Source organism: Henckelia pumila, chromosome 2 (genome assembly GCF_033568475.1).
Source record: "Henckelia pumila isolate YLH828 chromosome 2, ASM3356847v2, whole genome shotgun sequence".
In the NCBI taxonomy this organism is placed as follows: Eukaryota; Viridiplantae; Streptophyta; class Magnoliopsida; order Lamiales; family Gesneriaceae; genus Henckelia; species Henckelia pumila.
Window position 1 is genome coordinate 108,109,689 of NC_133121.1, and position 64,642 is coordinate 108,174,330.

The 64,642-nt window shown below is 37.1% G+C and overlaps 4 protein-coding genes and 1 pseudogene across 4 annotated transcripts in view; 1 reads left to right on the forward strand and 4 right to left on the reverse strand.

Annotated features, from left to right (window-relative positions):
• Positions 1-3,056, reverse strand: part of LOC140880205 (cell division control protein 48 homolog D-like) — a 4,354-nt gene extending 1,298 nt beyond the window's left edge. The window contains exons 1-6 of the mRNA XM_073284449.1: positions 2,893-3,056; positions 2,572-2,737; positions 1,751-1,979; positions 561-1,327; positions 248-469; positions 86-157 (exon numbers count right to left, since the gene is read on the reverse strand). Coding sequence (XP_073140550.1) covers positions 86-157; positions 248-469; positions 561-1,327; positions 1,751-1,979; positions 2,572-2,737; positions 2,893-2,921 — 1,485 coding nt within the window. The 5' untranslated portion in view covers positions 2,922-3,056. The remainder of the gene's footprint in view (positions 1-85; positions 158-247; positions 470-560; positions 1,328-1,750; positions 1,980-2,571; positions 2,738-2,892) is intronic.
• A 24,487-nt stretch (positions 3,057-27,543) lies between these two features.
• Positions 27,544-29,524, reverse strand: LOC140883621 (UDP-glycosyltransferase 86A1-like). The gene is made up of 2 exons (XM_073290166.1): positions 28,949-29,524; positions 27,544-28,525 (listed from the first exon to the last, which is right to left on the reverse strand). The coding sequence occupies exons 1-2, from the start codon at positions 29,496-29,498 to the stop codon at positions 27,633-27,635; spliced, it is 1,443 nt and encodes a 480-aa protein (XP_073146267.1). The 5' UTR covers positions 29,499-29,524; the 3' UTR covers positions 27,544-27,632.
• A 12,893-nt stretch (positions 29,525-42,417) lies between these two features.
• On the reverse strand, positions 42,418-44,154 carry LOC140884717 (UDP-glycosyltransferase 86A1-like; annotated as a pseudogene).
• Positions 44,155-46,555: 2,401 nt separating this feature from the next.
• Positions 46,556-48,411, forward strand: LOC140884271 (uncharacterized). The gene is made up of 3 exons (XM_073290980.1): positions 46,556-46,787; positions 47,961-48,039; positions 48,107-48,411. Exons 1-3 carry the CDS (start codon positions 46,636-46,638, stop codon positions 48,170-48,172), a joined length of 297 nt encoding a protein of 98 aa, XP_073147081.1. The 5' UTR covers positions 46,556-46,635; the 3' UTR covers positions 48,173-48,411.
• Positions 48,412-57,405: 8,994 nt separating this feature from the next.
• On the reverse strand, positions 57,406-59,375 carry LOC140882944 (heavy metal-associated isoprenylated plant protein 3-like). The gene is made up of 5 exons (XM_073289206.1): positions 59,272-59,375; positions 59,004-59,151; positions 58,558-58,805; positions 58,193-58,283; positions 57,406-58,046 (listed from the first exon to the last, which is right to left on the reverse strand). Exons 1-5 carry the CDS (start codon positions 59,278-59,280, stop codon positions 57,517-57,519), a joined length of 1,026 nt encoding a protein of 341 aa, XP_073145307.1. The 5' UTR covers positions 59,281-59,375; the 3' UTR covers positions 57,406-57,516.
• Between the last annotated feature and the right edge of the window lie 5,267 nt (positions 59,376-64,642).

Consider the following 64,642-nt stretch of genomic DNA (forward strand, 5'->3'; position numbering starts at 1 on the left):
AAGTTTAAGAAACCATTCAAACTTTGAACATACAATAAGTTGTAAGCAAATAAGAAGTTATAGTCCATGATGTGAAGATGGTTACCTCTTGGAGCTCACGCTTGACATTTTCAAGGCCTCCGATATCTTCCCAGGAGACATTGGGAACTTCAACAACCTATAACATCCATGAAGCATATTATTATATTTAGCATTCAAACAAAATAGACATAAGACAACAAAAAAAAAGTATGATATCAGTACTCACAGTTTCACGTAGTGCAGAAGGATTGCTCGTTCCAAGAGCAGTCTGGAAATGTTCGTTGGTGACAGCCATGGAGTTCAGAATCTCTGCGTCAATGGAATCATCTTCCAAATCAATCACATCCATCTTCTCCCTGATGCATTGGAGAGCGGCTTCGGTGCACAGAGCAGCTAAATCGGCACCAACATAGCCATGCGTGTCCTTGCCAATTCTTTCCAAATCAACCTGTGAAAGCAGATAAATCAACATCACTAAATCATGGTGTAAACTAAGAATTGTACGACTAAACCAAAAGTTAAGAGAAATTTGAACTTACATCATCGGCAAGCTTCATATTCTTAGTGTGGATTCTAAGTACTTCCAGACGACCAACTTCATCGGGAACGCCAATGTCTATTTCTCTATCAAATCTCCCAAACCGTCTCAAGGCAGGGTCAATGCTATTGGGACGGTTCGTAGCACCCATGACAATAACATGGGCACGGGACTTGAGTCCATCCATCAATGTCAAGAGTTGAGAAACAATTCTTCTCTCCACCTCCCCATGTGTTTTCTCCCTTTTGGGAGCAATTGAGTCGATTTCATCAATGAATATGATTGAAGGTGCGTTTTTCTCAGCTTCTTCAAACGCCTTTCTGAGATTGCTCTCGCTTTCTCCTGCCAATTTAGACATAATCTCTGGTCCGTTAATACAGAAGAAGAAAGCACCAGTTTCATTAGCCACTGCTCGGGCTATTAAAGTCTTTCCAGATCCTGGGGGTCCGTAAAGAAGTATTCCTTTTGGAGGCTTGACACCAATGGACTTGAAAAGCTGTGGGTGCCTTAGTGGCAGTTCTACCAATTCCCGAATCTGAGCCATCTGTTTACGGACACCACCTACGTCATCATAGCCAACATCATTCAATCGATCCTCATCCTCCCTTCTAATAGGTTCCCCCTCACAGAAGATCTCAGTGTCAGGAGCTACGACACAATACTCGGGAGGATCTGTCTCAACAACTTTGAACTCTACACTTCGCATTCCTCCCCTTACAAGAAATAGGTCACCCTTCCTCACAGGGCGGTATGCCTCGAGGAAATAAGCTACACAACAAGAGGAAAACATGAATTTCCATTGAAAAAAAAATTAGGATGAGGGGGCATTCAGTCCGTTCACATTCAACTGTGCACAATCTTCACATTGCCTAATTTTCCACAAAAGCATTTATTCAAAATCTTTAAAGCGGAAGGTTATTTAAAATTTAAAATTACACTAAATTAGATAAACTAAACAAAAAGTCACGTAACTGTCAATCACAGGCTTCAGCAGGTAAATATTTTACGTTGTTAATAAATTGCATTCATATATCCAAGACAGATTTTAGTTCTTGGTTGAAGTATGAATGCAACATGTTTGATTACTTTAAAGATAGATTTATTTTGAAGAATGAACATTGCGTAAACATGTAAAATCAATGAGGCAGCTTGAAAATATACATATGTACTACATGTTTGTGAAGAACTTACGTTTTAGGTAAGCATCAAAAAGATTTCCAGTGACACCTTCAATTGTGTCATCCACAGGAAGAATGTGAACACGCTTCCCATACTTCACATCAGCACATTGATGCACAGAAACCACATCTCCAAGTCTCACCTTGAGGTTGCTTCTGACAACCTTGTTCATCCGGATCTTTGGTTCATCACACATGTCATCAGCAAGGGCAATGCAGATTGTATCCTTCCTTTTCTTCCCCTATAATTAGATATGCACAGAATTACATATGTAAACCCAAAAAAAAACTGAAATCAGTGAGCAACATGTACATATGTTTCTGTCATGTACTAGACACTTAAGAGTGCTTACTATTCCAAATAATAATAGTTATTGATGGAAAATCAATTGCCTAAATCACAATACAAAAAATCTAACAACCCCACTCGCAAATGCACCCAAGTTTTCACTATCAATAATATTTATGAACTCAACCAAAACTGTACGACAGATAAATTATAGCTACCAAGTAAATCTCACGGTGCATGAATGCATCCATTAAAAACATGGAGAAAGTTATAAGATGAAACTTTTATTAGTTCATGATACATTTCTCAAACTCTTAAATCTAAGACATCAACTCTAGAAAACATAGATCAGAAAAAAGAAAAGTAAGAAAAAACATTGATACAGAAAGAAAAGATATGTGAACAATACAAGATGGCAATAATCCTTTGAAAGACCAGAACCACATCCAAAACCCCAAATCTAACAAGAAGCAGAGTTCGCCCACCAGCCCCAACCACCAGAAAAGGTTGAATTTTTAATGTGTAAAAAACGAGCGGGATAAAACCTTGATCAAGATTGTGTCACCGCGGAAAAGCTGGAGTTTTTCCATCGTTTCAGGGTGAAGAGACACCACCGAATTGTCATCGTTGACAGCTTCATCCACTACCAATCGATTGGCCGCCTTTTTCTTCTCCAGTATTGCAGTACTAAAATCTCTCTTTGTACCCTTACTGCACATCACACAACAAAACCCCCCAAAAAAATTAAAATCCGAGAAAGAAAACATCAAAGAACCAACAACAAAGAAGAAGAAACGTGATATATACGGTAGAGCAATCTATAAACAATCAAGAAAACAAATCTAACAATGGCATGAAATACTTACGAATCGGAGGATTCCGCCTGATTACTCATGGCTTTTGTATGATTGTGAATCAGATTAAAAGAACAGATTTTTCGAGTGGCTTTTTGTTGAATGTTGATGAAACGGAGAAAATATGCTATGAATTATGAAGTCTGCAAGGAATTGGGAGAAGAGATATATATATAGGGAAGATGGCGCAGTTTCTTGTTTGGAAAGAAAAGTAAATAATTTTATACTTTTTTATATAAAAAATAATAATAATAATTTTATACTATTGGACGGATGCCATTTACCAAGATGGAAGATCAACGGTGCAACTTTTAGATTTTTTTGGGATAAAAAAAAGGATTTCAGATTTTACAAAATACATTTTCCATAATTAAAGTATCCCTTCCTTAATAATAAACCCAATGGTTTATACATGGAGCCATAAATACTTTCCATATTTTATTTTTTATCCAAAGTACTTTCCATCTTCTAAACATAAAAAAATTGGTTTAATGAGTATTTATTTGATAAATGATAACTATAAAAAAATTAAAAAAAATTAGGAGATATATTTTTGTAATTAATTGAATTAATATTTGTGCATACGGCATACCTATTACCTATCCCGAACAACTTGCAAAGTTTTTTTTTATAAAAAAAAAATTAAAAGAATCCGAGAACTCCCATAAAACAAAGAACAATAAAAATACAAATACAAAAGAAATATAATATCAAAATCCAAATTCATCTACTAAAAAATATTATATTATATTATTACATAGCAAGTTGCATAGTATCAGTAGTTAATTAATATTAATAATGTTTACAAATCAGTTTTCGTTGAGTCGAAATATAATACGAGTATGCCTCGCATGACGGTTTTTTATTTGATCCGAGCCATAATTTTTTTATGATTATGATTTATGTGAGATAGAAGATTCATCTAACAAATTTTATTTGTGAAATGATCTCAAATGAAATTTTATTGATATATAATATAGAATTTGGGATTATATATCCAGCTGACAAGAGAGGTTGCTGATTCTCATTTTTTTGCTTTTGGGTTCGAGCGAGTTTTTTTACTTGATTTACTTATATGGTACGTGATATACCTCAATAAAGTGATCTTTTTGGATGAGTTAATTAGCCGCGCTAACAAAATTCCTCCAATAAATGATGACCTGTTGCTGGCCTGAAACCACGAACAAGAGTGTTAAAGGGGGGGCCGGAAGGTGTTCCGGCGTATCCCCTCCGACGCTCAAGTCAGATGCAAGGATATCAAAATATGAAGAGTGGTGTGTGTACACGAGTGAAAAATTAGGATGCAAATAATGAAAGTGAACCTGGTATTTATAGGAGAGAGCTCCGTATTTAACGCCTTCCTTCCTTATCAAGAACCCGAGAATCCCGGGATCACGATCCCGAATATCTAGGCTGAGATCTCGCCCGAATCTTGTCTGACAAAGGAAGTAATAATAATTGATATGAGCTGAACTACCATCCATAAGACTCTATATTGCCACTCTCCCAAGGTTGTTAAACCCCTTTACTAAGCTAACCCCCTACTGACATCGGGGCCGAGCTGAACTCCCGAGCTCCCGAGCTGAGCTAGGCTCCCGACCCAAACTGGGCATTATGATGAGAGAGCTTGGTCGAGCTCCCGACCCGAGCTGGGCATTATGACGAGAGAGCTTGGCCGAGCTCCCGAGTTCCCGAGCTCTCGAACCGAGCTGGGCATTACGGCGATAGAGCTTGGCCGAGCTCCCGAGCTGACCCCAGACGGTTCTGGCTAGTTAGGAATCGATCTTTTATCTTAGGGTCATCTATGAGGTGAGGTGATTTTCTCCCCCGGGTATCACAAGTCCCTCCCATAAAAGTCGAATTGAGTTCAAAGACTCGAAATTCGTTTTTATTCTGAGATGACCCTAAATGAATGCCGAGATGAGGTGCCCCACCAAGCCCAACTGTAATTCTAACAAATACTATGTAACGGTAACTTTTCTAATTCCACTCGATCTGATCCGTCCACCTGTCCTAAAATCAACGGCCTGAATTGATCCGAGCTTTCTATAAATAGGCCTCGCTGTAAAATTTCATTTTACCCTTCTCTGATTCCTATTCTCTGATTTTCTCTCCTCCATTCCCTTTTTTGAGCTGTCTTGCTGCTTAAAATTTCTTCCTGATTTTCGAGCTCCCCAAGTAAGTTTAAACCCCCTTAATGGCTTCTTCATCCTGCCCTCATCATGAGAGCTCAGATGAGGTATTTGCTGAGGTGGATCGATACGATTCACTCGCAATTACCCTAGCAGGAGAGTCCTCGGGCAAGGATCCTACTCCCGCCTCAACTTCCGCTCTGGATGATGATTTGGGGAGTAACCCCGAGGCCCCCTCAGTGCCCTGGTTTGATCTGTACTCATCTGAGCTAGATGCCTCGGATAAGGAAAAAATTAGGTCTCTATCTCATGCTCCCGAGGGTTATGAATTTATCATTCCTGACCTCGATGACCGAGCTGACAATCCCCCTATGGGATATTATACTTTTTATGTAGATCAGCTAGAAGCTGGCCTTAGGTTTCCTCTCCCCCCCTCTCTTTCAACAGCTCAGTCGCTACTACGAGCTCCACTTAGGACAATTTACCCCCAACTCCTTTCGGACCTTGTGCAACTTTGTGGTCCTTTTTAGAACCTTAGGTTTTGAAGTAACTTGTTTTACTATATGCAATTTTTTACTCCCTAAACGTTCTGAGGAGGGCCTCTTTTACTTCTCTTGCCGCCCTAACTGCAAATTTTTTAAGGACTCTCCCAGTTCCAACAAAAATTGGAAAAACCCCTTCTTCTTTTTTCACCCTACTGATACCTGGGACATATGCTCAGTCTGGAGGGAAACCCTCCCTCTCCTGCCTGTTCCTTCCCCGGGCTTCCGTCAGGGGGAGCTGTTTACTGGAGCCCTAAGGGCCATAGGGAGAAGGTGCTTTGATATCTCTGCCCTTCTGGCAGAGGACTTGCTCTGCCGTCATGGGCTCAGCTCGGCAGATGTTTCTATTCGAGGAAAATTAGGTATGGCTGTAGTAGCCCGTACCCTAATTGAGTAATTAAAGGATTAATGCTAATTAATTGAATTGGGTATTGGACGGATCGGAAGCTCCGAAGGCACGATCGGAAGCTCCGAACAGGATCGGAAGCTCCGATGAGCGATCGGAGGCACCGATGTTATTACGTCAGGCATGACGTGTGGTTGGATCGGAAGCTCCGATCAGGACCGGAAGCTCCGATCACCCCTATCCGGAGTCATCAAGTGATATTTTGACACGTGACAGATCAGGATCTTTGGAAGCTCCGATGGCAGGATCGGACGTTCCGATCGGGGTTCGGACGTTCCGATCAAGGATCGGAAGTTCCGATCGTTGTCTATAAATAGAAGGCCGAGACTTCACTTTCATTTGCCAATTCCGAGTTCTCCTTTCCTTTCTAGTCCTTTTGGAGCTGTTCTAGTCTTCTTAGGCTTGGTCCGGAGGTCGGAGAGGCGTTCGGTAGTCGTAGCGGAGTTGTGCCCAAGTTCTGGAGGCATCGACATCAAAGGGCTAACGACGGACGAAGGTATAGCTTTTGCTCCCTATAAATATTTAGGAGTATGCAATAGCTTAGTTAAGGCTTTTAGAGCACTTTAATGATAGTAGTATCATTTGGCAGTGTAGAGAAGACTATAGGCGTGGACCTAGAGTTGGTAGAGCTTTCACTGTTTTGAGGTACGAAAGTACTGTTCGAGATATCCTGACTGAGTATGCATGTATTATGTGACTGCATGATTTATATGTCACGATATTATGCTGCATTCATTTGCATCTTGCTGTATCTCTTTCGAGATGTCTGTTAGTAGGGTTGTACCCTATCCTGTTAGTGGATGGACTTCCATCGATTTGGGTCCGGCGTATCCACAGTTATCTCGGTATGGGAGTCACCTCCTGAAGCGACGGCACAGCGTGCTACATACCAGGGCCCGGTCTGTCTCTGTTATCTGATCCTTGACCTCGAGTCTATAGGGAGTTCACTTTGCATGCATGTATACTCATACTCTCGCACTGAGCGTTTTATGCTCACGTCTCGTACTCTGTATTTTCTGGACACCCTATTCCATGGGGCAGGTTTGCGATTGGACGAGGAGGGTGGATCCAGGAGGGGCTAGTCAGCGGTTGGCCGGCTGGAGCTTCGTTTAGGTTTTATTACTGTTGTTTGGGTTATACAGCTATTCGATTTGGTTGTATATTATTGGATAATTACAGATTCCTTTACTTGGGATTGTATAATGTTATTTGGATTCCGCAGTTTTATTCTGATATCTGTTTAATTAAGTTAATTGCATGCATAAGTTCTGTTTAGTAGGTGATCCGGGTAAGGGTCACTACATTTATGGTATCAGAGCATGCAAAAGAATTCTTGGGATTTAGTCTCATCTTGAGGTATTTTTGTAGATGTCAAATTGTGACGACCAGAGTTCTCATGGCAGTGTTGGTGGGCGTTGGGGTGATGCCGACCGGGAGCCTCGTCGAGAACGGCGTCATCGTCATCATGACGACGAGCGTTTCACTGTGCGTCGATTCTTAGCTATGGGTCCTAAGCCCTTAGTTGGAGGTGAGTCTCCGGAGGATGCGGAGAACTGGTTAGACCGCATGGAGACGACTTTTCAGACTTTCCAATGCACCGATGAGCAGAAGGTGGAGACCCTTGGCTATCTTCTGGATGGGCGTGCACGCAGGTGGTGGAGGTTTACTTCTACACCTTTTGTTGCGGCGAGAGGAGTGGCCACCTGGGCCGAGTTTCGCACAGCTTTCCAAAAGCGGTATTTTCCTCCTGCACTCCGTCAGTCGAAAGCAGGCGAGCTACTGAGTCTGCGACAGGGAGCCATGTCTATCGATGAGTATCAGCAGAGGTTCTTTGATCTGCTATCCTATTGCCCCGAGATTGCTGATAGCTCAGAGATGAAGTATAATCTGTTTCTTCAGGGCCTTAACCCTGAGATCCATGACCATGTGGCGGTTGGCGACGACATGTCCTACGAGGGTTTGGTGAGCCGTTGTCATCAGGCAGAGGACAGCATTCGGCGGAACAGGTCTTTCCCTCAGTCGAGGCCTGCTAGTTCATTGGGTCCCCGTGCCCAAACTTTCAAGAAGTCTGGATCTTCTTCTTCCTCTGGTTCTGGGGGTGTTGTCCGTTTCGGTAAGAAGGACAAGTGTGATCACTGTGGGAAGAACCATCCATCCGACAAGTGCCGCAGGGCTTCTGGAGCTTGTTTCCGTTGTGGAGAGACTGGTCATATCCGGAGGGATTGTCCACAGTCTGGAGGAGGCGGTTCTGGTTCTGGTTCAGGATCGGGTTCTCAGGCCACCGTACAGCAGAGGTCGCAGGGACAGTCTGCTGGGAGTTCACATTTGAGGCCACGAGCTTCTGGCCAGGTGTTTGCCCTGAGACATGATCAGGCTGTGGAGGAGAATGAGAAAGTCATCGCAGGTACATTTCTGCTTTATGGTATACCTGCTCTTGTACTTATTGACACTGGTGCATCTCATTCCTTCATTTCTGCACATTTTGTTAAGAGGCATAAGTTACCATGCATTGCACTAGACGTAGTGATGTCTGTTTCTACTCCGACGGGCCAATCTGCTTTGGCTAAGCGTCTAGTGATGGGTTGCCCTTTAGAGTTCGAAGGGAACATTCTGTTAGCGAATCTCATGGTCCTGGCGATGGACGACTTTGATTGCATTCTGGGAATAGATATGCTGACTACCTATCGAGCTTCAGTGGACTGCTATCAGAGATTAGTACGCTTTCATCCGGAAGGGAGTGAGAGCTGGTTTTTCTATGGTGAGGGAGCGCGACCCCCGATGCCTTTGGTATCAGCTTTGAGAGCCTGTCGAGCTCTGGAGTCTGGCGGGGAAGGTTACCTTATCTATGTAGTTGATTTGTCCGCTGAGAGTATTGGGATAGAGAGTATTCCTGTTGTGGATGAATTTCCAGATGTGTTTCCTGATGAGATTCCGGGCTTTCCTCCTGCTAGGGAAGTCGAGTTTGGCATAGAGTTGATGCCGGGTACTTCGCCTATTTCTAGAGCACCTTATCGTCTGGCTCCTTCAGAGATGCGTGAGTTAAAGAATCAGCTACAGGATCTTTTGGACAAGGGGTACATTCGTCCTAGTGTATCTCCTTGGGGAGCTCCTGTTTTTTTCGTGAAGAAGAAGGATGGGTCGATGCGGCTGTGCATTGACTATCGGCAGCTGAATCGAGTCACTGTGAAGAACAAGTATCCGTTGCCTCGTATTGATGACTTGTTTGACCAGCTGCAGGGCACGTCAGTTTACTCCAAGATTGACTTGAGATCTGGGTATCATCAGTTGAGAGTCCGTGATCAGGACGTAGCCAAGACTGCATTCCGTACTCGTTATGGGCATTACGAGTTCCTAGTGATGCCATTTGGTTTGACTAATGCGCCGGCTATATTCATGGATCTGATGAACCGTGTCTTCAGGGAGTATTTGGACAAGTTTGTCGTGGTCTTCATTGACGACATCCTGGCGTAATACGGAAGAGCATGTTTCTCACTTGCGGTTGGTACTGCAGACTCTTCGAGATGAGCAATTGTACGCCAAGCTGAACAAGTGTGAGTTCTGGATGGATAGAGTGGTTTTTCTTGGCCATATCATATCCAGGGAGGGGATTTCTGTTGATCCAAGCAAGATTGAAGCGGTACTTAATTGGTCGCGTCCGACGACAGTTGCTGAGATCCGTAGTTTTCTGGGTCTAGCAGGGTATTATCGTCGCTTCATTCTGAACTTCTCTCAGTTAGCTCGACCGTTGACGCAGCTTACCCGTAAGGGTGTGGATTTTGAGTGGTCCTCCGAGTGTGAGGAGAATTTCCGTGAGCTTCGACGGCGGTTGACTTCCGCGCCGGTGTTAGCATTACCGTCAGGATCTGGAGGGTATGTAGTTTACACGGATGCTTCTCTTCAGGGGTTAGGTTGTGTCCTGACTCAGAATGGGCATGTGATCGCATACGCTTCTAGACAGCTGAAGCTTCACGAGGACAACTATCCAGTCCATGATTTAGAATTGGCAGCCATTGTGTTCTCTTTGAAGATCTGGCGTCATTATCTTTATGGCGAGAAATTTGAGATCTTCACCGACCATAAGAGTCTCAAGTATTTGTTCACTCAGGCAGAATTGAACATGAGACAGAGACGTTGGATGGACTTGCTTAAGGACTATGATTGCGAGATTAAGTACCATCCGTGTAGTAGCCCGAACCCTAATTGAGTAATTAAAGGATTAATGCTAATTAAATAAATTGGGGATTGGACGGATCGGAAGCTCCGAAGGGACGATCGGAAGCTCCGATCGGGATCGGAAGCTCCGATGAGGATCGGAGGCACCGATGATATTACGTCATCCATGACGTGTGGCTGGATCGGAAGCTCCGATCAGAATCGGACGTTCCGATCACCCCTATCCGGAGTCATCAAGTGATATTTTGACACGTGGCAGATCAGGATCTTCGGAAGCTCCGATGGCAGGATCGGACGTTCCGATCGAGGTTCGGACGTTCCGATCAAGGATCGGAAGTTCCGATCGTTGTCTATAAATAGAAGGCCGAGACTTCATTTCTCCTTGCCAATTCCGGATTTCCTCTCTATTTCTAGTTCTTTTGGAGCTGTTCTAGTCTTCTTAGGCTTGGTCCGGAGGTCGGAGAGGCGTTCGGTAGTCGTAGCGGAGTTGTGCCCAAGTTCTGGAGGCATCGACATCAAAGGGCTAACGACGGACGAAGGTATAGCTTTTGCTTCCTATAAATATTTAGGAGTATGCAATAGCTTAGTTAAGGCTTTTAGAGCACTGTAATGATAGTAGTATCATTTCGCTGTGTAGGCGGACTTTAGGCTTGGACTTAGAGCTGGCAGTGCCTACCTGGTATTTGAGGTACGAAAGTACTGTTCGAGATATCCTGACTGAGTATGCATGTATTATGTGACTGCATGATTTATATGTCATGATATTATGCTGCATTCATTTGCATCTTGCTGTATCTCCTTCGAGATGTCTGTTAGTAGGGTTGTACCCTATCCTGTTAGTGGATTGGACTTCCATCGATTTGGGTCCGGCGTATCCACGGTTATCTCGGTATGGGAGCCACCTCCTGAAGCGACGGCACAGCGTGCTACATACCAGGGCCCGGTCTGTCTCTGTTATCTGATCCTTGACCTCGAGTCTATAGGGAGTTCACTTTGCATGCATGTATACTCATACTCTCGCACTGAGCGTTTTATGCTCACGTCTCGTACTCTGTATTTTCTGGACACCCTATTCCATGGGGCAGGTCTGCGATTGGACGAGGAGGGTGGATCCAGGAGGGGCTAGTCAGTGGTTGGCCAGCTGGAGCTTCGTCTAGGCTTTATTACTGTTGTTTGGGTTTATACAGCTATTCGATTTGGTTGTATATTATTGGATAATTACAGATTCCTTTTCTTGGGATTGTATAATGTTATTGGTTTCAGCAGTTTTATTCTGATATCTGTTTTATTAAGTTAATTGCATGCATAAGTTCTGTTTAGTAGGTGATCCGGGTAAGGGTCACTACATTTATGGTATCAGAGCATGCAAAAGATTTCTTGGGATTTAGTCTCATCTTGAGGTATTTTTGTAGATGTCAAATCGTGACGACCAGAGTTCTCATGGCAGTGTTGGTGGGCGTTGGGATGATGCCGACCGGGAGCCTCGTCGAGAACGGCGTCATCGTCACCATGACGACGAGCGTTTCACTGTGCGTCGATTCTTAGCTATGGGTCCTAAGCCCTTAGTTGGAGGTGAGTCTCCGGAGGATGCGGAGAACTGGTTAGACCGCATGGAAACGACTTTTTAGACTTTCCAATGCACCGATGAGCAGAAGGTGGAGACCCTTGGCTATCTTCTGGATGGGCGCGCGCGCAGGTGGTGGAGGTTTACTTCTGCACCTTTTGTTGCGGCGAGAGGAGTGGCCACCTGGGCCGAGTTTCGCACAGCTTTCCAAAAGCGGTATTTTCCTCCTGCACTCCGACAGTCGAAGGCAGGCGAGCTACTGAGTCTGCGACAGGGAACCATGTCTATCGATGAGTATCAGCAGAGGTTCTTTGATCTGCTATCCTATTGCCCCGAGATTGCTGATAGCTCAGAGATGAAGTATAATCTGTTCCTTCAGGGCCTTAACCCTGAGATCCATGACCGTGTGGCAGTTGGTGACGACATGTCCTACGAGGGTTTGGTGAGCCGTTGTCACCAGGCAGAGGACAGCATTCGGCGGAACAGGTCTTTCTCTCAGTCGAGACCTGCTAGTTCTTTGGCCCCCCGTGCCCAGTCATTCAAGAATTCCGGGTCTACTTCTTCCTCTGGTTCGGGTGGTGTTGTCCGTTTCGGTAAGAAGGACAAGTGTGATCACTGTGGGAAGAACCTTCCATCCGACAAGTGCCGCAGAGCTTCTGGAGCTTGTTTCCGTTGTGGAGAGACTGGTCATATCCAGAGGGATTGTCCACTGTTTGGGGGAGGTGGTTCTGGTTCTGGTACAGGATCGGGTTCTCAGACTACCGTTCAGCAGAGGTCGCAGGGACAGTCTGCTGGGAGTTCTCATTTGAGGCCACGAGCTTCTGGCCAGGTGTTTGCCCTGAGACATGATCAGGCTGTGGAGGAGAATGAGAAAGTCATCGCAGGTACATTTATGCTTTATGGTATACCTGCTCTTGTACTTATTGATACTGGTGCATCTCATTCCTTCATTTCTGCACGTTTTGTTAAGAGGCATAAGTTACCATGCATTGCACTAGACGTAGTGATGTCTGTTTCTACTCCGACGGGCCAATCTGCTTTGGCTAAGCGTCTAGTGATGGGTTGCCCTTTAGAGTTCGAAGGGAACATTCTGTTAGCGAATCTCATGGTCCTGGCGATGGACGACTTTGATTGCATTCTGGGAATAGATGTGCTGACTACCTATCGAGCTTCAGTGGACTGCTATCAGAGATTAGTACGCTTTCATCCGGAAGGGAGTGAGAGTTGGTTTTTCTATGGTGAGGGAGCGCGACCCCCGATGCCTTTGGTATCAGCTTTGAGAGCCTGTCGAGCTCTGGAGTCTGGCGGGGAAGGCTACCTTATCTATGCAGTTGATTTGTCCGCTGAGAGTATTGGGATAGAGAGCATTCCTGTTGTGGATGAATTTCCAGATGTGTTTCCTGATGAGATTCCGGGTTTTCCTCCTGCTAGGGAAGTCGAGTTTGGCATAGAGTTGATGCCGGGTACTTCGCCTATTTCTAGAGCACCGTATCGTCTCGCTCCGTCAGAGATGCGTGAGTTGAAGAATCAGCTACAGGATCTTTTGGACAAGGGGTACATTCGTCCTAGTGTATCTCCTTAGGGAGCTCCTGTTCTCTTCGTGAAGAAGAAGGATAGGTCGATGCGGCTGTGCATTGACTATCGGCAGCTGAATCGAGTCACTGTGAAGAACAAGTATCCGTTGCCTCATGTTGATGACTTGTTTGACCAGCTGCAGGGCACATCAATTTACTCCAAGATTGACTTGAGATCTGGGTATCATCAGTTGAGAGTCCGTGATCAGGACGTAGCCAAGACTGCATTCCGTACTCGCTATGGGCATTACGAGTTCCTAGTGATGCCATTTGGTTTGACTAATGCGCCGGCTATATTCATGGATCTGATGAACCGTGTCTTCAGGGAGTATTTGGACAAGTTTGTCGTGGTCTTCATTGACGACATCTTGGTTTATTCGCGTAATACGGAAGAGCATGTTTCTCACTTGCGATTGGTACTGCAGACTCTTCGAGATGAGCAATTGTACGCCAAGCTGAGCAAGTGTGAGTTCTGGATGGATAGAGTGGTTTTTCTTGGCCATATCATATCCAGGGAGGGGATTTCTGTTGATCCAAGCAAGATTGAAGCGGTACTTAATTGGTCGCGTCCGACGACAGTTGCTGAGATCCGTAGTTTTCTGGGTCTAGCAGGGTATTATCGTCGCTTCATTCTGAACTTCTCTCAGTTAGCTCGACCGTTGACGCAGCTTACCCGTAAGGGTGTGGATTTTGAGTGGTCCTCCGAGTGTGAGGAGAATTTCCGTGAGCTTCGACGGTGGTTGACTTCTGCGCCGGTGTTGGCATTACCGTCAGGATCTGGAGGGTATGTAGTTTACACGGATGCTTCTCTTCAGGGGTTAGGTTGTGTCCTGACTCAGAATGGGCATGTGATCGCATACGCTTCTAGACAGCTGAAGCTTCACGAGGACAACTACCCAGTCCATGATTTGGAGTTAGCAGCCATTGTGTTCGCTTTGAAGATCTGGCGTCATTATCTTTATGGCGAGAAATTTGAGATCTTCACCGACCATAAGAGTCTCAAGTATTTGTTCACTCAGGCAGAATTGAACATGAGACAGAGACGTTGGATGGACTTGCTTAAGGACTATGATTGCGAGATTAAGTACCATCCGGGAGCTGCTAATCTCACCGCTGATGCTTTGAGTCGCAAGGTGCGACTATCTGCACTTCAGACTTGTTCGATGTCTAGTGCAATCAGTGACTGTTGTACTTCAGGTTATACCTTCAAGCATAAGAAAGGTATGCAGAGTATCCAGATGTTTGCGATATTATCTGAGCCAGCCTTGTATTCGCGGATCCGAGATGCTCAGATGTCTGATTCGAAGACCCAGCATTTAGCTCGTCTAGCTAACGAGGGTAGCTCGTCTGGATTTCATTATCAGTCAGATGGCTTTCTGTGTTTGTCTGGTAGGCTTGTGATTCCACAGGATGAAGAGTTGCGAGAGGAGATTTTGTCTCAGGCACATCGCACTAAGTTGAGTATTCATCCTGGGAGCAACAAGATGTACAAGGATCTACGTACTCGTTTCTGGTGGAAGGGAATGAAACGCAGTGTTTATCAGTTTGTTTCGAGATGTTTGGTGTGTCAACAGGTCAAGGCAGAGCACCGAAGACCTGGAGGATTGCTTCACAGTTTGCCTATTCCTGAATGGAAATGGGAGTTTATCACTATGGACTTTGTGACCCATTTGCCGGTATCCCCGAGGAACTGTGATGCTATCTGGGTGGTGGTGGACCGACTCACCAAGTCAGCGCATTTCATTGCCTATAGCCGGGAGTACAATGTGGATCGTATGGCTCGGTTGTACATTCAGGAGATCGTTCGACTTCATGGAGTGCCTGTGAGCATTGTCAGCGATCGGGACCCCAGGTTTACTTCTAGATTCTGGGAGAGTGTTCAGCGTGCGATGGGTACTACTCTCAGTTTGAGTACAGCCTATCATCCAGAGACTGATGGTCAGTCAGAGCGCACCATCCGTACGTTAGAGGATATGCTTAGAGCGTGCGTCATGGATTTTGGTTCAGCCTGGCAGGATCATTTGCCGTTGATCGAGTTCGCTTACAACAACAGCTATCACACTAGTATTGGGATGGCACCTTTTGAAGCGTTGTATGGGCGACGTTGTCGTACTCCACTCTTCTGGGAAGAAGTGGGGGAGAGACAGGCTGAGGGACCGGAGTTTATCCAGCAGGCGATAGACATTGTTGATCAGATCAAGAAACGGATTAAAACTGCACAGGATCGTCAGGCCAGCTATGCTAATATCAAGCGTAGGCCTTTGCAGTTCGAGGTCGGGGAGAAAGTGTTTCTGAGAGTGTCACCTTTCCGCAAGATTCTCAGATTTGGCCTTAAGGGCAAGTTGTCTCCCAGATTTATCGGTCCGTTTGAGATCTTGGAAAGTATTGGCGATTTGGCTTATCGACTAGCTTTGCCACCGCATCTATCCAGTATTCACGACGTGTTCCACGTATCTCTGTTGCGACGGTATGTGGCGGATGAATCTCATATTCTGCAGTGATCTGAGGTTCAGGTAGACAAGGATTTGACTTATGTTGAGAAACCTCTTCGTATCCTGGATTATAAGGATAAGGTTTTACGGAACAAAGTCATTCCTTTGGTTTTAGTTCAGTGGCAGCGCCGAGGTACTGAGGAAGCTACTTGGGAGCTTGAGGACAGGATGCGTAAAGACCATCCTGAGTTGTTTTGATTTCATTCTTTAAGTTGTATTCAGTTGCAAACTCTGTAAACGTTTGATTTGAATAAAGAATGTTTCTGATTTCTGTATTTGCATTCGGTACTTAAGATCTGTTTTCGAGGACGAAATATCTTAAGTGGGGGAGAATGTAGTAGCCCGAACCCTAATTGAGTAATTAAAGGATTAATGCTAATTAAATAAATTGGGGATTGGACGGATCGGAAGCTCCGAAGGGACGATCGGAAGCTCCGATCGGGATCGGAAGCTCCGATGAGGATCGGAGGCACCGATGATATTACGTCATCCATGACGTGTGGCTGGATCGGAAGCTCCGATCAGAATCGGACGTTCCGATCACCCCTATCCGGAGTCATCAAGTGATATTTTGACACGTGGCAGATCAGGATCTTCGGAAGCTCCGATGGCAGGATCGGACGTTCCGATCGAGGTTCGGACGTTCCGATCAAGGATCGGAAGTTCCGATCGTTGTCTATAAATAGAAGGCCGAGACTTCATTTCTCCTTGCCAATTCCGGATTTCCTCTCTATTTCTAGTTCTTTTGGAGCTGTTCTAGTCTTCTTAGGCTTGGTCCGGAGGTCGGAGAGGCGTTCGGTAGTCGTAGCGGAGTTGTGCCCAAGTTCTGGAGGCATCGACATCAAAGGGCTAACGACGGACGAAGGTATAGCTTTTGCTTCCTATAAATATTTAGGAGTATGCAATAGCTTAGTTAAGGCTTTTAGAGCACTGTAATGATAGTAGTATCATTTCGCTGTGTAGGCGGACTTTAGGCTTGGACTTAGAGCTGGTAGTGCCTACCTGGTATTTGAGGTACGAAAGTACTGTTCGAGATATCCTGACTGAGTATGCATGTATTATGTGACTGCATGATTTATATGCCATGATATTATGCTGCATTCATTTGCATCTTGATGTATCTTCTTCGAGATGTCTGTTAGTAGGGTTGTACCCTATCCTGTTAGTGGATTGGACTTCCATCGATTTGGGTCCGGCGTATCCACGGTTATCTCGGTATGGGAGCCACCTCCTGAAGCGACGGCACAGCGTGCTACATACCAGGGCCCGGTCTGTCTCTGTTATCTGATCCTTGACCTCGAGTCTATAGGGAGTTTACTTTGCATGCATGTATACTCATACTCTCGCACTGAGCGTTTTATGCTCACGTCTCGTACTCTGTATTTTCTGGACACCCTATTCCATGGGGCAGGTTTGCGATTGGACGAGGAGGGTGGATCCAGGAGGGGCTAGTCAGTGGTTGGCCAGCTGGAGCTTCGCTTAGGTTTTATTACTGTTGTTTGGGTTTTTACAGCTATTCGATTTGGTTGTATATTATTGGATAATTACAGATTCCTTTACTTGGGATTGTATAATGTTATTTGGATTCCGCAGTTTTATTCTGATATCTGTTTTATTAAGTTAATTGCATTCCTAAGTTCTGTTTAGTAGGTGATCCGGGTAAGGGTCACTACAATCCGGGAGCTGCTAATCTCACCGCTGATGCTTTGAGTCGCAAGGTGCGACTATCCGCACTTCAGACTTGTTCGATGTCTAGTGCGATCAGTGACTGTTGTACTTCAGGTTTTACCTTCAAGCATAAGAAAGGTATGCAGAGTATCCAGATGATTGCGATATTATCTGAGCCAGCCTTGTATTCGCGGATCCGAGATGCTTAGATGTCTGATTCAAAGACCCAGCGTTTAGCTCGTCTAGCTAACAAGGGTAGCTCGTCTGGATTTCATTATCAGTCAGATGGCTTTTTGTGTTTGTCTGGTAGGCTTGTGATTCCGCAGGATGAAGAGTTGCGAGAGGAGATTTTGTCTCAGGCGCATCGCACTAAGTTGAGTATTCATCCTGGGAGCAGCAAGATGTACAAGGATCTACGTACTCGTTTCTGGTGGAAGGGAATGAAACGCAGTGTTTATCAGTTTGTTTCGAGATGTTTGGTGTGTCAACAGGTCAAGGCAGAGCACCGACGACCTGGAGGATTGCTTCACAGTCTGCCTATTCCTGAATGGAAATGGGAGTTTATCACAATGGACTTTGTGACCCATTTGCCGGTATCCCCGAGGAACTGTGATGCTATCTGGGCGGTGGTGGACCGACTCACCAAGTCAGCGCATTTCATTGCCTATAGCCGAGAGTACTCTGTAGATCGCATGGCACGGATGTACATTCAGGAGATTGTCCGACTTCATGGAGTGCCTGTGAGCATTGCCAGCGATCGGGACCCCAGGTTTACTTCTAGATTCTGGGGGAGTGTTCAGCGTGCGATGGGTACTACTCTCAGTTTGAGTACAGCCTATCATCCGGAGACTGATGGCCAGTCAGAGCGCACTATCCGTACGTTAGAAGATATGCTTAGAGCGTGCGTCATGGATTTTGGTTCAGCCTGGCAGGATCATTTACCGTTGATCGAGTTCGCTTACAACAACAACTATCATACTAGTATTGGGATGGCACCTTTTGAGGCGTTGTATGGGCGACGTTGTCGTACTCCACTCTTCTGGGAAGAAGTGGGGGAGAGACAGGCTGAGGGACCGGAGTTTATCCAGCAGGCGATAGACATTGATCAGATCAAGAAACGAATTAAGACTGCACAGGATCGTCAGGCCAGCTATGCTAATATCAAGCGTAGGCCTTTGCAGTTCGAGGTCGGGGAGAAAGTGTTTCTGAGAGTGTCACCTTTCCGCAAGATTCTCAGATTTGGCCTTAAGGGCAAGTTGTCTCCCAGATTTATCGGTCCGTTTGAGATCTTGGAGAGTATTGGCGATTTGGCTTATCGGCTAGCATTGCCACCGCATTTATCCAGCATTCACGACGTATTCCACGTATCTCTGTTGCGACGGTATGTGGCGGATGAATCTCATATTCTGCAGCGATCTGAGGTTCAGGTAGACAAGGATTTGACTTATGTTGAGAAACCTCTTCGCATCCTTGATTATAAGGATAAGGTTTTACGGAACAAAGTCATTCCTTTGGTTTTAGTTCAGTGGCAGCGCCGAGGCACTGAGGAAGCTACTTGGGAGCTTGAGGACAGGATGCGTAAAGACCATCCTGAGTTGTTTTGATTTCATTCTTTAAGATGTATTCAGTTGCAAACTCTGTAAACGTTTGATTTGAATAAAGAATGTTTCTGATTTCTGTATTTGCATTCGGTACTTAAGATCTGTTTTCGAGGACGAAATATCTTAAGTGGGGGAGAATGTAGTAGCCCGTACCCTAATTGAGTAATTAAAGGATTAATGCTAATTAATTGAATTGGGTATTGGACGGATCGGAAGCTCCGAAGGCACGATCGGAAGCTCCGAACAGGATCGGAAGCTCCGATGAGCGATCGGAGGCACCGATGTTATTACGTCAGGCATGACGTGTGGTTGGATCGGAAGCTCCGATCAGGACCGGAAGCTCCGATCACCCCTATCCGGAGTCATCAAGTGATATTTTGACACGTGACAGATCAGGATCTTTGGAAGCTCCGATGGCAGGATCGGACGTTCCGATCGGGGTTCGGACGTTCCGATCAAGGATCGGAAGTTCCGATCGTTGTCTATAAATAGAAGGCCGAGACTTCACTTTCAATTGCCAATTCCGAGTTCTCCTTTCATTTCTAGTCCTTTTGGAGCTGTTCTAGTCTTCTTAGGCTTGGTCCGGAGGTCGGAGAGGCGTTCGGTAGTCGTAGCGGAGTTGTGCCCAAGTTCTGGAGGCATCGACATCAAAGGGCTAACGACGGACGAAGGTATAGCTTTTGCTCCCTATAAATATTTAGGAGTATGCAATAGCTTAGTTAAGGCTTTTAGAGCACTTTAATGATAGTAGTATCATTTGGCAGTGTAGAGAAGACTATAGGCGTGGACCTAGAGTTGGTAGAGCTTTCACTGTTTTGAGGTACGAAAGTACTGTTCGAGATATCCTGACTGAGTATGCATGTATTATGTGACTGCATGATTTATATGCCACGATATTATGCTGCATTCATTTGCATCTTGCTGTATCTCTTTCGAGATGTCTGTTAGTAGGGTTGTACCCTATCTTGTTAGTGGATGGACTTCCATCGATTTGGGTCCGGCGTATCCACAGTTATCTCGGTATGGGAGCCACCTCCTGAAGCGACGGCACAGCGTGCTACATACCAGGGCCCGGTCTGTCTCTGTTATCTGATCCTTGACCTCGAGTCTATAGGGAGTTCACTTTGCATGCATGTATACTCATACTCTCGCACTGAGCGTTTTATGCTCACGTCTCGTACTCTGTATTTTCTGGACACCCTATTCCATGGGGCAGGTTTGCGATTGGACGAGGAGGGTGGATCCAGGAGGGGCTAGTCAGCGGTTGGCCGGCTGGAGCTTCGTTTAGGTTTTATTACTGTTGTTTGGGTTATACAGCTATTCGATTTGGTTGTATATTATTGGATAATTACAGATTCCTTTACTTGGGATTGTATAATGTTATTTGGATTCCGCAGTTTTATTCTGATATCTGTTTAATTAAGTTAATTGCATGCATAAGTTCTGTTTAGTAGGTGATCCGGGTAAGGGTCACTACAATGGCCCTTCCCCCGCCCGTGCTCTGCTTTACTAGTGTTCTCACCATTTACTGTCCTGACCTTTCCTTTGTCTTGTGCAGAAAAAAGAGTTATGAACGCCGCCATAAAGAGAATGCTGGAGAATAAGAAAACGGCTGCCCCGTCGGGTGGTAAGACTGAAGGGAGCTCGGCCAAATCTAAATCCCCTTCTCCCCGAGCTACTGGCAAACCTGAGCCTTCTACAACCCAATCCAAAGGCTCGAAAAGGCGGGCAACATCAAGCCCGCACCCTGATGTGCTGGAGCTGGACTCCGGGAGGTCTTCTATTCCAGAAGTGGTACCCCTCCGTCAGTTCAGGGCGGAGAAACCTCAGACTCCTGTGGTTCGGTGCAGGACCAATTTCTTTGAGATGTACCATGATGCCCTGCGTATCGTGGGGGTCGGGCCTACTCCAACTGCACGGGTCAGCCCTTCGGGATATGATCTCTCAGGCTGACGCTGATTATGTAAAGAACCTTGGATGGACTGAGCTGATGCAACGTTCTAACACTGCCTCAGCTTAGGTAACCTTCCCCCCACCATTATTTTATGTTCCTCTCTTATATTTATATTTACTTACTCTTTTCCTTTCTTAGGCCGCCTTCCTGAATGCCGAGCTGTCCCTCCGAGCTTCCATGACTCGAAAGCAATTTTCCAAGGATACCCGAAATTATGAAGCTCATTTTGCTGAGCTTAATCAGTTAGCGGAGGACGCAAAGCTTGGTTATGAAAATGAGGTGGCCAATCTCCGAGCCCAAATGGAGAAAATGTTGATGGGCTCTCAGGCTGAGAGGTTGAAGCTGCAAAATGACCTCCGAGTTTATGAGGTGCAGAAGGAGGCTTTGCAGGGGGAGCTCAAAGGTTCTCAGGATCATCTTGCTCAAGCCCTCCAAGAGTTAGAGTTGTCCCGAACCGAGCTGGCTAAGGGGGCTGAAGGCTTCAAAGAAGGCTTCCTAAAGTCGGACGAGTTCAAGGATGAGGTTGCTATCCAAGCCTATGGCTACCTATCCAAAGGGTTTGAGGGTTGTACCCAACAGTTCAGGGCAGCAGGCTACCCCCCTGAATGGGTCCCTGTGGATTTTTTGGATTTGGATGGATTTGCTCTCTCTCTCTCACCTCAATAGAGGCAGCCAAGGAGGGTGAGGGAAGGGCTGAGCGGGGCGAGGGCGAGGGCGAGGGCGAGGATGAGAGTTAATTCTAGTTTGTGGATGTAAATGCTGAACTCTTTACTTTCTTATGCAAGTTCCTTTGCTTTATTATTTACTTATCGCTATTGTATGTTGGACTGATCTCCTTTATATTCAAACGCGAGCTGAGCTGAACTGAACTGAACTCCCTGAGAGGAGGTATGATAAACACCAAAAATAATACTAACACTTGAAGGCGAGCTGAGCCCAGCTTCCATAGGAAGGCAAGATACATACTTAAAAATAAACTACCCGAAGGTGTTGAGCTGAGCTCCATGAGGGGAGATAAGTCTATCACTTAAAAATAAACCAACGCCCAAAGGTGTCGAGTTGAGCTAACACCCGGAGACATTGAACTGAGCTTAGTTCCCTAAGGGGAGCAAAGTATGCACTTAAAAATAAACCAACACCCGGAGGCGTTGAACTGAGCTGAGCTCCCTAAGGGGAGCAAAGTACTTATTTAAACATAAATGACCCGGGGGCGTTGAACTGAGCTGAGCTCCCTAAGGGAAGCAAATTACTTATTTAAAAATAAACCACCCGGTGTTGAACTGAGCTGAGCTCCCTAAGAGGAGCAAAGTACTTATTTAAAAATAAACCAACACCCGGAAGTGTTGAACTGAGCTGAGCTCCCTAAGGAAAGCAAAGTACTTATTTAAAAATAAACCAACAAGAGGAGCAAAGTACTTATTTAAAAATAAACCAACAGGCGGAAGTGTTGAACTGAGCTGGGCTCCCTAAGGGGAGCAAAATACTTATTTAAGAAAAAACCAACACCCGGAGGTGTTGAACTGAGCCGAGCTCCCTAAGGGGAGCAAAGTTGTGAGGCCTCGATTCTAATCATATACTTAGAGTAAAGCAATAGAACAACACAATTAAACAATAAGGATTAAGACATCGAAATATATATATATTTTTTTTAAAAGGTGCCCGCTCGATCGGTAAGATCCTACCGATCGAGCGGCCAAAGAATTCTAAAGACACTGCCCAGAAATCAGGACGCCCGCTCGATCGGTAGAATCTTACCGATCGAGCGGACACAAAATGTCCAACTCTCGGGTTCCAGTTACAGGGTGCTCGCTCGATCGGTAAGATTCAGCCGATCGAGCGAGATGCTCTGTACCAGAAAATTTTGGTTTTCTTCTTCAATTCCAACTCAACTCAAACCAAACATCAATAACATAAAATCCCATTCAACAAGATACAAAGGATTAGGTCTAGAGTTATACAATCCTCAAAATATAACATGCATAAAAATCCATCTAGTTCGGACTTATTCAATACAAAAAGGAGTTCGAAAAACATAAATAACTCCTAACATCCAAGCCTCACTCTATCCTATCCATCGTCTAGCCATGATGTCTCTGACTCTGTCTTGCCCCACCTGTTGCCAAGTACACATACAAACAAAGACAATAGCCGGATAATCCGGTGAGAATAATATTCCCAGTAAAAGAGACTAGCATAATATAACATGTAAAAATATCAAAACATGATATAAAATCAAATTCCACATATTTCTCAAGTAATTCATTCAATTGCGGAATTAAAATAATATGCATGACTTTAAAAATTCTGGATTATCAGACTCAGATAATCAAATGAAATTCTTCTTTCTTTCTTTCTTCGATTTTGGGATCCCGAGGTTAAAATATCCAACGATCACACCGAACTCCCCTTTCGAGGTGGACGAGGTATATTTTAATCCTCTAGACTCTAGGGCATTATAGTGAGTTAATCGACACTTTTAGTAAATCGCCTACCAAGGCCACTCAGCTATAATCTCCAGATCGTCTAATTCAAAATGAATAATCAATCGTCTCAATATGAATGATATGTAATCTCATGCATTCAAATATAAATTCAACCATAAATTCATATAATCATATAAACATGCAAGTATGTGATTTCTTCTAGGACACTCGAATGAATCCGGATTCGAGTTAATCGTCCTATTCCATTTCAAAGTCATCTTATACCTTCTCGTCGTTTCAAACTCTTCAATCTGAAAATAACAAATCCTCAATCAATATCCAACAAGTTCATCAATCGATAAGAGAAGACATCGATACTAAACCGGCTCGACTCTTCTAAACTGATCAAGACTGCAAGGCTCACAATCTTCAAGAACTTCAATTCAATCTATCAGAAGAAGTCATGGTGATCAAAATCGATATCAAACTCGTATAACTTAAAACATCAAAACGACGTTCAAACTTCAAACTGACGGCATAACGGCTATAAATTGATCAAACCAGAAACGCAGATAGCATGATAACAATCCAAAGAACTCATAATCAACCTCAAACCTCAATTCCAACACAATCCCAACACATCACAAAATCAAGGTTTTCGAAAATAATAAGAAAAATCGAAACAAATCCGATCGTCGTTAGATCTTCGAACCGTCTTAGATATACGATCACTGCTAATTCATAATAATCCTCTCCGAATATCAATCAATTCTAAAGACATCCAAAAATTCAAACCTCTTAAAAATAAGAGAAAATTACTTCCAAACGGAGCACTTGATGCTGTGGTCGTAGATATCAAGTCAGAATTCAATTCTATCGGACGGATTGAGCTAGAATCGAAATCACAAAAGCTTGGGGAAAGCTTTCTCGCCTAAAATGGTGAAGGGCGTTGTGGAGGGGATGAAGAAGTGATCCAAGGACTTAGTCAAAGTCTAATTATAACAAAACTCAATTTTGCATTTTAGTCCCTGAAATTTCCGAAATTTGCAAAAAGGTCTCTGATTAATAAAAAGCCCGATCTCGAATTCTGAAATCACTGATTATCTCTAATAACATCAATTAAGATAAAAAAAAAATGGGGCGTTACAAAGTACTTATTTAAAAATAAACCAACACCCGGAAGTGTTGAACTGAGCTGAGCTCCCTAAGGGGAGTAAAGTACCGATTTAAAAATAAACCAATACCCGGAGGCGTTGGACTGAGCTGAGCTGCCGTAGCCGAGCGGATCTCCCAGAGCCGAGCTGAGCTGCCGTAGCCAAACTTCCGACCTGACCTGACATATGTTCTCAGATCGCCTAAATGGGCTCCCGAGCTCCCAAACCAAATTGCCCTGACTCCCAGCTCATCTAAATGAGAGCAATGTGAAGTGACTCCTCATAATTACCAAGTGCGTGTTTAATTAACCTGCTAACACCATTTGTACTTGAGTATCTAAAATGGGCTAAGGGCTGAAATCAAAGTACTGTAACTGAGCTGAGCCCAAAAATCAGGGTCGAGGTGACGTGACTAAGGTAGGGTGCTGAACCAAAGTCGGGTCTAAGAGGCGTGACTAAGGTAGTGAGCTGAGCCAAAGTCAGGGGCCTAAGAGGCGTGACTAAGGTGATGAGCTGAACCAAAGTCAGGGGCCTAAGAGGCTTGACTAAGGTGATGAGCTGAACCAAAGTCAGGGGCCTAAGAGGCGTGACTAAGGTGATGAACTGAACCAAAGTCAGGGGTTCTAAGAGGCGTGACTAAGGTGATGAGCTGAACCAAAGTCAGGGGCCTAAGAGGCGTGACTAAGGTGATGAGCTGAACCAAAGTTAGGGGCGTAAGAGGCGTGACTAAGGTGATGAGCTGAACCAAAGTCAGGAGCGTAAGAGGCGTGACTAAGGTGATGAGCTGAACCAAAGTGAGGGGCCTAAGAGGCGTGACTAAGGTGATGAGCTGAACCAAAGTCAGGGGCCTAAGAGGCGTGACTAAGGTGATGAGCTGAACCAAAATCAGGGGCCTAAGAGGCGTGACTAAGGTGATGAGCTGAACCAAAGTCAGGGGCCTAAGAGGCGTGACTAAGGTGATGAACTGAACCAAAGTCAGGGGCCTAAGAGGTGTGACTAAGGTGATGAGCTGAACCAAAGTCAGGGGCCTAAGAGGCGTGACTAAGGTGATAAGCTGAACCAAAGTCAGGGGCCTAAGAGGCGTTAACAAAACTCCTCCAATAAATGATGACCTGTTGCTGGCCTGAAACCACGAACAAGAGTGTTAAAGGGGGGGCCGGAAGGTGTTCCGGCGTATTCCCTCCGACACTCAAGTCAGATGCTAGGATAGCGAAATATAGAGAGTGGTGTGTGTACACGAGTGAAAAATTAGGATGCAAATAATGAAAGTGAACCTGGTATTTATAGGAAAGAGCTCCGTATTTAACGCCTTTCTTCATTATCAAGAACCCGAGAATCCCGGGATCACGATCCCGAATATCTAGGCTGAGATCTCGCCCGAATCTTGTCTGACAAAGGAAGTAATAATAATTGATCTGAGCTGAACTACCATCCATAAGACTCTATATTGCCACTCTCCCAAGGTTGTTCAACCCCTTTACTAAGCTAACCCCCTACTGACATCGGGGCCGAGCTGAACTCCCGAGCTCCCGAGCTGATCTAGGCTCCCGACCCGAGCTGGGCATTATGATGAGAGAGCTTGGCCGAGCTCCCGAGCTCGTGAGCTCCCGACCCGAACTGAGGTAGGCTCCCGACCCGAGCTGGGCATTATGATGAGAGAGCTTGGCCGAGCTTCCGAGCTCCCGAGCTGGGCATTACGGCGATAGAGCTTGGCCGAGCTCCCGAGCTGACCCCAAACGGTTCTGGCTAGTTAGGAATCGATCTTTTATCTTAGGGTCATCTATGAGCTGAGGTGATTTCCTCTCCCGGGTATCAGTACGTGAAATATGCACTCTAGAATGTTCTACGTCATTCTGAATTGGTCCGCACCGGTAACTTGGGCCCTATTAAAAAGATAATATTGGGCTAGCTGAAGATTGATTAGAAAATTTTTATAAGCTAGCGGGCTGAAAATGGCCCATTCATGTTACACCTCTTGATGAAAATAATACAAGGCCCACCCTTAACGTGGTCGTGGGTATGAAAAGGGGCTAAATTAAGCTTAGACAGTGTTTGTAATTTATAATAATAAGTGATTATAAAGATTTTTAAAAAAACTTTTATAATCACTTATTTTTAAAACTTACAAACACTACCTTAATATCATGAGAATATTTTTTTTGTATTTGAAAATGAACTTTACTAATGGTTAAGAACATATTGGCCATAGAAACTACTCATAAACAAATTGAAAAGGAACAACACTTGAATTTAAGAATAAAAAGGAATATTACATTACAATTATGAAAATGGGTAATTTGAGCTATTTTGAGTTGATAATAATATATAATAAGTTTCTCAGTTATCAGAGTCCTATAATTTATTTTACCACCCATTTCGTATAAATTATATGGTTCATGTGTCTTCTCTCGTCTCACGATTCAAATAATTATGAACTTAATGTTGCGCTTGGATGAAAGTATTTCAAATCCATAAATTTTAAATATATTTTTGTTGTTTAGAAAAATACCACCATAAACATCAAATCCATTTTTTTTATATATAGTATCTCATGATAATCATGATAGATTTTTAAGTTCATCCAATAAAGTGTTCATTTGGAATCCATTTTAATCCACCAAACTAATATGTAAATAATCAAATAATGAATTAAAATTTCTCCATTTTCATTGTCAACACTAAGATACCGTTTGATATCATGGATGAGATGTTCGATAGATGAATAAAAACATGATGAGATGTGAATATGCAAGACATAGATATGAATAATATGTTGTTTATATGTTTTTTATTTTTTAGGATTATTGTGTTTATTCTCTTAATTATCATTGTCAATTTCACACAATTTCACTTATATGGCACTCATCATCAACTAATACCATGGGTTGAGAGGTATTTGTCATCAAGCATATATATCTAATGTCATATCGGGCCATGAGATATCATTAGGTTAACAAAAAAATAAGAGAAACATGAGATGAGTAAAAATTTGTGTTTCATCTCACATTCATCTCATGTATCAAACGGTAAAATTATAATCGAAATTCGTAAATTTGAAACACCCCGAAACTATGCATGGATTTTAGCCCTCAAATCCTCCAAAAACCGCGCAAGATCCCTGTCCGAAGAGCCGCCAGCAGCAGCATCCAAAGAATCCCACAGCACATCCCTCACTTTCTTGCTCTCGTCCCTGAATCCCCCAGTACACATCAACCTCTTTATCTTCCCCGCAACTTCATCTCTCGTCACGGATTCGCCGTCGCAAAGATTGATCCCAATCTTCCAATCATCCACCACCAGTTTCCTGTTCGTGGGCTGATCATGGAGCAACGGGAAACATATCATCGGGACACCATGACACATACTCTCCATCACAGAGTTCCACCCGCAATGCGTCAAAAAACCCCCGATCCCGGGGTCGGACAGCACGGAATCTTGATCGCACCACGGCACGATCAATCCCTTCCCCTTCACTTTCTCCTCGAACCCACCAGGGAGCAGGTCCGTAGCATCATCAGAACCTATGATGATATTTTTTCTGACGACCCAAATGAAGTTTACGTCCGCGAGCAGAAGCCCGTGAGCTATTTCTTCCATCACTTGGTTACCTTTCAAGTGAGCAAAGCTGCCGAAGGAGACGTATAGAACCGAGGAAGGAGGCTTGGATCGGAGCCATTCGGTGCATTCTGTTTCTTGTGTTAGGCTTTTGGAGATTTTGAAGTTTCTCGTGTAAAGATTCACGGGGCCGATTGCGTAAGTGGGGAGGATTTGGGTGAGGGCTGGCACAGTTTTGGGTTCTAATTCTTCAACTGTGTTTAGCAGAATGAAATCTGCATGTTCGATCTCCTCCATTGCTCGGAACACCACCTTGTGCTCCATTGTTATGTCCGATTCGTGGAGAAATGTCATCAAGTCCTTTGTGCTGATCGGATCCACTCCCGGCACGTATGTTATCGTGTCCTCTGAAAAAAAAAACATAGTCGTCCAAATTTATTTATTCCATATTTTGAATCAAATCGAAAATTAAAAGGTGATGTATCAAAATTCAAACTTTGAAAACTCTCATCGACTAAAACCCAGAATTAATCAAGCTACGTACTGAACCAAGAAAAACATTATCTCTCAGTACAAAGTCAGTTTGGTCCCAGAAAACCAAAATCAAGAAACTTGAACCAAACGAACCTACTTATTTCATTACATTATCCCAATTGTCATAATAAAATCAAAAAAGAAAGTGCATGTGAACATCTCATTTGCATAAAATATAAACCGTCACTAACCAAACCGTCACTAACCAGTGGGGTAGCATCGACACTTTCTAAAATCAGACATGAATATAAGGAAAAAAACATACGGAGTGGGGAATTAAAGAAATTAAACAGTACCCTTTGGCGGCGGATAGTGTCCATTTTTTCGCAGAAGGTCCAAGTGATAATCCAGAGCAAACATTAAAGCCGGCTCTGTCCAGAAAGAAACATCCACCATATTATACTTGTTCGCAATCTTGGCATGCCATGTACAAAAAGTGTCCGCAATCAAGAAAGGTTTCATGTGTTGGCACGATGATTTTACCATATTTTCCATCAATTCATCGACGTGAACTATGAAACCATCGAGCAAGTATTCCCAGAACTCGAATACGTTTGTGTCTCTATCGAAATCCAGAGGAAAACCATCGCTGATCGTCGTGTATCGAATGTCTAGGCCCGATTTTCGAGCCTCCGAGAACATATCTGTGTCTGTATCATTGTTGTTGTCGGAAAGATTTTTGTGGGATTTTGATAACAAGTGGTGGATGAATTTTGTGTTGACAAATGTGATTGTGAAGCCTCTGGAAGCAAGATTGAGAGCTAGATCGACTAGGGGGTTGATATGGCCTTGATAAGGGGCTGGAATCATGATTGCATGAGGCCTGATTTCAGGTGTTTCGGCCATTTTTCTAAAATGTTTGTTTCTTTTTTTGGTGTTTATTATATTTTATGATGAATTGTGCGTGATTGCTATATATTGATTAACGAATGAAATGATCCCACGAGTCGCTATCATCTTATCTTCTCTCATCTTTTCTTTTCTTTTCTGTTTTTTTATTGGAATAAATCTGTTAGAATATTTTTCAAAATATTTTCAGAAATTTTGTTGTCGATGACGAATAAAGATTTTTGTTGCGAAAATTACGGGAATCGACCTGGATACATTGTTTGACTAAGAGTCACACTCGTTCAGATACGTCTTTTCATTCTCTATAAATAGAGGTGCATCATCAGATTCAAAGGTCTTGAATTAGATTATTATCTCCGTTGTATCCTGAGAGAATCTTAAAAACATCTTTTAAAAGATAGCGTTTAAAACGTGCCTTGGAGTTTATCATTAAATCCTTTTTAAATTTACGAAATTCTTCAACAGCTTCGCTACTTTTTCTCGTCTCGATTTCATAATTTAAATACAAGCGCAAAAAGCCAAAAATATACTATTGTAATTGTGTGATTTAAAAGGAGTTATTTGCACCAAACACCCTGTAAAACATTGAAAATACACATTTTTCCCTTGTGAAATTTTAATAGGCATTTTCAACTCTAACCTTTTAAAAAATTAGCACACTCGCCCCTTCAGATGAGTGATTGTTGCGCACGCGCCCCTCATGAGACTGGGCAAAGATTTTGATATTTTTTTGCATCAAATACCCCTGTGAAATATTAAAAGGGTAAATTATAAATTCATACCCAAACCTATTTTCATCTTACATTTTAATACCTAACCCATTAAAACTTATTTTCTACTCCCTGGAGAGAGAAAATTTTGTTTAAAAATACCAATTCTACCCTTATCTATTAAAAATCCTAATAAATCACTAAAAAAAAAAAAGGTGAGATAATGGATATTAAAAACAAAACAAATCCAAATAGTATTTATATAAAAATTCAAATTAAAATCAAAGAACATAAATCATATCATATACATGCTTATGTTGATACATGAGCAAGTATGTGTCTAGCAAGTAAACACATACTCCCAACTCATTATTGGAAGAAATACGACAAAGGATTAAAAGTTCGAATAGGAGATGGATCAATAATCATGCTTAATACAGTAGCAGAAAAATTAAAAATAGAAATAGAAGAAACAAAATTTGTAATACCCATTATATATCAAATAGAATCAGGAATGGACATTATAATAGAAAATAACTTTTTAAGAGAATATCTTCCCTTTACACAATTTGAAAATTACATAACTTTAAACAAAGGATCATCAATGATTTATATTCCTAAAATACGAACAGCATTTCGTGTAGGAAATGAATGATTTACAAAGAATTTTCATAAACGAAATACAAATCCAATAGAACTAAAAATAGAAAATATTTTAACAATTAATCATGAAAAAGAAATCATGAAAAAATTTCATGATATTTGTTCTGAAAATCCTCAGGACAAAATTAAGAAAATAAAACAATTCATTGCTTCAATAAAACTTAAAGACCCTAATATCACAATCCGTGAAGCACCAAGAAGATGCAACATGGATGATGTAAAAATATTCGAAAAAGAGGTTCAAGAATTACTAAAACTTAAGATAATCATCCCAAGAAAGAGTCCACACTCTTCACCAGTCTTTTATGTCAGTAAGAAAGAAATTGATAAGAAAATAATGGTAATTGATTATCGAAAAATGAATAATGCAACAATTATGGATGGATATTACATCCCAAACAAGAATGATTTACTATCTTATATAGGAGGAATGAAATATTTCTCCAGTTTAGATTGTAAATCAGGAATCTGGCAAATTCAGCTAGAACCACAAACACAATTACTTACATCATTCAGTTATCCAAAAGGACAGTATCAATGGACTGTATTACCTTTCGGACTTAAACAAGCACCAGGTATCTTTCAAAGATATATGGATGAATCTTTTAAATCATATGTAGATTTTTGTTGTGTTTATATAGATGACATATTAATTTATTCAAAAACACTAGATCAACATTATAAAGACATCATGACACTAGATTTTTGTTGTGTTTAGATAGAATTATACTTTCTGAAAAGAAAGCACAATTGTTTAAAACAAAAATAAATTATTTAGGATTACAAATAGAAGATGGAAAACATTATTTACAACAGCATATACTTAAGAAAATTCACGATTTTCCTAGTGAAATCAAGGATAAAGATCAATTAAGAAGATTTTTAGGATTATTAACTTATTCTAGAAATTACATTAAGAAACTTGCAGAAATCAAAAAACCTCTTCAGGTAAAACTTAAACAAGACTACAAGTGGAAATGGTCTAAAGAAGATACTAATTATTTAAATACTATTAAAAAGAAAATAATTAGTAATCTTCCTGAGTTATATTTTTTTTCCAATAAAGATATAATAATAATTGAAACAGACGCTTCAGATGAATACTGGGGAGCATGTTTAAAAGCTTATACAGGAGAAAAAAATTTAGAAGAACTTACTAAAACAGCTACTAGAAATAATGAAGAATTATGCAATTATACATCAGGAACTTTTCAAGGTGCACAATTAAATTATCATTCAAATGAAAAAGAATTATTAGCTTTAATATTCACAATTAGGACTTATAAAATTTATCTTATTCCTAAACCATTTTTAGTAAGAACAGATAATATGAATTTAACATATTTCAAGACAAGAAAAATATCAAGAAATGCAGGGAGAAATGCAGCAAGTCTAATTAGATGTCAATTGGAATTGAACCATTATCAGTTCGAGATCCAACATGTCAAAGGAACGAATAATTCATTACCCGACGCATTAACCAGAGAACTTTATCCAAATTATACTATCCGTAGTAACGGAATAACAAAAGAGATCCTAAGTGATCCAAAAAATGACCACGAGTCATCCGAACATGCCTTAGAAAGCATGGGGAATATCAGAGACATGAATTATTTTATGACTTTCAGTCATCCAAACATGCCTCAGAAAGCATGGAAAATATAAATTGATAAAAATGAGATTTATATTCAGAAACATGAATTACTCTATGAGTAAAGACAATCAATCTCATTTATGAAGATTGATTCAATTCTTGCAAAAGAATTTCATAAATGCAATGATACGCATAATAAAACTATCCGAGTTACTCACGAAAAAGATTTAAATTTCTAACCATTTATATATATATATATATATATATATATATATATATATGTTTTATTGTGCAGGATGGAACAATTAAATCAATTAGAAGAACAATTGATTGATATAGATGAAGAAATTCATATTCTTCAACAAAGAAAAAAGAATATAAAAGGAAAAATTCAGAGGATTAAAGAAAAGATGACAACATCATCATCATCATCCTCACCAAAAACTTCAATCAAGTTAGCAATTCCATTTAACAAAATAATGGAGATGAATGAAAAATAGTCAGTGGTCACAACCAACACTGATAACCAAGAAAAAGAAAAGAAGAAAGAACCGGTGGTCACAGCTAACACCGAGAAAAATGAAAAAAAAAAAAAAAAAGACCTTTAAAAGTGCCCTTGAAGCAAGAGAAAGAAAGATGGTCAATTTGCGACCACAAAAACCAATTTTTGAAAAAACAAATTTTTCAGAAAAACTCAAGACCGAATTCTTTGAAATACTAAACTATTTAAGAATAGCCAAACCATCTGCAGAATCTTGGCTACAAACTTGTGACACACAGAGCATATCAAGAGCAAGAACACTGCAAGGTGCTCCAGCGCATGAAGTCGCAAGATTCTTTTCAAATGGATTATTAAGTGGATTGGAAGTCAGTCTCAACAATCAAGAAATATAACTATTTCCATATCAGTTGAGAAATAGTATCATCCAGTTCAAGAAAGCAGTCTTTAAAGACGATCCAGTATTAATATTGAGTATTCACTCAACCCTTCCAGATTGGGATGATAAAAAATTCTATCAACCAATGGTATATATTCAATGTCGAAAACAAAAAGACAAGTTCTTATTCGAATGATCAAATGAAGAGAAACCAGTAATGTATATCTCAACACTTCCTGAGATAAGAATAAAGACATTGATTGACATGATCTCAAAGACAGGAAAGATTGATGGAAACTCAAAGGTTAAAATAAATTTTGCAACCAGTAAAATTTTATTAACCACTGGACACAAGGAGACAATCCAAAAGAAAGAACAAGTCATGTTAGCTCAATTCGAAGCTCCAATCTATGAAGCAAGAGTTGACATGATCCGAGAAACCCAACAAATGCTATGTCAAAGACTAAGAACAATGATTTCCACTCACAAATGTGGACATTGCCAAACCATTCAGACAGAAGAAGCAGCTGTCAAAGAAGACAAACCAATAAAGAAATGGTCCGAATGTACTAGTGATTCAAAAAGTGACACAATGTAAAAACAAATGAAATCGTGGACCACACCACATGTTAAAGGCATCCACTCAGATGTAAAATGAGCTGTTTTCCATTATGTAGTGTCGGGTGGTCCCCCTCTTTTCTTTTATTATGTATATGTTTCTCCACGCCTATAAAAGGAGATGTTTTGTGCTGTAAATAAAAGAAAAAGGCAAAGTTTGAGTATCTCTCTCTTCTAAAGTTTCTTGCAATCTGGTTCATACAAGACGTATGAAAACTATCAGAAACTAAGAAACATAAAATCAGAAACAAAAATAATTCTTATGGCTAATAACTAAACAAGCAGGGCGTAAGGAGGATAAGGTTGAAAACCAACCATTGAAGATTCATGGTTAGAGTAAACCTGGAGATCCATAGAGCAAGTACCAGTTGATCAAGTGATCGTTAAGGGAAAGCAAGGATTTGGCTTCTGCTCAAAACCAAGATTCATTCAAACAAGGTAACCTTTCTAAATCTCCTGCAACCCTTAATTCAAAGAAATATTCAAAATACGTTAATCATGTCATCATCCTTCATAAGAAATGAAAGATTGATAATAAAAAACTGTTTTGAAATAAAAGATGATCATGAATATGATACATTTCATGAATATCGTTTAAATACTTCTGATTTAACCATATTCGAATCAATTTATCAACTAAAAGTTGTAATTATAACCCATGAATGGAACCAAACTAATCTGAAAACATTTATCTGTTATAAATGAATCAGATCTGTAAAGCAATGAATGAGAAAATTCATAAGAATTTGAAGAATTCCGCAACCTGGTATCAGAGCGGTTAATTAAAGCAGATTATTAATGCCTGGATTAACTTTAGAAATTGAGATTAAAAATTTATTTGATAAAATAATCTTACTAAAAGATTTACGTCAAATAGATCAATTATGGAATAAAATAAAAGATCTCCAAACCTTTTATTTCAAAAATCATAAAAAAGAACATTTTTCAAGCAACTGGAAAATGATAATTCAAATTTCTGAAAACGATGAAATTGAAGACATAACAATATGTTATGAATAAGAACAAACTTTGTTATCAAAATCCGATCAACAAAAACAAAATAATAAAAGTAACAATTTTTACTAAATGGAAAATGTATGAAAATACGAAAATGAATATCTTTAATTTATATTCTCAAAATATAAATTTTGATATAGAAAATTGTGAAAACAATTTGAAACATCTTAAAAATTGTCAATCTTCAATTAATAGTTTCGAAGATTTTTAGAATTTATTAGAACAGATAGATTCAACAAAAAGGCTTTTAATAGCCTTAAGAAAATTAAGAAGTTCTATCATCTGTTAAAATGACAGAAATAACAATTCCAAATCATAATAGTCAGATTGATGAATCTGAAGAGAACCAAGAGTATAATTTGAATATTATATTTAATCAGAATAAGTTTGCTGAGATACAAAAAATGGTTTTTTAATTCAAAAATAAATCTAATAGACCAACCAGGAATATTAAGCAAGATTTCAAATTTTATTAATCCCAAAAAAAATTTAATTTATTATTCGATTCGTACAAAAGAACGATCTTGTAAAATAAATAATGAATTAAGGTCTAATACTCTGAAGTTATTAACAACTCAAGATATTGATACCATCATGGCAAAAGCCAGTGAAAAAGAACGATCTGAACTGAAATATGTTCACATTGGAGGAATCGAAATAATAGTATCAGCTCACTACCGAGAAGGAATATATACACCAATTGAAATCACAGTTCGTGACAAAAGGATACGTAATTTTGAGGATTCTATCCTTGGAAAAATTGAAGGAAACTTATGTTACAAAAAGATGAAATTTTGTATTTATCCACAATACAATATATCTCTTTTTGATAAAAACATAAATGACGTTTTAACATTAGATTATTACTTTTATAGAAATAATCTTATGTTAACAGGAAACCATCCGATCAATATAAACTATGTTGTCGGTTTAGCAATAAGTAATAAATCTCAAACAGGAATAATTTCAACAAAACCAACTATTTCTGTTGAAATAATGTTTGAAAATATTACAAGAATTGAACACCCTCGAAAAGCATTTATTGAAGAAATAAATCCCTATAAAAGATGGAGTTCAGATGACCTCCAAATCACAAAACAGTCTGTACCAAGAAGATCATTATCATTTGCTAGAAATGATGAAGATATTCTTGAAAAGATTGGAACCATGAATCAAAATATTCTTAAAATTAAACAAGCTATTGTTAATGAATCAACCTCATCGCAATGACGTCCTTAATAAAATTAGAAAAAGATCTAGGAGATTTAGAAAATAATATCAATAAGATCAATCTATCAATACAAGAATTAGAGAAGAATTTCAAAGAATATATTGATTTAGCAACGACTAGATTAATAATTGAACAAGAAAGACATAGTAATGAAATATTAAACTATCTTAAGGAAGTTCTTCCAATAGATAAAGGAAAAAGGAAAATGGAAGAAGAACCACCATTCAAAATTGAATCATGGTATAGAAATCCCCTTAGTTATGACAAACATAAGTATGGAGATGTTTAGTGAAACATACTCATCGGAATCTGAACAAATAAGAGTAAATACAGAAGAATTATATCATTCACATCAGGAATAAGAACAATACAGAGATATGGATATTTCAGAATTAGAGTCTAAAGATGATTCTAGACCACAATTAAATCTACGAACAAATGTAGAAGGTAGTGGTGGAAGAGATGATGAAGAATTTAAATACAACAGAGACCAATACTCTGGATCTTATAAAGATATTAGAGACATTCTTAGAGAATCAAAAACATCAGGATTTGTGAAACAAAATATTTTAGATTTAGGTTGTTCAACAACTAAAGAAAGAAAATCAAAGATAGATCATTTGGCAAATGAACTATCAGTACAAATTCAGTTAACACCATTATTAGACAAAAGTGAGAATATTCAAGTTTTATGTAATGGCCCATTGTATCAAGACGGGTCTTTTCAGCGTGCTTATGTCCTCACTTACACGCACCCTGGAAAACTTCCCAGGGGGTCACCCATCCTATAATTGCCCCAAGTCAAGCACGCTTAACTTTGGAGTTCTTATGTGATGAGCTTCCGAAAAGAAGATGCACCTTCTTGATATGAGCAGTACATATGAAATCTTTTAAGCCCTCCTCAACTATGTAGTCCCATACCTACACAGTCTCAGAATCCCCTCTCATTCCGGCACGGGATCGGTTCATTCATGTCTCCCTCCGCCTAGAATCCTACCAGGAGCCGCTCATTGTCCGTGCAACCTCTTGGCATCGGCGATCACTCCCTGCCTCTTCAGCCCCGGGCGTCACATGCCCACCAGCTTCCGCTTGGTTCGTCCCCGAACCATACCGTACTAAGAGAGGTCGGCTTTGATACCATTTGTAATGGCCCACTGTATCAAGACGGGTCTTTTCAGCGTGCTTATGTCCTCACTCACACGCACCCTGGAAAACTTTCCAGGGGGTCACCCATCCTATAATTGCCCCAAGTCAAGCACGCTTAACTTTGGAGTTCTTATGTGATGAGCTTCCGAAAAAAAGATGCATATTTTTGATATGAGCAGTGCATATGAAATCTTTTAAGCCCTCCTCAACTATGTAGTCCCATACCTACACAGTCTCAGAATCCCCTCTCATTTCGGCACGGGATCGGTTCATTCATGTCTCCCTCCGCCTAGAATCCTACCAGGAGCCGCTCATTGTCCGTGCAACCTCTTGGCACCGGCGATCACTCTCTGCCTCTTCAGCCCCGGGCGTCACATTTTAACTCATGGGATGATAAAAATGACATTGGTAGGAGCAGTAAGAACTTGGGCTGAAAACCTAGTAATTACTAATCTACCACAAGGAATGACAGGACATCGATATTTCGAACTATTTGTTGATGTCTTGTATCAAGAATTTTTAGGAGTTTCTAATAATGATGCTAATCTGGTAGCTAAGAACATAGAACAAAATAGAGCAATTTTTATTCTAGATAATATTAAACTATGCAATTTATGTTATCTAGTAGAATTTATATGTGATTATGAAACAAACTATTATCAGTTAATAGATGATAAAAAAAACATTATAAATTAAGTATTTTTAATAAAATACCTAATATACCAATAAATAGTAAAGATGAATTCTTAACTAGCGCTTATGCCAAAACACTAGGAGGAGCTATTAAATTCATTAAAGATGTTATAACAAAGAAATGTCATGAAGTAACATTAAATAAAAGAATATCCAGATCTTAAAAACAAAACAATAAACTTTGTTGTGACAAAATGGAATTTACAGTAAAGGAATACGGTTGCAAAACAAACATGTCACACAAACATTTAAAACGACAGAAACAGAATAAATTTAATAAACTTTATAAATCTTTTAATAGAAAATTTATTCCCTATAAGAAAAAGAAATTTAAAAGGAATTTCTTCAGAAAATCTTATAAAAGAAAATTTTATAAAAAATTTGATAACAAAAAACCACATTGCCCAAAGGGTAAAGGAAAGAATTGCACATGTTGGTTGTGCAACGAAGAAGGACATTATGCGAATGAATGTCCAAAACGAAACGAAAAGAACAATAAAGTTAAACTTCTTGAAGAAATATATACTATTGGATTCTATCAAGTAGAAACAATTGAATTTTCATCCGACGATGAAAATATTTATTATCTTGATGAATCAAGTAAATCAGATTTTGAATCTGATTCCACATTTGATAATTCAAGAAAAAAAAATGATTAAAATAACGACAAGGGTATTTTTGGAAAATGCAACTCTAGGTACTAAACTCAAATTTTTGTTTGGTTTGGGTACCTATTTCCAAGTTGTCCATATTAAAAATGCATATTTGATCCATGTGAAAATAATTTTAAAATCTATTCAACCCATAACACACAATTTTTATTAAAATCTAATTATAAAATATTTAGCAAACACTTTTTGTTTTATTAATTTTATTTTTTTAAAATTTATTATGATTACATAATTATTTCTAAAAAATATTATTATTTTATTTTGTTATCATTATTTTATTAAACTTTTTCTTTTTTTTCACTTTTCCATTAAATGTGCATTCATAAAAAAATATTTAAATAATTTCAAGTACCAAAATATTGAACTAAACCGATAAGTTCAAGCATAATGTTTTTTCGGTTTAAAACTATATATTATTGAATCAAAATTTAAATTTTTCGAAAATATGTATTGCATAATTTGTAATAAATAATAAAAAAATAACATGCTTATATACTTTTAAATCGAAAAAGTAACATTCATGAACTTATCATTTGGTTAAATATTTTGGTATTTTTAGATATTTAAATCCTTATTTATGAATCATGTTTAATGAAAAAGTTGAAAACACGGAGTGATTTGATAAAATAATGATAACGAGATAAAGTAGTAATTTTTTTAAAAAATAAATTAATTAAAAATTTAAATTTAAAAATAAATTAAATAAAATTAAAAATGTTAGAAAAATATTTTATAATTAGATCTTAATAAATATTGTGTATTATTATTTAATGCAAATTCTGCAATGCATTTTAAAAAAAATTAGATTTTGGTTCAAAAATCTATAATCTTAAATTGAAAAGTAATATGCATGAAATTATCATTTTGATTTAATATTTTGGTACTTTTAGGTATTAAAATCTCGTTTATGAATGCATTTTTAATTGAGAAGTTGGAAACAAGAAGAAAATTTAATAAAATAATGATAACAAGATAAAATAATAATATTTTTTAGAAAATAATTATATAATCATAATAAATTTAAAATTAAAAATAAAATTAATAAAACAAAAAGTGTTTTCTAAATATTTTATAATTAGATTTTAATAAAAATTGTGTATTATGGGTTGAATAGATTTAAAAATTATTTTCACAGAGGTCAAATATGCATTTTTAATATTTCACAGGGGTATTTGGTGCAAAAAAATATCAAAATCTTTACCCAATTGCATGAAGGGTGCGTGCGCAACAATCAGTCATCTGAAGGGCGAGTGTGCTAATTTTTTAAAAGGTCAGGGTTGAAGATGCCTATTAAAATTTCACAGGAGAAAAGTGTGCATTTTCAATATTTCACAGGGGTGTTTGGTACAAATAACTCGATTTAAAAATACTTTTGTGAAAGTTGACCAGGATCAAAGCTGCCAAGCAGCTGACTCATTTGACTTGTTTAAAACAAGTACCCGGCAGAAAATAAATTTTTGGGTTCCTTAATTTGTCTTTTTTTGTTTTTTTAAATTTTAGTTTCGATAGAAAAAATATAATTTCCAAAAAAAAAAATTCTCACTTTAAATAAGGCAAATAATTAAGGGCATAAATTCATAAACACTCTCTGGAAGCCCAATTGAAAAAAAAAAACACTTATGCTGATTTTTTTTACTAGCTCAATTAGTACCAGGGATGATAAGAACTTGTACTTAAGACTGAAGGTGCAAGTTTCTATCCCTGGGGAGGGCAAAAACCCACTGCCAGGAGTGGGGAGTTCATGAGTGCGATGCCCGTCGAACCATGCGGTCCGAGCCCATGTTATAGGTTGGGGAGGGATGCGGTGGAAGGACGTGGGTCGTTACAAAAAAAGGTACCAGGAATCATAAAACTTTGTATTTAAGCCTGGGGTACAAGGTTCAATTCCTGGGGAAGGCAAAAACTCCCCACTAAGGGGAGAAGACCATGAGTGCAAAAATGGCTTGGCCAGCCCAATCCATTACAAAAAAAGTCAACATTTTTTTTTAAAAAAAATGATCTCCCCAAATGCATTTCATATCACTTGGGAAATTCATTTTTTTTTTTAAAAAAATGTTGATTAGTTTATATACCCAAAAATCCCCTAATACACAAGGCTCTCAGATTCTGAAGAATGTCTTCAAGGAAGTTGCAAGCTTGTTATCGGATATTTCTTCTAAAACAAGGTATGTTATCATGGAAAAAACAAAATATTTTTTTCATATACAAGATCACATTTTTTTATATAAATATCATTAATATTATCAAGAAACCAAAATGAATGATATGTAAAAAAAAATTTAATTTCTGAGTAGTAATATTTTATTGCATGTGAATAAGGGTGGTAAAAATTCCCGAAATCTCGAGCCTTCCCGAATTCCATCATATTCCCGCCCCAAAAAATTCCAACCCGAAATTTTTCCGACCCGAACTTTTGGGATTTTCCCATCCTGATTAATATCGGGAGAGGGATAGGGAATAAAACCTTATCCCGACGGGATTCCCGACCCGTTCCGAAATAATATAATAAGCTAAATATTATTATGTTTCAACTCATAAAACACTTAATTGTGGACTAAATTCGCCTAATTTTTATTGTTGGGACGATAACATTGTAAAATCACGAAATGACATTTTATTTTGTGTATTTTTTAAAAAAATTAATAATTTAATTAATTCATATTTATAATTATCTAATTAGAACAAATATATAGAACAAGGCTCAAGAGGTTAATTTGACAATCTATTTAACAAAATTTATTAATAATTGTATCCGAATATTTTATTAATAATTATCCGATACATTTTTTTTCTTAACAAAACCTTGAAACATTATCCAAAATATTTTAATATTATATGTTTTAAGTTAAATATTTATTTTTATTTATAAATATAAGTTTATAAATAGTATATTTAATAAAATAATCACATTTTTTTTTATAATTCGGGATTTCTCTCCCTATCCGACGGGATCCCGAATAGTCGGGTCCCAAAATGTTTCGAGTACGTGATCGAAAGAAAAAAAAATTTCCGATTCTTTTCGTGACGGAAGTTGGGTAGTGGGTTTACGGGGTGGGTCCCCACCTTGGGGTGAGCATTCGGTTACTTCGGTCAAAAACCGAACCGAATTAACCAAATTTTTTATATTAAAATCGATTTAACCGAACCAAATTAAAAATTTGTTGACCGAATTAACCGATTTTTTTTAAAAAAATAAATTTTTTATAAAATTAATAATTTAAATATGGTTTTTTTATAATTATAAAAATATATTAAGCTTAAAAAATTAAAATATGAAAAATTAAGTAAAATATTAAATATAAACCCATTAAAAATATATAATAAATTATATATAAGGCAAAATAAAAAAATCGAAAACCAAACTGAATTAACCGATTTAACCGAAATTTTCTAACATAAAAATCGAATTTTCAAATTAACCAAATCGAATTTCCAAATTGATACGATTCGATCGATTAATTCGGTTTAACCGAAATTTTGCTCACCCCTGATTCCACCCCTACATGTATGGTTTCTTATAATAACCCTCCATTTATACAATTACAATTATTTCAAAGGGAAAACAAATTCATTATTATTATTTATTTTCTTTCATAAGATAAATATGAAATGACGTTGAACCATTAATGAACATAGAGCTATATATTGATTATATCATCAATTTTATCGAATCCTCTCACAAGTAATCAAATTAACTAGTTACGAGCATGGATTTTAGCCTTCAAATCCTCCACAAAACGCACAAGATTCTTCTTCGAAGAGCCGCCATCAGCATCCACAGAATCCCGCAGCACATTACTCACTTTCTTGCTCTCCTCACTGAATTCCCCACACATCAACCTCTTTATCTTCCCCGCAACTTCATCTCTCGTCACAGATTCGCCGTCGCAAAGATTGATCCCAATCTTCCAATCATCCACCACCAATTTCCGATTCGTAGGCTGATCATATAGAAACGGATAACATATCATCGGGACACCATGCCACATACTCTCCAGCACAGAATTCCACCCACAATGCGTCAAAAATCCTCCGATCCCGGGGTCGGACAGCACGGAATCTTGATCGCACCATGGCACGATCAATCCCTTCTCCTTCACTTTCTCCTCGAACCCGCTAGGGAGCACGTCCGTAGCATCAGAATCTATGGCGATATTTTTTCGAACGACCCAAATGAAGTTTACGTCCGCGAGCAGAAGCCCGTGTGCTATTTCTTCGATCACATGCTTAGTCGTCTGAGCTAAGCTGCCGAATGAGACGTATAGAACAGAGGAGGGAGGCTTGGATTGTAGCCATTCCGTGCACTCTGTCTGCTGTAACAGGGCCTTGGAGATCTTGATGTCTCTCGTGGAGAAATTCACGGGGCCGATTGCGTAAATGGGCAGGATTTGGTCGAGTGCTGGCACAGTTTTGGGTTCTAGTTCTTCGACTGTGTTTAACAGAACGAAATCTGCATTTTCAACTCGCTCAAATGCTCGGAACACGATCGTGTGCACCACTGTTATGTCCGTTTCGTGGAGAAATGACATCAAATCCTTTGTGCTGATGGGGTCGACTCCCGGGACGTATGTTATTATAGTGTCTTCACTCTTCTCTGGAAAGAAAAAAGATTAAAATTAGCAATCAGGAAGGAAAAGCATAAGCAGGGGAAAGAATTCAAGAAACAATGTTTTTAACTTGGTGAAGTAGGTGAACTCTTGGCCAGAGGTTAGGAGTTCGCTTCTTCCTATCAATACCTTTTTGGACTAGTCTGTCACACAGAGCTTGTCTAATGTGGTTTAACATAGTTTGCAGGCTATTGCGTTAGTCCAGGGGTTTACTCAGTACGCACCGAAGATAGCGACCGCGGTTCCACTTCACAAAAAAATCAAGAAACAGTACCCTTTGGCGGCGGATAGTGTCCATTTTTTCTCAGATGGTCCAAGTGATACTCCAGAGCAAACACTACAGCCGGCTCTTTCCAGAAAGAGACATTAACCATGTTATACTTGTTCGCAATCTGGGGATGCCATGAATTAAAAGTGTCCGTAATCAACAACGGTCTGTATAAAGCCAGTAAATCGCATGATTTTAGTATATTTCCAATCAACTCATCGACATGAAGTACGAAACCTTCGAGCATGTATTCCCAAAACTCGAACACGTTCGTGTCTCTGTTGAAATCCAGGGGAAAACCATCGCTGATCGTCGTGTATCGGATGTCGAGGCCCGATTTACGAGCCTCGGAGAAGATATCGGTGTCGTCGTCGTTGTCGTCTGTGCGTGTGCGTGAAGCCTCTGGAGGCGAGATTGATAGCTAGATCGACGAGTGGATTGATATGGCCTTGGTAAGGAACTGGAATGATGATTGCATGAGGCTTGATTAATTCCGCCATGATATATTCCTGTTTCTGTGGGATTAACGGATGATTTTTGCTGATTGAATTGTAGGATGATTTGTGATTGATATATAATGATTAAAGAATCATAAAGTGATGTCACACAAAACACACTGGAAATCTTGCCATAATCTTTTTGGACTCGCATTCAACGTACGTGCCTTTCGCTTATAACCTGCGGCCGGCGGCGATGGGGACTAATAAGTGATTTTTGTGTCTCTTTTTTGTTTTTTTGTTTTTTAGGAACAAAAAACAAATTTCGTGTTTCCATGTAAAATTGCCGGTTTTCATTCTCTTAGGTTTTGGTTGAACGATTCTTTAATTTGGTGCATAGCTAGAAAAGCTTTCACGAGTCAATTTTAAATTCGTGTCCATATAGGTCATCAATAAGCAAAAGGATTAATATATCGATGTTCCATTTACTATAAGATTTTAATAATTTTCATACACGTGAAACATATATCATTTTGCTAAATTTTGTTAAACCGATTTTATATATAATATCATAATTAAACCAAATATCGTAAAATAAACATCATATTATTTGTATAACATATATACATAATATTTACATGTGTATTGTGTATGCTTCCTTCGATGATATATAATTATCGGCTGATTATATTACGTTAGTGTCGATATACATACGATGTGTGTGTTATGTAATTTTTTGTTTTTTAAAAGGCTGTTTTTCAAATTCATATAATGGCTTTCAAGCTATTTCAATGGCATTGATTAAAAAAAAAACTATATTAATGGGAAAAGAAGATTTTTCATGTTTTTAAAGTTGTAAATTTTTCCATATTTTTCTCCTTCATATTGTTTAGTTAAAGTATGAGGAATATAAAAATAAAATTAGATTGGTGTTATATAGACGGACTAAATTTGATAATATACATGTCTCAAGTTTAATTAATATTGCATATAAGATATATGTTACATTTTAGTAGCATTTTTTAATCTAAAACAACATAACAAATTATTTGACTCGTGAGATGAGATGATGAATGTTATATATATATATATATATATATAATATAATAATGATAAGAAAAAATATATGAATAACTCTAATATTTCAAAAAAATTAAGTCAAGTGTTGGATGAAATGAAGACCTGCAATCAATTATTGTTTGAACTCGAGTTTGATTAAGAGCAGGCCCAAGGGGTGACCCCAATTAAATCTCGCCCCTTGGATGAAGATGGTGGGCTCCCCATGGTGAAGCCCACCAATTCTTGTTTTTAATTTTTTTTAAATATGGACGGTTGAGATGATTTGATCTGTTGAAATCAATGGTCAGATCATCTCAATCATTATTTTAATTTTAAAAAATAATTTTAATTAAAAATAAATTGTTAAAAAAATTCAGAATAATTAATAAAAAACTTTTTAAAAAAACCAACGACTATATTTTTTAAAATCCATGAAATTTTCTATAAATACACTCATTTTTTCATTTTCTTTTATTTACTTGTGTCAAATTTAATTCTTGTATCTTTTTTTTCATGTGTGTTTTTTATTTTGGAATATTATATAATGCTTTTAAAATTATGTTGTTTTTATGTTTTAAAAATATTATTTTTAATTTGTTATATTTATGTGCATTTTTTATCTAATTTTTAAATGTAATTATATTTATTTTTAATTTGTTATATTTATGTGTTTTTTTATTATGTTTTAAAAACATTATTTAATGGATTAAAAAAATATTATTTTAACATCACCACACCTCTGTAAAAACATACAATGAAATTATCAACGCTGATATCATCATGCGATCAAGTTATCAACTTCACCACACTAACTTCCTCACATCCTTGTACATGCTCTAATGTATTTTCCTAGACATTTTCTAAAATTTAATTTTGAATTTTTCAACAAATTTCTAATTTTTTTTTAGTTTAATGAAAAGAAACTAGGTTTCTGTTTAATGGTTTAATACTTGGATTTCTGCTGTGCTTTTCTGGCTGCTAATATTGGGGTTTGAGCCAAAAATAAATTTCAAAATGATACTCCATCCGTATCATATATATTGTCTTGTTTTAGTTTTTATACGAATTAAAAAAAATTTATTGAGAAAGTAAATTTTATATAAACTTCCTATTTTATCCCTATTTAATGTATTAAAAAATAATTGCACAATTTTCAAGGTGCAGTTAATAGGGGTATATTAGTAAAAAAGTGTAAAAAAATATTACTAAATATGGTATATGACTATATATTTGGAACAAAAAAAATGAAATGTGGACACTATAATTGGGACGGAGGGAGTATATGAATTCAATTTTAAAACAAAACAAAACCGAATTTCATGAGGTTCGACTCGATTTTGATGGAGCAATTAGGTCGGTTCGATTGGACCTGGGAAAAAAAAACCGGTCTGTTTAGCTTTACTAGTTCCGGTTCGGTAGGTTCGATTTTGATGATCGGCTCACCCCAGCCCACCCCGCTCCTTATTCTCTTGCTGGAAACGGATAAGCCCGAACCACACAGGCACACAGCACACAGCCAGCACCAAAGGTGAGTTCTTTGAGATGGAGAAGTACTTTGGCAACGCATATCGCGGCGACGAAGGTGTGCCGCACTCCGGCCCGGAACGGTTCGTGAACATATGGATCGGGTCCGCCGCCTTCTCAGCCCTAACCTGGTTCAACCCTTACATGTGGCAACTCTCCAACCAGTTCAAGTAAACCCTTTTTCTCCTAGCTATGTTTGCTGTTCTGGGATTTTTCTCGGTGGAATTGGGTGATATGTTGTTCAAATGTTTTTGAATTTTAAATAAAATTCCCTGTGCTAATTGGATTTGCGAATGTTCTATGTTTGAAGCCTGCGGAGGAAATTCCTGCTTTGTGGTTTGGGTGGATTGCAGCAAATTGATGAAGCCTTTTATCTTTTTGTATCTTTTATATCATTATTTGGGTCATGCTTGTTAGACCATGCAATTGTCGATGTGAGGCTTTCTGTGTTGTTACTGAAGTATAGATGTTGAGAGTTTGCGATTTTTGTTGGAGGAAGAATTTTATGATGCGTTTTTTAGTCCATTGGGTAAGATTTTCTTTAAATCATAATTTTTTGGTAGTATTTACATGGATACGGTCATCTTTTGTTGAGCAAAAGCAGTTATGCAAAACATGTCTTTCTTTTGGCTGTGTTCGTACTCTTGAAGTAGAGTTATCAGTTCAACTTGATGGTTTTAGTTTTTGCCACAAGTCACTGCTTGAACATGTGGATTATTATTTGCGAGGCTGGTTCTAACACTATTTGCTAGACATAGCACTCTAGCATTCTGTTTATAAATACATGTGCAAAAATTACAAATTTCTCGTCTGTAGCTTAATGTAGACCGCATACCCAGTAGTAAAGCAACAACTTGATATTGCGAAGAATAAGCTGTATGTGTGGTGAGATACTCCTGAAGGTTTGGATCAAGGGAAAACAAAGTCATTTTTGATATGGCAAGGACCCTTTGCCAAAGAGGAATTGTCATGATGGAGGTTATAGAGAGTGATGTATCCTGATATTTTCTAGTGAGCCTGCCTCCATACGGTTATGAGAGATTGGGAGTTATGTTAAATTGCTTTGGAAAAGTGAACATCCCTTGTTATCTTCTATATAATTACTCTTCTATAAAAAGAATTGTTTGCTTCTTTCTTGTTATTGAACTGAATCTTGATTGGTTTTTTATGTAGTTATTTGAATTTCCTTTTTAACTCGTGAAAGTCACTTGATTTAGGTTGCATTTACTATAATTTTTTGTCCCTCAGACCTGATCGTAACGTGTTTTATGCTCGTTTCTGTAATGTCTTTTGTAATTGTATGTCTTTCCAGTTCTTATACATATCTTTATTTTGTTGCATAGTTGGCATGACAAAGCAATGCTATTTGAGCACTACCACTGGAAAAAAGCAGCGGAAAAGAATCAACCCTACAAATTTAAGGTACTCCGTCTAAAATTTAAGTTTCAAAGTCTTTAGTGTCAGTTCCACTCACTCTTCTTCTCGACAGTGGAATCAAATGAGCAAAGAAGTGCGAGACTCGTACTACGTCAACTGGCCAGTTTACTTCCCTTGATTTTCTCTTCCAGTGGCTCGAGTTATTCGGTTGGAAGCTTCTTAATTCCCCTGATCTCATCCCTCCTCTTTCTAGTGCAAATAAATAGAACATGTGAAGAAAGAAAGTAAAAGGTTGCATCCGTAATGATCTTTCCTGTTTTTAAGGATTGCTGTTCAAACTAGTGACCTCTTTTTTACTGTCTGTCAAAGACTATTTCATATGTTGTTTAGTTGCAATTTGCTTTGTTATGCTGATCACACGACGGCTTATGTTATTTCTACTCCTTCGACGTGCGCAAAAGCACAGCCTTTCGGTTCCTCTTCACACCTTCTGCATAGTCCATAGAGGTGATTTATGTAAGCATTCAGACTCTTGCAAAACCATCAGTTATCTCATGGTAAGGTCCAGTAATCAATGCTGCCATGTACAATGCTAACTTGTAGGCCCTTTGAACAGCTATCTATCTTGATAATTGCTAAACTACGAAAAGTAATCCTTCATTAGAAAAAATTAACATAAATACCAAAATTTTCCTCACAACGACTACAATCGTTTTCGGTCGGCCTCTTTTTAGGTGTAGCCTTAGTAATTGTTAGTGTGTAAAATTTATGTGAGTTTCATGTATGATATTAGATAATCCTCTCTCTTTGAGCTAGCTTTTGAGGTTGTCTTAGTCCAGTCCATGATTTGATATGACATGAGAGATCAGAGCCACAATTGTGTTGGACTGTTCATAGTGGATCAGTCGTTAATGTTTCTATGCTCCAAATGTTTATTCATGGACGTGAGGAGTGTGTTAGTGAGTAATTATACCATATCGGTTGGATAACGTTCTTGGAGGTTGAATATATGGATTTGAACGATCCTCTTCTTTTGAGATTGAATTAGGTTGCAAGTTAATATTTTGGGGCTTGACAAAATAATCCAAACTATATGAATATATGAAGAGAAAATAGGAAAGTCCTCTTGACGAAGGAAATGGAATAGTGTGAAGAAAAAGATGGGCCGATTAATGGGAGCCCAATAGATTTTTCAAACTTTGGAAAAAATGGCACTCTTGACCTTTTCCCCGTGAGTAGAATTTGCCAATTTGAACCATTCTCAAGCTTTTATCACAAATGGAGGCTGAGTCAACAAACGGCTGAAATTCTTTATAGAAACGAATTCAAAGTCCACAATATCATAATTTCAAAAAAAAAAAAAATCCACAATATCATAAATTTATTATTAAATTAATCGATCGACGATTTCCTTAAACAGCACAATACTCGCACTGCTTTTAAAAAATAAATAAAAAATAATTCAACATGTTTACCATTAATACTAAACATCTTTGGGAAATAAAACAATAATTAGGATAAGAACATCGTTATTGTAAAACCATTTTTTATTCTTTAAATATTGATGTATTATTTTGCATTGGAATTTGGCTCCATTTATAAGTACGTGATTCGACCTCTATTATATTCCGGTAAATAATTGTCTTCTAGACTCCATTATTTTCAGAAAGATACATATGTAACACCCTATATTATATAGGTTTTCTTTTCTTTTTTTTCGGTTTTCCTTTTTTCCCTTTTACTAAAATATCTCAATTAACTCAGTCATGTAAAACGCATGAATTTTTTTTAATGAATCAATAAAAAAAATAAAAACTTGTTCGTAATGTTGTTTTTTCAATTATTTTGCAATAAATGGGACAAAATATAGTACATAAATTGGCAATAAAAAAATTTATATAAATAAAACTAAAGTAATTGTTTGATCGATCATGTCACGCAATGCGCGTTTGGTTTGGGCAGATTAGGCATCCCCCTTCAAACGTCGCCGTAACGCCAAGTCTGCGTGACATGGAATGGACCCATTGTTTGACTCCCCACATTTTTTTAAATCTTTTATTTATATATTCCACCAAATTCCAGAAGCCCAATCTGAAACACTCACATTTTTACCTCCCATAACCCTTAAATCCAAAAAATGGAAGTTAATATAGGACATATTTTATCATTTTTGTTTGGTTTGATGTATTATTAATTTATGTATAACTTATCCCAATGAATTTCACCTTATTTTCGTCATATTATTTATCTATTTATTAATTAATAATTTTACATCAATTAAATCAAAAAAATTATAATCTATTCATCAAATCAAATAATGTATTACCTATTTTTTCTTATTTATTTTTAATTTACATTATATTACTTATCTATGGATTACTTATCCTATCACTCAAACCAAATAGTGTTAAATTATAATTTTAATAACCCTTTATAGTTTGATCGAAGATCATTTTTTTATATGTATGTTGAACTTGATTTTTTTCTACCGTCGGTTCTCGACAGCAGTAAATGATATGCTGCACTCGAAGTTTTATTCCAGATGTCCAATTAAGCTATAAAGCACCTTGAATAAAACTCTAGATTTTACTCTAGGTGCAACATCTTAATTATATACCTTGACAACATATTGTATAGTTAATTAAGCATAGTCGAATCAATAATGCAAGATTCTTCCTTTTTAACATGGTAAATTGAATAGGAGTAAAAAAAGAAAAAAGAAAAAGTATAGTACGATAAATTTAGAGAACTAGGGGCATGGGAAATGTTGAGAATATTGGAATCTTTATCCCCTCGTTGAAATTGATTCTACTAAAAAACGAATCCTAAGCGAGAAGTACTAATGGCTACACCAAAAACATTACAATCCTTAGTATTCTTACCCACGTCATTAATAACAAGATAATGTATTAAATAATCTCTAAGCAATTTCAATATTTGTCGGTGTGGTAGATACAACTTACAAGTTACAAGACATGTTTTCTCGTGTGGAAAATTTTAAAAATTATGCAAATACATATATTCTCTATTAATGAAAGTCCACTTTTTGAGGGGTGGTGGAGATCACAACCAATTTTACATATATTAAAAAAAGTGCATTTTTGGTTTTCTATATTTGTTCACTTGCGCCGATCTTTCTTAATTAGATCTCTATATATATCGTCCAATTTCAATCTTAGTCCATTATTTTTGTTATTTATTTATTTACTTTTACAGTATTAGTCATTTTTCAACATATCACTCATATGACATCGATATGATGATGACACATATAGTGTCGCATCCGATAAAATCTTAGATACTAAAATTATCAAAAATCAGAATATACATGACGAATACTAAAATTGCATAATAATGTTAACCAAGATCACACAAAACAAATATAGAACAATTATTAATTTGTTTTTACGTAGGTCTTGCGATTTTCTTTTTAATTGTTGTGATGTCCTTTCATTAATTAATGACTAACAATTGGCGGATGAACCATGTGATTCTCTTTTATTTAACTTGTGATGTCTATTAAACTCAAGCCCAAGATCCTTTTCAATATTTTATCGAATATTATGAATGTAGAATCTTTATCGTATATAGGCTATCGAATGCGCATGCGGCATGCGTAATGAATTGAAGAACAAAGTATTGTGACGATTTAAAGAATGGGAGCATTTTATGTGCATACATTTGGTCTTCGCGTTTTAGGGTATAAGATTTTTGTAAAATCTGTGTGCGACCACTAAAACTTGAACCAGATTTTAGTATATATATATATATATATCAAGTTACAATTATTTTCTTCAAACGGCCTCTTATTTCTGAGGAGAATATTTTATTAACAATCATATCTTTAAAATAATTATGACATCCCATGTATTTCATTAGGTAATAATTTACAAAATAGAAGTCAATATATATTTCTTAAACAAATAGGACAAGTTTCGGGGATATGTTCGAAACGCATAATAACAATACATTTAATTTAATTTGGGGACAACGTACCTAAACGATATATAAGTACTAACTTCTAACCTTCCCCACTACAGAGAAAATTAGGTCTTATTCTCCCACAAGTTCAATAATTTAGCTCTATTTTTATCTTTTGTAGAATAGATGAAGTCATCGAATCTATGTTAATTTTTAATTATTAGCCTTTTTTGTAATTCTTTTATTAACTATAACTTATTAAACATACATTTACAATTCGACTTCCCAAAATTTTTTGTTTAAATTAAAAATCTACGCGATTTTCTAAGTTATCCATTAATCGAAAAATTGAATTTTGTTTATGATTTAATATATTAAAAGTCAAACAAGTTGCTATTAAACATGCAAAATGATGTATGCATTGCGCACCAAGTTTCAAATACTTTTCAATAATTAATAGTGTCTTTTATTTGTTTTGTTTTGGCTGGTTTTCAACCAAGAATTTCAAAAGGAAACGCATCTCAATCATTGTTTTATATTATCTTGAATTTATCCACTCACTCGTGTGACGTAATACACGAAGGGTGTGTTTGAAGTGGTAGTTTATTAGTATGCCTATAAATTATTTTATCTATTTTATGTTTTTTTGGTTATATTATTTATCCATCTTTTAATTATTTATCTCACATCAATCAAATTATAAATTATTTATCTTACATCAATCAAATCATTGAACTTAAATTATTATATTACCTTTTATAAATAATACTATTTATATTTTTTATTAATTATTACAAGGATAAAATAGTAATTTACTATTTTCATATAATATATAAATCAATCAAATCAAATCAAACAAACCATAATCTATCAATCAAATCAAATTTTATATTAACTATCATTTCTTATTTATTTTTTATTGCAATATATTACTTATCTCTATATTATTTATCTTATCTCCAACTTCAAACGGACCCGAAGAATACAACAATAATTTATCGAATCAATAAGATTATGTTTTTAATTTAACCACATGGCAGATTAAGTAACATCGATGGTAAAAAATTTTAGATTATCGCTGCAATTTTTGTAATGTTTCCGATATAAAAATTTACAATAAAGTAATATTTTTGACATAAATTTAATATTTTCTATGAGCAACTAAAATAGGAGATCTGTATTACAAAATTAACTCGTAAGTTGTAAAACTGTATTACCAGATTTTTTGTATTAATTTTATTACATGTGCATGGAACCCCAAACAAACAATTTTATCTATATTAAATTAGAGTTGATATTTACACTCCATTTTTTGTTATCTGCATTTCACTTATAAGTAAATTTAACATATATTTTAAACATGAAGTTTAGTGTAAATAACATAAAATAAACTGTAATATCAACTCTCATATTGAATATTAAGAAAATTAGAGGATGTTGGGAGCCGACAAGTCCCACTTTATGTGTGGTTGCAAACATTTATTTTTCAAGAAAATCAACTAGAATGGCCCCCTCGAATATAACCTTATACATTCCCTTAATTAAATTTAATTAAATTTACTAATAAGATAACCGAAAGCGTAGAGCATTGAATTAAATGTTGAAAATGTAGTTTTTGTAATTTTGTAATTATAGATGTGATACTGAAATTAAATATAGAAATATGGAAGATATTATTAGAACATTATCATCTTCAACACAACTTGGCCAGTCCCGATTCGACTAAATTCCAATTTTGTTTTCCAATACCAATTATTCACATGTTGAAACCATATATATAATCGTTTAATTTTCTTTAAATTCCAAATGTATAAATTTGATTTGTACCAATATATTAAGAGCTAATTTTGTCTTATAATTCAATATTAACTACTATTTAGTGTAACTTTGTAAATTAAACTACAATTTCAATATCTTAATTCTTGACCTTCTAATTACAATTTACGCCAATTTAAATGTTTATACTATAAAAATGTAACTTTATAAACTACAATTTCAATATCTAAATTCTTGACCTTCTAATTACAATTTACGCCAATTTAAATGTTTTATACTATAAAAATTTTACGTAATATATTATATATATGAAGGTGACATGGTGCTGGTGCATGTCATTGTAGCTTGAACTATTGGACTTCATGCCACAAGTGTACACATTAATATTCTTGTTTAATTACAAATCATATATGTATCGTTACAATGTATATGCTGCTCCCAAGTACAATACATATATACGTGCATTTTTATCGCCTAAGTCAGTCGAAATATAATTATAAATAAAATGAACTTGAAATTCAGTGATATATATCGTGAATAATTACATTTAAACATACTCTAAATGAAATTCAATAGCAATCACACTTTAGATTACATTGTGCAATTAGCCAATTATTATATATATATATAATTAATTAGTGAAATTGCTCAAATTAAAACTATTAATTGTCAGCGCTCGCATTCACCACGAAAAGCCAAAATTTTAAAGTCGTTTTAGCACCAATTAGGGGTTCAGTGCCATGCAGAAATCAGCTTTTTGATGTTGTCAAAAGTCAAATTGATTTCGTCATATTTATTATTTTCCCGACATGCAAAAATGATAGCAATTTTTTATATATTAATGTTTAAGTAATACCAGAGTTCAAATTGTAGACTAGATAAATGTTAATATTGCTAGAGATTAATTCTTATATGTGTTTGAGTTGTGGCCAAACTCACTTAAATATATGTAATATGTATAAGTGTGATCCATTTGACATCAAGATCCCAAATTTAATTAGGACTAAATTTCAAATACAAACCTTAAGTTATAAAAAAAAATATCTCCCAACTCAATGTATATGTACAATATATTGGTGAATCGAGATAACATTTTATATTATCGATCTATATAAATATATATTGCTAATCCTTTTTAATTTCTTAAAAAATTATTGTTGCTTTCGTATTCGTGCAAACTTCACAGATAGAGACTTGGGGACAGTAGATTTGGTAAAATTATATATATATATATATATATATATATATATATATATATATATATATTGAATATGATTTGGTAGAAATTAAATTGTTTTTTTAATATATATATATAAAAAATTGAATATGATTTGGTGGAAATTAAATTGTTTTTTTAATATATATAACAAAAATTGAATATGATTTGGTAGAAATTAGATTGAATAATTATTGGAATCGAGGTTAGGCCCCGGGGGGCACTCGTCTTGCCAAATATGTGGTGCAAATTGCGACCCAACCACCGCCACCTCCGTACATACACATGACAAATAATTAACAATTGATTAACGGTGATTAAAACGTAAAAAAAAATGAGTGATTTATTTAATTTTTCCGTAAACCAACAATTAGGCCACTTGGAATATTTTTTATCCATGAGCTTATCCAAAGAAAATAACAATGTGGACCCACATTTTTCAACTTATTAAATTATCTTATAAATGATGTGGCCATTCTACTATTTTTGGACCAATTATATACTCCACATGGTTTATAAATATCTGAATAACATTATTAATCATCACAAAGGTATACTATTTAATATAATGTTATACATAATTTTATATTGGTATCAAAATAGAAAAGATATGTAAGCTCCATTCCAATGTTTTCTAGGTGATGGAGATTAAGACCAAACGTACCATCGAAAAATGGATGATAGTTGTAGTCGACGACTCGAGTCCTTCAAGATCCCTAGACAAGAGGATCAAATTGGTACTTGCGCGTAGTTTGATGTATGCACCACCTCCTTTCGACCATATGAGAAATTCATAGATAATGTCCATATATATATCATCTCCACCTCGCACAAACTATACGATGGATCATGCCAAGAGCGCCGCCAGAGACGGAGTTAGGATTTTTAAGTGAGGGGGACGAATTTAGTATTATGTAATTATTGATTATTAAAAAAATTTAAAATATATATATACATAATAATATAAAAAAATAATTTTGACTCATATCATTGAGAAAGTTTATTAAAATTTTGAAAAATATTGAATTTCTTATAAAGAAATTTAAAATAAATATTAAATATGTGGTTTCATATTAAATTATGTAAAAGTTAAAAACAACTATTTCAAAGTTTTTCAATATTTAAAATACTAAAATTAAAATTTTAATAACTGCAAAGAAAATATTTAACATGCAGATTAAAAATTAAAATAATATGTAATTTTTTTTATTTACATGTATATTATATTTAGATAAATTGTTATACTCGATTGTTTTATATACAATTTCAAACTAAGTAATGATTAAACTTATTATGAAATTTTGAACAAAATATTTATAAGTGTAATATCAATGAATAAATGTTAAAACATAAATCTTCCATATTTAATTACAAATTTTACACCTAAAACTCCACGCTTTATGAAATTAAAATTGAAATAGTTAAATTAATCTAATTAATATATCTATGATATACTAACATTTATATTATTTTTCAGTTTTTTAGAATAGTAATTATAATTTTAGTAGTTTGATACATTAAAAGTTGATGATTGTACAAGAAATCAGATTAAAAAATATAAATATTTGTTTAAAGGTAACTGTTTTTTATTTGTTAAACTGTTGAATACATTTGTTTCAAAATCTTTGCAATTAAATGTGATTCATATTATTTGAATTTTTGTATTAGAGTTTATTCTTGCGGGATTAATGAAAAATATACATTGATCTCACAAATATAAAAAGAGTTTTTAATTTTTTATTTAATTAACTATATATATGATATATATAAATATAATATATATAAAAAATTTGAAAAAATTGAGGGGGGCGACGGCCCCCACCGCCCCCCCTCTAGCTCCGTCCCTGAGCGCCGCCTTCTGCATCCAAGGGTCACTGATATTTGTTCATAGAGACATAGTATTTGTTTTGCTGTAATTGTATTCAAAATTTTAGAGTTATGTCATTATCATATATCTTTTTTGAATACATGGTAAGCATTAGGTAATCAATGACTTCGATCTTTTCTATTGAATATTAGATATGAATATATTAAAATACTTCATACTACACGCGCGATACGAAACCATAATATGTAAAAGTAAATTATTTTCTAGAAACATGATTAGCACTCCAAATATTGTCATCAAAGCATAATTTTAACACCATTATAATTATTTATAAAGCTAAGATGTGGTCTTAATTAATAGACTACCTACAAAAAATAAATGCAAAAGTCAAACAATACAACAACTAAAGCGGCAATGACGGCAGGTTAAAATAATAGTATTAACATTTACGTACCATTATCATAAAAATAAACAAATATACCCATAAAAAACAAACAAACAAATATATATGTCGTTTTCTTGTATAGAGAATCGACTTAACTCATTACTACAATTGTTTTTTGGATGAAGTGTAATAAAAAATTTCTAATATAACTCACTTACCATTATATCGTCTTGTAAAAATTTGTGTGTATACTGTATATAATGAGAAAGACAGAGAAGGAGAGAGTTTATAAATGCCCAAAAATTAGTATTCTCATGTACACTTTTTTCATAAAAATACGTCACTCAATTGTATTAATTTACAGTAAAAAAAAATATAGATCCTCCTCGCGCACGTTCACATTATGAAGCATCCATTAGGGTTTTCATCACTAAACATTTGATCGTTCATGTTCAAATAGGTGGGCGGCGGCGGACCACTCATGTACTGTACGACGTAGCCGGTGCTAGGATAACCAGCTGGAACATTCTGGTACATGGGCACTCCATAATCTTGATTCATGTAACTGCTGTTGTACATTGGCATGGTGGCATAGTACGTGTGAGGATTGTACCCTTGGAACTCCATCTTGTTCACCTCCACCTTGGTTCCTCCTCCGCCGCCGCCGCCGCCGGTTTCCTTTTTCTCACCTCCACCGCCTTCCTTCTCTTTGTCATTCTTGTCACCAGAAGCAGTGGGTTCCTTACCTTTCTTGTCTTCACTAGCCGCCTTCTTGTCTCCCCCGCCGCCGCCGTCTTTCTTGGCCGGAACAATCTCTACGGCTCTATTGAGCTTTTCTTTGACAATGGACACCAGCTCTTTCACGTTCATCGTCCCATTCACCGTGACCAAATCTTTTTCTAAGTCCGTTGAGACTGAATCAACTCCTGGATAATAAAAAATACAATTTTTCGAGTCAATTTCGTTAGACGAATATTTTATTCTATGTGTCCACAAAATAGTGTTCTGTTTTATGGCAAGAAATAATTACTTTATTAACAAATGGAGATTAGCCTCATAAATACACACTAACCATAGATGTTCTTCTTAATGAGCCGCTTAATCTTGTGTGCACATCCGTCACAATGCAGTTTAATTTTCATCACAACGGTACTTACGGCAGCCTGGTCGACAATGATAATTATAAACACAGATTAATATATGGATTAATCAAATTTATCTGAAAATATATATTATTAATTTTTAAGAGCCAATTTGCACTAAAATAACGCAAGTCAGCGATCAAAGCCTATAAATTAATTAACCTCTATCAATATATTTTATTTTAATTATTTAAAAAGTTAGAATAAGTGGCAAGGTGTTAATTTTTAACATTATATATATAATATTTTGTAAACATTTTCACAATTATTCAATATTATCTGTTATTATCGTTACCTCTTTGGGTTTCTTGTCATCACCCTTTTTCTCTTGATCAGCTTTCTTCTCCGCCGCCTTCCCATCGGTCTTCTTGTCGCCTCCGGCAACGGGGCCACCGTCTCCACCGTCCTTCTTGGGCTGAGGGGAGACGAGCTCCACCTTCTTCTTGGTCTTGTATTCGACTCTCTCCCGGAGCCCCGCCGGGTCCACCTTACCAACCACCGTTATTTTGTTAGTTGCGCAGTCTGCCTTCACTTTCTCCACACCTTCACATTTAAATCGGACTCAATAAATTTCTTTTGGCAGAGTAATTTTCACGTACTTAATAAATAAAATAAAATTTGAGTTTAACTTAGGTAGTGTTTGCAACCTTAAAAAACTAAGTAATTATAAAAATTGCGAAGAAAAAATTTATAATCACTTATATTTAGATGTTGCAAGCACTATCTTAAAACGTGTTATACCTTCGAAATGGCTGATGGAGCGTTTGACTTTCTTGGCGCATCCTTCGCAATGCAAGTCCAGCTTCAGCACGACGGTGGTGGCTCCGTCGTCTTTCTTTCCGCCGCCGTCGGCCTTCTTCTCGCCGCCTTCGTTCTTCTTCTCATCTTTCTAGAAAAAAAGATCACACCGAAAATTCATGAGAAAAACGATAAAATAAAATAAAATAAAATAAAATAATCGATCGTTGTTGCCTGAGAACTGAAACTCAGAAGAAGATTAATTAATTACCTCACCCATTTGATGTGTTATTTCTTCCCTATATTCTTACAGAGCTTTATGTAGATAGATGGAATGGAAACAAGAAACGGAATGGTTTGAATGGAAGGAATTTGGAGGCAAGCAAAGGAATATATAAATAATATATGGCAAAAAAAAATAAAATAAAACAGTGGCTGAGTTTTTGAGGGAATGCGGGGCCCATAAATAAAATATTTGTATTTTGTTGTAATTTAGGAAAATTATTAGGTCACCCAATGTGTCGTATTTGGTAAAATTTTATTTGGAGAAATCTTTTGTTCGACCTACGTACTGATTTGGTTAATAAAGGTTCTCCGGAACATGTATTATTTTTTAAAAATATTATCGTGTTTAAATATTATTATATGATGTTTTTATGATTCTTTTTCCCCCTCTGTAAATAAAAGTTATCACATATTTTTCTTTTTTTTTTTCAAAAAATATCTTAAATATTGTTTTAATGTATATAATAGTTGAGTTTTGCTATCCTGCCCACCCACCGTGCCCACCTAATGTGCCCACCATGAGGTAGCACTCAACTATTGGACGCACAATTCATCACATCCAATAATTGAGTGCCACCTCATGGTGGGCATATTAGGTGGGCACGGTGAGTGGGCAGGATAGTAAAATTGTATAATAGTTAATTTAAAAGTTTTATCCAACCTCGCCCATGTACTTTCCAAATTAGAAATATATTTAACATATGTTGTATTCAAATACTATGATTAATATAAACATGTATATAGATATCTAAGATTGGTCGACTCATTCTATATTTAAAATAAAAATATTATTTTTATATAAAAATAATATATTTTAATGAATCGGGTCGAATCCGATCAATCTCATAAATAGTCCGTGAAAGTTGAAACGACTTCGGAAGAGTATTTGTGTGTGTATATAGACAAAAGGATTATATTCTTGTACGAGTCTTCAAGGATGACCATTTCTTGCCGTCGGATTAGACTAAGCAGCTATAGCCGAAAAGTCTACATTGCCCCCATTCTCATGGACCACTTCGAACGTCGGTCGGTGGGCTTTTAGTATTAAACCTATAATGGTGACTACAAAAAAAAAATTCCAAAATTCCCATTTAAAAAATATTACATCACATAAACAGGATAAATTTAATATCAAGATGACACAACTAGGATGGGGATAACGAACCAAAATACCGGCTTTTCGGGAGATCGTACCAAATTTTTTTTTGATATATAGACATTTTTTTGTATATCGAATTTTTTTTCGGTATCTGTACGGTATCAATATGAATTTTTTCTATACCAAAATTTCGGAATTTCGATATCGGTACCGATATGAATTTTTTTCATACCAATATTTTTTATACGATATACCAAAAACTCACCTCTAGACATAACCATTACATGGTAGAATAAGTAGAAATGGCTCAGTACGTCCCGAGGGTGTTCAAGTTGTTGGACTTGTGATTAATTTTTTCTATCGACGTTTTTTTTGCATAAGCTTATCGTATTTGTCCAATATCATTTTACTTTGGTTGACCTAATTTTTAGGTTATTGAGTTCAATCCGAAGATTTATCAATACGCACTACAGGTAGTTGCTGCGATTCTCGGTAAAAAGAAAAGTAAATGGTTCACCTTAGGAACACATATTTTTGTCAATTAACTCTATACAAGATATTTAGGCATGGATGTAGCAAATGGCCATGTTAATTAATTGGACATATAATTACATATGGGAAAAATGTGGCCCCTAGCCTCGGTCATTAAAGCAAGCCTAACCTAATTGTGTAGGACGGTATAGGATAGGAGACATCTTATAATTAAATTGGTATTATTGTTGCATAATGCGCGGATTCAATTGGTGAATTTGACTGATTGTGTATTTGTTACCAAACTCATAATACTCAATATCCAATTGTAATAATGTTTTTTTTTTCTTTTTGATTTATATGATTTTAATTTGTATTATATATAGTTGATTAATTATTTTGAAAAATTGATTCTTTATAATGATTTAGGTATGGTTAAGGAATTTTTAAAGAAGAATATAATGATACATATTGGTTTATATATTCGTTTTAAAATTACAAAATTATGTCTTCACTTTATTTGAAAAAGCTTTTTGATTAAACACACATTTAAGATAATTACGTAATTTCAAATATAATGTGTAATCCAGTGTGTAATCATATTCTATATATGTACATGTAGCATAACCCATTTTTAAATATATATATTATTTATTAATGTTTATGTAATGATTATTATTTTTTATATTCCCCCAATTTCCTTTTTTATTTTTTGTTGAGTTAACATTGACCCGCCTAACTCGCATGACGAGTTAGATTGAGTTGTAATTTTCCCATATATGATCCCCCAGTGTTGTACTTGTCATGTCAAGATCCAAAAAAAAAAAAAACATCGGGTTTCAATTGCAAGTAACTTGTTAGATTAATCAACAACCGACAAGTGGTGGAAAATTACCATTGACAGAAATCGTATTGTAATTGTAGGTTAAAATAAAGAGTCAGTGTTGTCCGCGGTGTCACAACATCAACGACAACACAGTGCAGCGGAAAATAAATAAAAATAAATAACACAAGAAATTAATTTTGCACGAGTATAAAAACTCGTGCGGGTTCCTTAGGGCTAAATATCACTAGTAAACGTAAGATCAGTCTTACAAAGTAATCCTAGTGATTTTACGAAAAATCATTAAATCCTAAATTTTTCAACAAGTTGAGAAATCAAACTTGCATCCTAAAATACAACAGAGTATAAAAGAAATTGGATGCTACTCCCGTAGCCTAAATTGAAGAGACAGAAAATATCTTCAACAACACAGTTCCCACAGTATTGTCTCTGATGTCTTCAACACGAACGGCAACACGGGGACATGCAACAATGATGGTTGCAAAACTTTTTCAGAATCTTCGAATTCTTCTATGTGATTTTCTCTGAAAGCTCTTATGAATTCTCCTCTGAAGTGTACGTTTGTTTGTGCGCAGAAATCCTTTCTTATAGATGAGAGTCCAAGCATGGAAGAATTTCCTTGTAGAGTCCTACACAAATAAGGAAATTAGTCTTTGTTAGGAATAAGACTCTTTTAAATATAATTGATAATATCTTGATAATATATGATAATCAATAATACACAATATTTCCTTATCAAGATAATACTCAATCTAGGTAAATATTTTATCTCAATATTTTCGATAATAGCACATAAATATTTACCCTATCATATCAATTCATATCTTGATAATATTTCATAAATCCTTTCAATTTGATATCAAGATATAATTAAGTTAAATATCTATCCTAAATATATTATCGAGATCATAGAATATTTAACCATATCATATCAAATCTTTTGTCTAAAAGGCAAAATTCAATATTCTAATTAGCACGCTTAAGGAAAAGATTTTCAAGGAATTAATATTCCTTTCAATCTCCCCCTTTTTGCCTTTCTGGACAAAACCAGCACAAACAATTTTAAACATAAACTCCCCCTGAGTTTAAAACACTTCTCCCCCTGAATTGTAAGTCTCCCCCTGAAGGTGTTGTCCCTCGTGTTGGCAACACCAAGGATAACACGAACCTTGACGCTTAGGGATTCTATAATTCATATATCAGAACATAAGAGGGGTAGAAGTAGTTATTCTAGTTAAAGCATATCAGAGCAATTAAGGCACATAACTAGATCAAAACAAAAAGAGATAAAAAATCAAAAAATTAAGGTTAAGATGAGATAAGGAAAAAAATATGGGGTGACACCAATCAATCTAAAATTGATCAGTATCAGATCCCTCCTGATCTTCAGTGTCCTCATCCTCATCGTCCTTAGTCCCAGATGGACCAGCCTCATCTTGTGCATTCTCTCCCCCTTTTTGGTCAGAAATGCCAAATCTTGTACGACAGTCACCTAACAAGGCTCCATAATGATCCAAGTCCTCCTGGGCTTGGGAAACTTCTTTTCAGCATGAGCCATGAGAGCCTGAATGATAGAAACATAAAATTTCCGAGAAGAGGGTGTATGCACAATTTCATCAGTTTCTTCAGTGTTGTCTCCCGTGTTGGCAACACCGGGAACAACATCAGCACCAGTAACAGCAGCAATAGATTCAGACCAAGGAAGGTAAAGGTTTCTCTTCTCTCTTATTAAATCAGCTGCAACCTGCAGATCTTCAGACAGTTCAGAGATACATTCACCAAAATCACAAAGCAAACCTTGAAACTCCAAAATTCCATAGATCAAAGATGGAAAAGGCAGCTTAATGGATTTTAATCTTCCATCTTCAAACTGGAGTATAGTCTTGAATACGAGCTTTGCTAAAAATGAAAGTGCTCTCAGTCCCTATAACAAATGACACAAACGTTTGTGGTCGAGTCACCACGTTGAAGCTTGTAAAAAACATCCAATAACATAAGATAGAGTAAAAGGACGTGAGCTGTGCAACAGAGAGTTGTCCAGGAAACTTTTGAGCAAACCACCGATGAGTAAGCAGTAGCTTCATGAATATTAGGGTGGTTCCCTTCTTCAACATCCGATGTGTCATAAAGAGTATTGATTGTGGCAGGGTTGAACTCAAAAAGCTTTTCTCTCAAATAAAATTCCAGCACTGGTTTCCTGCTGTAGAGCACCACTACAATAAAATAGCTTTTGATCCTTTAAAAATTCAACCAAATTGATCCTTCCATAGGCATCCACATCGATATTTTTCTCATCAATCAGCATCGATTCACATACAAGAGCCACATAACAGTATCTTCTCCATAGTAGAACTTGTGGTAAAAGACAGTAGTCAAATAAAACTCAGTAGCAGCCGTGTTGTCTGTGATGTTGGCAACACCATCAACAACACCAGCATCAACATCAACATCAACATCATCTTCCTCGGAAAACTTGATTCCTCACTAGCTTAAGCATCATAATCATCTTTAAATGTGGAGGAATTATCAGATACATAAGACCTGATTACAGCAAATTATTCAACATCTCTTTATCAAGCTCATCATCGGAAGGTTGAGCAAAAACAACCACAGAATTATCAGCCTTTCCTTGCTTCAGAATGTCCAGAACTTGAGTCAAGGAAGCTTCAGCATCATCATAAAAGACAATTTTCTCAGTAGCAATAGGAGGAACAAAAACATCAAATTCAATCATCGATCGATACTCGGCCAATAAGGCTTCATAGTATACACTGTCTTCCTTCTCCTGACTTATTTTTTTCACTGCATGATCCATCAAAGATTGTACAGCAGCATGAGTGATCTACAGAAAATCAGCTGTGGGAGCAGTGTTGCGCGCAGTGTTGGCAACACGAGGCACAACATCAAATTCAGACCAAGTAGGTCTATTTTTCCTTTCAGCAA

Coding starts and splice junctions, on each gene's coding strand:
- LOC140883621 (XM_073290166.1), bottom strand. CDS start 29,498: ATGGCCGAAACACCTGAAATCAGGCCTCATGCAATCATGATTCCAGCC. Junction 28,526..28,948: donor ACACTATCCGCCGCCAAAGG/GTACTGTTTAAT, acceptor TTTTTTTTTCAG/AGGACACGATAACATACGTG.
- LOC140884271 (XM_073290980.1), top strand. CDS start 46,636: ATGGAGAAGTACTTTGGCAACGCATATCGCGGCGACGAAGGTGTGCCG. Junction 46,788..47,960: donor CAACTCTCCAACCAGTTCAA/GTAAACCCTTTT, acceptor TTTGTTGCATAG/TTGGCATGACAAAGCAATGC. Junction 48,040..48,106: donor ATCAACCCTACAAATTTAAG/GTACTCCGTCTA, acceptor TCTTCTCGACAG/TGGAATCAAATGAGCAAAGA.
- LOC140882944 (XM_073289206.1), bottom strand. Junction 58,806..59,003: donor CTCCATCAGCCATTTCGAAG/GTATAACACGTT, acceptor TTAAATGTGAAG/GTGTGGAGAAAGTGAAGGCA. Junction 58,284..58,557: donor ATGACAAGAAACCCAAAGAG/GTAACGATAATA, acceptor ATTGTCGACCAG/GCTGCCGTAAGTACCGTTGT.